Below are 72,089 nucleotides of genomic sequence, written 5' to 3'. Positions count from 1 at the left end.
CAAGTCCTCCCTCAGGCATGGGTGTGTGTGTTTGTCCTTGGGATAATTTAGGTTAAGTAAGCTTAGGGACTGATGACCTTGGCAGATTTCACTTTTTTTCAGGATAGTGTTCCTGGGGCCTCTTTGTAGCAATTCTGGACGTGTGGAGTGTCGCGTTGTCCTGCTGGAATTCCCAAGTCCTTCGGAATGCACAATGGACATGAACAGATGCTGGTGATCAGGCAGGATGTTTACCTACGTGTAATGTGTCACAGTCGTATCTAGAGGTATCAGGGGTTCCATATCACTCCAACTGCACACGACCCACACCATTACAGAGCCCACACCAGCTAGAACAGTCCCCCTGCTGACATGCAGGATCCATGGATTCATGAGGTTGTCTCCATACCTGTACACGTCCATCCGCTCGATACAATTTGAAAGGAGACTCGTCCGACCACGCAACATGTTTCCAGTCATCAACAGTCTAAATTCGGTGTTGGTCCCAGGCGAGACGTAAAACTTTGCGACGTGCGGCCATCAAAGATGCACGAGTGGGCCTTCGACTCCGAAACCCCTCACCGATGATGTTTCGCTGAATGGTTTTCACGCTGACACTTGTTGATGGCCCATCATTGAAATCTGCAGCAGTTTGTGGGAAGGTTGAACTTGTGTCAAGTTGAACGATTCTCTTGAGTCGTCGTTGGTCCCGTTCTTGCAGGATCTTTTTTCGACCTCAGCGATGCCGGAGATTTGATGTTCTAGCGGATTCCTGATATTCACGGTACACTCGTCAAATGGTCGTACGGAAAAATCCCCACTTAATCGCCACCTCGGAGACGCTGTGTGGCAAGGTGCCGACTATAACACTACGTTCAAGCTCACTTAAACCTTGATAACCTGCCACTGTATCAGCAGTAACTTATCCAACAACAGTGCCAGACACGTCTTCTTTATATAGGCGTTGCCAACCGCAGCGCGTATTCTACCTACTTACACATCACTGTATTTGAATAAGCATGCCTATACCAGTTTCTTTGGAGCTTCAGTGTATAATAGCCTTCCTGATGCAGAGCTACAGTTAGAGCACGTTTTTCCATTCCAATACTCTCCTTCCGTCCCTTTAGGAGGTAATAAGGTATGAACCTGATGAGCTACACAATTAGAGTGCTAGATGCACATAATGCACTGTAAGCTAATGCGAACTGAATCCTACACAGACAGCTGAAGGAAAGAGGCCTATTCGAATGGAACCGCCTTAGGTAGAGGCACGTCAGTGTTGTCGTGGATAATCACCAGCGCATCAGCGCTCCTCTGTGCGAACAATTGGTCAAGTACACAACGGACGAGCTTAGTCTTTACATGCTTGTACTTGTTTTATTATCAAAACTGAGACGTGACAGAACACTCAAAACGAAATCCTCTTTTTAACCACAAATCCACAGTTGCGATAGGTTCAAAAATGGTTCAAACGGCTCTGAGCACTATGGGACTCAACTTCTGAGGTCATCAGTCCCCTAGAACTTAGAACTACTTAAACCTAACTAACCTAAGGACGTCACACACGTTCATGCCCTAGGCAGGATTCGAACCTGCTACCGTAGCTGTCACGCGGTCTCGCGTCCGTCGGCTGTCGTAATTTAATATATTATTATTATTATTGTTATTTTGATTTTTTGATTGTTGCCGACTTACGTGGTGGGCCTTAATAAAAATGATATTTCATTCAATTTTGATTTACGGTTAAATGCTTTTGTGAAGTTCTCCTTTTTAACAATATTAATCTTAAATTATTTGTTACGTTAATGAATGTTAGACTCGCTGAATCTTAAAACATGAGCATACAAGTTGAACGTTGGAATAAACTTTTCATATCAATTTCCTCGGCTAGTCAGTTCACTTTAAAGCAAGAAATCTTTAGTTATTAATTACAATTGCAGCCCACACACGCGCGAGAGTATTTTTTCTTACCTCCGTTAACCATTGTATTGTAGTCGGAGTCCTAGCTCTGGCTGTTGGCTATGGTACTGAAAATAAGAATCTTAAAGCTAAGTATTTCTGCAACGTCGTGCGGCTGTGGAGAGAAATTTATATTATGTTAATAGCGGGAGAGTTTTTCGCTTCCGCTAATTTTTCATAAGTTAATGTCGCCACGTAATGGCGTCGTTGGCTGCATCGGCCGCTGCGATTGTTGAACTGTAAATCACTTGAATGCAGGTTAATTCAAGGAAGGCGGACATGAAATCGGGATCACCTCTTACAAATTAAAAGTGCACAATAATATTAAATCAATGTATTATCTGTTTAACTCATACAAATATGCTTACATTTGCCAGCACTTGAAAGATGTCCGTCTACACGCAATCAAGACAAGAGAAGAAGTGAAGACGACTAAAAAATTAACAAAAGAGCGCATCTTGTCATCTCTTTAGATCATTTTGTTACATTTCCTTGCACTCGAAACCTGCCCAGAGAAATTATTATTTTACGGCTACATGATAAAAATATATTATTCAATTTTTAAATGTCTCTTCTTTATAAATACTGTTTTTTAAGTCTTTTCGTAATATAGCACTGGGGACGCTATAGCGGCTCCAGACTGTAGCGCCTAGAACCGCTCGGCCACTCTGGCCGGCGGTTGCGATAGGTCATCGGAAACTTTTGACTGGTAGTGTATAAATGCATACGATGCGTTTTTCATTCTGAGCTAATTCGAAACTACTAGTATAGTTGAATTTCAGTCCGTAATATGTACTTGGAATTGCACTGGCCTTGTGGGTATGCTCCCCACTTTTAACGCCGAAGGAGAGTTTGTTTTCCGTGTCTCGCTTCGTAAAGTCGCACTTCTATTCTGGGACGCAGAATCCAAACAGCTTTCATCTAAGCCCACGGCAGTCGTAAGCCGCGTGGCGTGCCTCAACGTAGTGTGTGGAGCGCGGAACTTCGCCGTTCAGCTGTCGGCTGCTACAAAATTCAACGGTCGTTCACTTATGACCGAGATCTTGCCTGTTATTAGGAAGCAGAAAGATTTACACTCAGAAACACATTTCAAGTTTTCAAAGTACTCCGTGCTAATGCCTATGATCCTCTACCGTATTTGTGGGACGTGCTTGATTCGTTTTGTGTACAAGTATTTGCTCGTTTCTAACTATAGCTCGGCAGTTCCATCGCACTTCATCAGTAGTCAACTTCTTCTCTTCTCGTGATCGTTTTGTAATCCAAACAAATAAAACTTAGAAGCCGGGGGAAGGGGAACGCCTAACTTGAACTGTGAGCGAAACGGGACTAGAGCTCTCAACGTTATGTTCATATGTGCTGTGGACATTATTGTGGGGAGGATTCACGTTTGAAGACCACATTCCAGTTCTGGTTTCTTTCAGAAGTAAAATTTCTTGTGCCATTTAAACGATGTTGTTTAATACTCACCATTAACTGGGCTCCATATATAACTTCAAGCAAAATCCCCCCCCCCCATACAGACTGCCACGAGTCATTCTCTTGAGGTGGAGAACATTGGTAGAGTTCAGTAATCAATTTCATCTACTGGAATTACTGGCCTGTTGCTGTCTGTAGATTTTGGAGCCCATCGCTTCCCTCGCCAGTCGAAGAATCTCCTTCTGTTCGGTCAACATCTCTCAGCATTCCGTAAGAGCAGACTTCAGGGCATGAGTCTGAGGAGACGACTCGAGCGTCTCGTGTGAGTACGTGCTCTGTTATTAAGTTGTACAGTTCTAGACATTTACGTATTCAAGATAGCTCAATACATCTTTTCCTAAGAAGCAAATTTCGCTACATTAAACAAGCTAGGATCCTTTACTGTTTTATAGACTTTTATGCTTCTTTCCTACTCCTACTTGCGCATTGAAAGTTTTTCTTGTAGTTCTACATTCTACACTCGACTATTGGGCTTTCCCCACGACGAAAAAAGTCAAAACACTTCCTGCAAGAACTAAATATGGCAGTTATTCCAAACAACGTTACTTAAACACAAGTTTAATATGCACGGGGCGTTTGCTTTGGTAGGTTTTGCCTTTTTATTTTTAGATAAATCCTGTCGCCATATCAATGAGCGTCGGTGTGGTACACTGTTTAGCTTGATGTGGATTTAGATAGTTTCCCTTACTCGGAGCGGTTAGCTGTCTCCACCTCATATACACCCAGGAACATTGAAAATAGCGCACCCGGAGAGAAGAAAGGTACAGGCACGAAACTTCGCATAATAATACTGTGAGATTTGATCTGCAAATGATCCAATTTTGTTGCCAATGCGCACGCCCACAGACGCTGCTGTGACGCTGCAATCGAGAGGGGGTCCCTACTTAAACGACACATAGTGAATGAGGAGATCACATCCCGATACGAGGAGGACGTTAGTAGACGCAGAATGGGCGAGGACTTGTTAGCCGAGACTTCTCACTGTTAAGCCACTTTGCAAGGCCCCAATCTTGAAAACAGGCATGAAAGCAAGCTGGTTGACATTCCGTGTGGCTAGCCAGATCGATAATTCGGAGTATTCCGTCAGACGATGTTGGGACCAGTGGACAAGAGGAGGCACCCACGTGCGGCGTACCACGTCTGGGGCGACCAGGAAGACGACGACGCGAGACGATTGTAGGATCATGCAGCAAGCGATCAGGGATCCTACAGTGACTGGCTCCACGATACACGCAGATATACGGGTGTCAGTAGTCCCACAAACCTTTTCCAAACGCCTTGTGGATGCGAATTTACAGTCCAGGTGCACTTGTCGTGTATTGCTGTTAACACCGAAACATCGGCTACTGGCATTGGCGACTCCGCCTACAGTGGTGCCAAGCCAGAACGACGTGGACTGCAACAAGCTGGCAAAACCTGGTGGTTAGTGATGAATCCCGATTCCTTTTTTGGGACGGATGATAATCACATAAGGGTGCAGAGGCAGCCAGGTGAGTGGTACAGTTCCCCCCAAGCTGCCATCCGCCACCCCACTCGCATAGCCGACGGAATAGTCTGGGGCCATAGCCTACGACAGCCATTTGATACGTGGAACCATTACGGGCCAGCGTTATGTAGACGACATTCTTCAACCCCGTGCTGGACCTTTCCTACATGGTTTACCAGGGGCACTTTCCCAGCAACATAATGCTCGTCCGCATACAGCTCGAGTTGCTCAGACTTCCTACATCATGTCCCGACTCTTCCATGGCTGTCCTGCTCCCAAGGCTTGTCACCTATCGAGCATGTGCGGGACCAGCTGAACCGCCAGACGCCGCCAGGTTACCCTGTACTTGTTTTCAAAGTTTCTGTTCTAGATTTTGGGGGAGGGGGGGGGGGGGGTCAGCCTGCCTCGGGACAACATCAGATGTCTAATCAACTTAATGCAGGAGCATGTTGCGTTACTGATGTTGCATATGTTTTTCTACGTGTACTCACTGTATTTATTTATACGTCTTGATTTTGGGATCAAGTGATACTGTCGTCTATATCATTATGTCTAATAAATTTTACTTCGATGCTTTGATCCCATTTTGGTGCGCTACTTTCAATTTTCCTGAGTGTTGCTAACCATAGGAAATGAAGGAAACAGTTTACACGATTATCAGATAGGTGACGTACACGATGTTTCTTCTGTGAGATGACTTGACTTCGGGAAGGACTACCACAAAACGAAACGAGGATCACATTGACAAAGAAACGGTACGCCAAGTACAGAGCTTTTAAAACGGGAAGGCGCCAGGAAAAACAAAAGACCCGATACTTACGGTAGTCCATTATCTTACAGTTAATTTCTACATCGCTTTTTCTAAAGGTATGACATGTATTAATAACTATAATACGGACAACATTAACATCTCTCTGCATGTTAGAATAGATTGTTACTAGTGCTCAAAACTAAAAGGAAACTACACCGTAGCTTGGCGCAAAACTAGTGGTATATCTGTTACGAGATCATCATCAGTTTCCATCTACTACAGACTGTTTACTACTTTCAAGAAACTGCACCAGTTTCTAAGAATACATATTTCCTCCTACTGATACCTTTATGACAGTACGCATGTTCTTGTAAACTATGTGCAGTGATTTCACTGTTCAGCTACGACACTTTAAAATGAAGCTTGGGGACGATTTTAGCCTAGGGCAGAGAAAAAAGCCAAAGCCGTGTGACATATGAAATTTCCTCCATTATTCCACACCCGATCACCGTCGTAGAGATACTACTCAATCTCTTCTCCTATAAGCTGCGTTTCTGATTAACCAGCATCCTAAGAGATCTGTTCTACGTACTCAGATCTTTGGTGAATACTCAAATTTTCCACTTTCACCGAGAATTCTGCAGCCTAATTACTAGTCCCTGACTAATGTAAGTCACCTTTATGCTTGTCTTGATCTTCTTTAAACAAAGTTTTGTGTTAAGTAGTTCTTCATTCTGATAAGTGACTCTACTTACGTTACACGCTACGAGGGAAAAGTCACAAATGAATCTAATCATTGGCAGCTCTTTATCTTACTTTTTTCACATCTTTCCCAATTAATACACACGGGTCATATACAAATCGTAGCAAAATACACCAGACTTTGTCCGAGACTAAGAATTATGATAGCTACAATATCTACATATTACAATTGCAATACCAGTAAGGGTAGCAAAACTAGTGGTATATCTGTTACGAGATCTTCATCAGTTAATTGGATCGTTTTACCGACGCCCCGACTCAGAAGATATAGCTGCTGAACAGGTCAAAGAAAACTTGAGACTCATTTCAAATAAGTACCCCGCTCATAGAATTGCTGGAAAAATGATACGTTTAAAGCCGGCGGCAGGCATAAAACGATATCCGAAATTGTACTGAATGCTTTCTCAGAAAATTATTTTGAACAATTAGTTAATGATCCCACTCGAAGCGTAAATGGTTGCGAAAGCATACTTGACCTTTTAGCAACAAATAATCCTGGACAAATAGCGAGTATTGTGACAAATACAGGGATTAGCGACCACAAGGCAGTTGCTGCTAGGCTGAATACCGTAACACGTACAACCATCAAAAAGAAACGCAAAGTATATCTATTTTAAAAAGTTGATAAGAATGCTCTTAACTCCTTTTCAAGAGAGAGTCTTCACTCCTTCCGATCTGATCATCTAAGTGTAGAAAAGTAGTGGAATGTTTTCAAAGAGATAATATCAACAGCAATTAAGAGATATATACCACCTAAATTAATAAGTGATGGTACTGATCCCCCATGGTACACAAAACGAGTCAGATCGTTGTTGCAGAAGCAACGAAGAAAGTATGCCAAATTTAAAAGAACGCAAAATCCCCAAGATTGGCAAAGTTTTACAGAAGTTCGAAATATGGTGCGTACTTCAATGCGAGATGCTTTTAATAATTTCCACAGTGAAATTCTGTCTCAAAATCTGGCAGAAATCCCAAAGAGATTCTGGTCATACATAAAGCACACCAGTGGAAAGACGCAATCAATACCTTCACTGGGCGATAACAATGGTGAAGTCACTGATGACAGTGCCACTAAAGCAGAGTTATTAAACACGGTTTTCCGAAACTCCTTCACCACAGAAGACGAAGTAAATATTCCTGAATTCCAATCAAGAACAACTGCCAAGATGAGAAACATAGAAGTAGATATCCTCGGAGTAACGAAGCAGCTTAAATCACTTAATAAAGGCAAAGTATCCGGTCCAGATTGTATACCAGTCAGGTTCCTCTCAGAGTATGCTGATAAAATAGCTCCATATTTAGCAATTATATACAACCACTCGAGCACAGAAAGACCCATACCTAAAGACTGGAATATTGCTCATGTCACACAATACCCAAAAAGGGAAGTAGGGGTAATCCGCTGAATTACAGGCCTATATCACTAACGTCCATTTGCAGTAGGGTTTTGGAACATATACTGTATTCGAACATTATGAAATATCTCGAAGAAAACGATTTATTGACACATAGTCAGCATGGATTCATAAAATATCGTTCTTATGAAACACAACTAGCTCTTTATACCCATAAAGTAATAAATTCTATCGACAGGCGATGTCAAATTGAGCCGGCCGGAGTGGCCGAGCGGTTCTAGGCGCTACAGTCTGGAACCGCGCGACCGCTACGGTCGCAGGTTCAAACCCTGCCTCGGGCATGGATGTGTGTGATGTCTTGAAGTTAGTTAGGTTTAAGTAGTTCTAAGTTCTAGTGGACTGATGACCTCACAAGTTAACTCCCTTGGTGCTTAGAGCCATTTGAACCATTTTTTGTCAAATTGATTCCATATTTTTAGACTTCCAGATGGCTTTCCACACCGTTCCGCACAAGCGTCTTCTAACCACACTGCGTGGCTAAGGAGTATCGCCTCAGTTCCTGGACTAGATTCGTGATTTCCTGTCATCAAGGTCAGAGTTCGTAGTAAATGACGGACGGAAAGTCACCGAGTAAAACAGAAGTAATATCCGGCGTTCCCCAACGAAGTGTTATAGGCCTTCTATTATTCCTGATCTGTATTAACGACACAGGAGACAATCTGAGTAGCTGTCTTAGATTGTTTGCAGATGATGCTGCCATTTACCGTCTTGTAAAGTCATCAAATGATCAAAACAACTTACAAAATGATTTTGGTAAGATATCTGTATGGTGCGAAGAGTGGCAAGTGACCCTGAATAAGAAAAAGTGTGAAGTTATTCACATAAGTACTAAAGGAAATCAGCTAAATTTCGATTACGCGATAAGTCACACAAATCTGAGGGCCGTAAATTTAACTAAATACTTCAGGATTACAATTACAAATAACCTAAATTGTAACGATCACATAGATAATATTGTGGGTAGAGCAGACCAAAGACAGCGATTCATTGGCAGAACACTTAGAAGGTGCAACAGGTCTACTAAAGAAACTGCTTACACCACGCTTGTCCGCCCTGTTCTGGAGTATTGCTGTGCGGTGTGGGATCCGCATCAGGTGGGACTGACGGATGACATCGGATAAGTACAAAGAAGGGCAGCTCGTTTTGTATTACCCCGAAATAGGGGAAATAGTGTCACAGACATGATACGTGAATTGGCGTGACAATCATTAAAACAAAGGCGTTTTTGGTTGCGACGGGATCATCTCATGAAATTTCAGTCACCAGTTTTCTCCTCCGATTGCGAAAACATTCTGTTGGCACCCACCTACATAAGAAGAAAATGATCATCACGATAAAATCAGAGAAATCAGGGCTCTCACAGAAAAATTTAAGTGCTCGTTTTTCCCGCGTGCCGTTCGAGAGTGGAACGGTGGAGAGACAGCTTGAAGGTGGTTCATTGAATTCTCTGCCGTGCACTTTATTGTGAATAGCAGAGTAATCACGTAGATGTAGACGTAGATGTAGATGTATACAGTAGAGATAGAAGAATACAAGAATACAATAATTTTTCCCGCGTGCCGTTCGAGAGTGGAACGGTAGAGAGACAGCTTGAAGATGGTTCATTGAACTCTCTACCGTGTACTTTTTTTGTGAGTAGCATAGTAATCACGTAGAAGTAGATATATACAGTAGAGATAGAAGAATACGAGATTAAACTTGTGGTTTGGGGATATACAGGGTGAGTAATTTAGTGTACAGAGCTGTCAACTCTGGCTCTAACCCTGTTGAACCTCGAATCGAACTGTGCTAGAATTACATGACAGGGGTACGTCATTCCACGTTGCCTTAATGCCACCGGTGGGATCATCAGTCACAGTGGTTGGCGAGTGGCGTAGCGACAGCCTCTCGGCAAACCATGACCACATGTTTTCAACGGCGTAAGAGACCTAGGTATCGTGCTTGGCAGGTCAATAGTGGAACACCCTCGTTATTGAGGTGAGAACAGAAGTGACAACATGCACTCTTATGCGACCTTGTTGAAATGTCATGGAGACCTCAAACAAAGGCCGTAACATGTAGTACAGGGCTATTACAAATGATTGAAGCGATTTCATAAATTCACTGTAGCTCCATTCATTGACATATGGTCACGACACACTACAGATACGTAGAAAAACTCATAAAGTTTTGTTCGGCTGAAGCCGCACTTCAGGTTTCTGCCGCCAGAGCGCTCGAGAGCGCAGTGAGACAAAATGGCGACAGAAGCCGAGAAAGCGTATGTCGTGCTTGAAATGCACTCACATCAGTCAGTCATAACAGTGCAACGACACTTCAGGACGAAGTTCAACAAAGATCCACCAACTGCTAACTGCATTCGGCGATGGTATACGCAGTTTAAAGCTTCTGGATGCCTCTGTAAGGGGAAATCAACGGGTCGACCAGCAGTGAGCGAAGAAACGGTTGAACGCGTGCGGGCAAGTTTCACGCATAGCCCGCGGAAGTCGACGAATAAAGCAAGCAGGGAGCTAAACGTACCACAGCCGACGGTTTGGAAAATCTTACGGAAAAGGCTAAAGCAGAAGCCTTACCGTTTACAATTGCTACAAGCCCTGACACCCGATGACAAAGACAAACGCTTTGAATTTTCGGCGCGGTTGCAACAGCTCATGGAAGAGGATGCGTTCAGTGCGAAACTTGTTTTCAGTGATGAAGCAACATTTTTTTCTTAATGGTGAAGTGAACAGACACAATGTGCGAATCTGGGCGGTAGAGAATCCTCACGCATTCGTGCAGGAAATTCGCAATTCACCAAAAGTTAACGTGTTTTGTGCAATCTCACGGTTTAAAGTTTACGGCCCCTTTTTCTTCTGCGAAAAAAACGTTACAGGACACGTGTAGCTGGACATGCTGGAAAATTGGCTCATGCCACAACTGGAGACCGACAGCGCCGACTTCATCTTTCAACAGGATGGTGCTCCACCGCACTTCCATCACGATGTTCGGCATTTCTTAAACAGGAGATTGGAAAACCGATGGATCGGTCGTGGAGGAGATCATGATCAGCAATTCATGTCATGGCCTCCACGCTCTCCCGACTTAACCCCATGCGATTCCTTTCTGTGGGGTTATGTGAAAAATTCAGTGTTTAAACCTCCTCTACCAAGAAACGTGCCAGAACTGCGAGCTCGCATCAACGATGCTTTCGAACTCATTGATGGGGACATGCTGCGCCGAGTGTGGGAGGAACTTGATTACCGGCTTGATGTCTGCCGAATCACTAAAGGGGCACATATCGAACATTTGTGAATGCCTAAAAAAAGTTTTTGAGTTTTTGTATGTGTGTGCAAAGCATTGTGAAAATATCTCAAATAATAAAGTTATTGCAGAGCTGTGAAATTGCTTCAATCATTTGTAATAACCCTGTATATGAAACGTTCACTGTCCAAACTACCTGTTATGTGAACCAGAGGCGGTCGTTTTACGTGCCCAGAGGCACCTCTCACCAATCGTCAACAGCTGAGCCTGTATGACGATCAAGAAAGTATTCTCAGAACGTTTGTTCTTCTCGAAGCCTCCACTTATGGGTACGTCCATTGTGATGCTGTACACAGCACCAACAACCATGTGAAAAGATGACATGGTACCTCTCCATCATACAATGTTGTAGTTGGGGGCTCCACTTTCGGCTCAGCCATGTCACGGTCCGTGGTGCTCCAGATGTCATCATTGTACTCTGGGTAGATGTTTTGCTACAAGAAAGCTAATTTCCAGAGACAAGATGCCTGAAGGGACTGTACAATTCTGTATAGTTGAGCGAACAATACGTTTGTTTTCTTTGATACTGAAAGTGTGGGGCCATTCAGATTCTGCAAGGGGCTGTGGCCCTCCATAACACATCAAGCCCATTTTCGCATGATAGCGGGGAGATGCTGACTTACACAATTAGTAATTCCACAGAACAAAAGGCTTTAGCCACGATAGGTCTTCATACGATATTACGTGACTGTTTTTGTCAAAACTGACACGTACAATAATCAAACTTCATCAAATCGATAAGCACACCCAAGCTAAATTAATTTCTCACTGGAAGTGAGGGTACAGGAACAGTTAAGATTGATGTCAGTGACTGCTATACGTCACTGCCAAATTTCTACACTAATTTCCTACTCTGTATGACTGTTTAAATGTGTAGTTGGGAATGCTATTGAATGCATGTTGAGCAGACGCCAGCTGAACAGGAGAGAATGCATTAGTGTCCGGTCACGTGTTGGGGGTGGGGGATCGCAGTCCTCTTAATAGCACAGAAACCACCACTAAGGCAGGGGAAGGAGAACCCAGGTAGCAGTTAGGACCAGTATATAACGTGCGGCTGAAACTCTACTGGAGAGGCATCGTCCGCTTTTGTGTCCCAAACAACGGAAAGCTTTTGTCTATTGTTTTTGATGTGGGTAGCCCTCTGGCAGAAAAGGGATCCATCGCAAGCTAACACTGATGGGGAGTGCACCATCTTAATGCCCCGCACCATGCAGGAAGGCCACATTCTGGAAATCGCTAGGTCCAGGACTGTGTAAAGATGAGATCTGTTAAGTGGAGTGAGAGGAGAGACCCCCCCTGCTCTTTTGTGCTTAAGAACATAGCAGTCGCAGTCATCAGCCTGGTGGCAAGCTAGCTGAATTGTTGTTCTCTCTCTTAAGAAACAGCCAGAGCAGCTACCGTTGGATAATAGAACCAAAATTTGGAGTAGGATTCTCGAACGACTTTCTATGTATGTGGAGAAGGCGTGGTTGGCTGAAGCACAAAATAGATGGTGGGAGTCAGACGTTCCCTTTTTGTTAGCTAAAGCAGTAAAAGCCTCCCAATTAGTTAATAATATTACAACTGAGTGTGGAAGGGACACTGTTGTGTTGTTCTGATTGGTCAGCATTCAGAAGAATCATTGTGATTGGTGATCAAAATCATGCACAACGATCGCACAGAAAAAGACAGAGTAAAAATTCTGGTTCTTGCTGGGAACACACTAGAACTTCTTCCGTCTGACTCAACAGGGGCACCTCTCCCCAGACAGGGATTTCGGTTCCAGGTTCTGAGTGAGAGCCTCCGGTACAGGCCAGGTGACACTCGTACATACAATTTTCAGCCAGCACAGCTGTCACTTGTGGGCATCGGGGCATCGGCGAGCAGCTGCAGCGATCGCAAACCGAGTGATAGGATGTTCGTCAATATTTCGGACTGACGTTAGGATTTTCATATTTCTAACTCAAGTACGTTTATAAGCAACCCTGAGTTCAACATGTACTCAATCAAAATAGTGGATGCATGCATGATCCTCTCGTTCTGTCTGTACTGTCTGGTTAACATTCGACATTCACTGTGACTTCAACAACTTAGCTGTTCCCCCAAATGCTGTGTTGACTTCAACTTATTCCCTCAAACTCATTACCTGATCTTTTCCAAGGTGCTGATATTATGACACCATTGCAACGTGTATTAATACTTATTGAACATAACGATTTCCTGTCTTTGTGCATTTGTTTTTAACCTAAAGTCTACACGACTTGAAATAAGTAAGGTTTTCAGTGACCAGTCTTTCGTTCAGTAGCTTGATGAAATCCCTGTTTCATCATCTTGAGAGTTACAGTACCCATAATTCACGTATGCTACGGCCATCCCTTTTACATAAATTAAATTCATCAAGTTATCCGTCGTGCGACGCCTGTAATCAAATTCTTTGATTCTATCTGCTTATCGGCGGGGTCGCCCAGTACTGATCTTTCTGACATCCACAGGAGTATGTCGATGACTCAGCATTCTTAAATGACACATAAACGATCTGTAACTAACAATAAACATTCAAATGTGGTTTGTGGATAAAAGCCCATTGCGTAATCTTTCATTAAATATAGACTGTTGCTCGTACCTACTTTATGTGGTTACGTTGAAACGCTTTATGTTTGTATATCGAAGCACGTCTTACACATAATGTCGGTTCGCAAATGTGATGCTGCAGTTTTAACAGCCAGCGGGGAGTATTTCGCTTTCCACCTAAAGTCCCCTCTAGAAAATAGCATAGAAGTCTAGCTGCAATGAGTTTAGCTGCAGCCTTTCTTTTCACCATTTTAGCGCTAGATAGAGTTTCCTGATTTTGCCACTTTGATATTCAAAGTTGGCTTTTCGCCATTACTTAATACACTTACACATCAGATTAGGTTCCACTTCATAATGTAGAATTTATTTCTAAGTTCAAAATCACCCACATTCTTGACTTGCGGATCAGGTGTGCAATTCTGTACATGCGTACTTGTAGTGTGTGGAGGAGGACACTCACTATTTATGGCAATTTGAAAACTAAAGGTTATAATCGAATCAGATAATACTGCAATGCGCAAATAATTTACTTGAATTCTCAGTATTGGTTCCATTACAAATACAGTGCATATTGCATCTATGTGTATCTTTATCCATGATCCCAGTGTCCAACCAACACGCATACTTCTAACATTGTTACCTGACGCTTGAAAAAAAGCGATAATTTCAGAATTCATTACAGAAATTGAAATGCACTTGACTGAATCCTGTGTGTTATTCAAAACATCTTTTACTTCCTTATACTACTGTGATGCTATACAAAATAATCGTTTTTACAAACTCTATATGAAAATTGTTCCTGATTTCCCGAGATCAACACAACTGACTTCTCTCAGTGGTGTTTGAAATAAAAAATAATTGTGGAAACTACGAGATCACAAAGGAAACTTTTGATCGAAAATTCTTTAATTTTACGAGCCTCTAACCAATGCCTTCTGTTGAGTTGTTCCTCTATAACCACACAATCATGAGTTCACAGTGTGATGATGCAACGCCTGTCGATCGCTCCTCAGCAAGTCCCTTCTCTTAAACAACACAGGGGCGTTTATTTTAAGTAGGGTACCAAGTGCGGAAGCCGTCGCAGCCGCTATGAATCTCTCGCACAATCTTGAAAGTAGCCTTCCCAGAAGCTGCCTTTCGTCGCTGGAGAAGGGTAATGGTCTGATTGTTTCTGTGTTCGATCACGTAAATCTCATCAAGGTGAAGCTAAACAATCCAGTAGCCGGAAATGTCGAGCAACGTTGAGTGTGGAAAAGCTACAAGATTGGAATAAACAATTCGAATGTCGAAAACGGCTTCGATCATCCTCCAAAAAAGAATTGCATCATCGTTACTCCTCACAATGTACAAGGTGAACAAATAGGAACGGTCAATATTCAGGGATATAACAAGAACGATCATTCGAAGCAAAAAGTCTTATAAACGTGATCTTTAACATGCGTATCTTGAGAGCCATGAGCACTTTTTTGTCTACGATATTGTGAAAAAAGTCTTGTCTAAGGCAAGCTCTTTGCTTTTCATATTTTGGAAGGAGATAGTATGAACCAAAACATGGAAAAATTGTCTCGTAAACAAGGGCCCTAAAATGCATACCTTAATAGCTATGACAGCAGAAGAGAAGAGTTTCACGGTAGCGAAGATGAAAAGTGCTCATAGCTCTTAAAGTATGCATTTTAGAGCCTGTGTTTACTAGAATTTTTTGTTTCGATTGATCGTTTCTGTCATATCTCTGAATGTTAACTATTCCTGCCGGGACGCTCTGTATATTAATTTCCTAATAGAGAAGCTCCACGAGAAAGTTAGCGGACGATCGCCTTGTATATATCAAAGTCATATCTTGTAGTGAAAAGCAGGAAGGCCTGTCATGGACTGACACTTGGTGCACAGATTAGCAACCGACTCTCAACGAAAACAGTGTATTCACGCAGACAGGTAGTGAGATTCATTCTTACGTAATTATAACTTTGGCAAACAATTACGGTAAACAGTCGTACGAGCAGCACGTAGGGCGAGTGGTGGTGGGGGGCGGGGGGGGGGGGTTGAAGGAGGAGGGAGGAGTAGGGATGGAGACGATTAGATGATAGGTACGCTCTAAGTACCATACACTGTGTATCGTCGGCAGAGTATACATGTAAATGTTGAAGTTCAGTTGATCTTTTCCACCCCAAAACATCTCCAATAGTCAAATGAAGCATTTGCATACAAATAATTTCAAGTAAGTGTCTTTTATAGGAGTTGTGCAGCTTTTTCAGTTTCTTTGCCTTCATTTCATTTCTGTAATCAGGCTCTAAAGCCCCCAATAGTGGACCTGGAAAGGTGGTTTGAAATCTTGCGATGGCAAAATGTACGATTCCTCATTAATACACGTTTAGCTCAAGTCCACAGTACGTAAAGCGGACATGAAAAAAAGGCTAGTCAAGAAATATAGCTTCACCACCTCAGACCTAAATTCTGTCTCATTATATCAGAACTGCTGTACCGTAGTAGTTAATCATAGTTATATCAGAAATAGTTTTGGCAAAAAGGAAGCAACTAATGACCGTGATCCATTTATTTACATTAAGAAATAAATGGAAACCAAAGTATCCAATAGCAAATAACAAATTCTGGCACACGTGGGTTACATATAAATTAAAGAGTTTTGCATTGGGGAAAATATTTGAGTGGACATGAGCGTACCAAGATCCTGGCTCAGACCTCTAAATATTGGGACAGCGTTTTAAGAGAGGCTATCGAAATTCGCACCAGGGAAGGTCTTATCAACCGAGATTGCGGCTACAATCTCAGCAAGGCTTAGGACCAGGCATTGAATGTAATTAAGAAGACTTTCAGCAAGAAGTACGAACTGGTGACCAGGGCGGACGTAGCAAGCACATCGACGCTACGGCAGATTCCGACGCCCACGTCTTCGCGACCCCTGGTGCGCGGGTGCGGACGGCGAAGAGAGCGGTTTTTCGGGGGGAGGGGACTTAAATCGGCCGCCCGCCCTCAGGAGCTCAGTTCGTCAGCGCACCTAACGATGGCGACATGTGTACAGGAATAAAACGCACACTGACCTGTACCTGCATGCAGACAGCTGCCACCATCCTTCTCAGAGGAATGGAGTACTAAAAACACTATTACACAGGGCGCGCAGCATCTCAGATGCAGAGAATCTGCCCCAGGAATTGGAACACCTCAAAACCGTGTTCCGAAAAACGGGTACTCGGAATGGCAGATTAGACGCGCTCTCCGTCCCACCACCACAGCACAACCTGTGGAGACGGATGACGTCACGGAAGAAGAGGTAGCCGCTGCCTTTATTCCGTACAATGGCGCACTATCGGGGAAAATCGGCCTTATATTAAAGAAACACCGAGTTAAAACCGTCTTTTGGCCGCCCAATAAAACACGGGCATTACTGGGAAGTGTGAAAGATGACCTCGGTTTGAGGAAGGCCGGCATATACCAAATTCCCTGTGAGTGTGGGAAGACATATCGGACAAACAGTACGCACCATCGAAGATCGTTGTCGAGAACATCAAAGGCGCACTTGACTGAAATATCCAAATAAGTCGGCGGTAGCAGAGCACTGTTTGTCCGAGAAACGCGAGATGGATTATGAGCGTACCAAGATCCTGACACAGACTTCTAAATATTGGGACAGCGTTATAAGGGAGGCTATCGAAATTCGCACCAGGGAAGATCTTATCAACCGAGATTGCGGCTACAATCTCAGCAAGGCTTGGGACCCCGTATTGAATGTAATTAAGACGACTCTCAGCAAGAAGCACGAACTGGTGACCAGGGCGGACGTAGCAAGCACATCGACGCTACGGCAGGTTCCGACGCCCACGTCTTCGCGACCCCCGGTGCGCGGGCGCGGACGGCGAAGAGAGCGGTTTTTCGGGGGGAGGGGACTTAAATCGGCCGCCCGCCCTCAGGAGCTCAGTTCGTCAGCGCACCTGACGATGGCGACATGTCTGATCGCCGAAATATTGTGCCCGTTGGACACTATGAACCGGCAGTATACCCGTGGACTGTTCGAGCAACAAATACGCCGGGAGAAACTGAAGAATCACACTTTAAAGCATATTTCTCGCTCCTACGTCACCATATAAATTACATTTTCGTCTCACACTGGATTTTACGGACGTATTCTACGTGTCCACGTAGGTTGACTTCGAAACTCTTTGTCTTGGAAACGGATAAAGATACCAAGCAAATTTTCAAAGTTGTTCACGATCAGGATCTTAGGGGTACAGGATGTCTCAAACCCTTTGGATCAAATTAAAACGGTGACAGCGGATTCACAACCGATTATATTGAGACAGGGAACCAGTTGTCGGAAATGCATATTTATTGTGTTGTGGGCATACACAGCGTACACCGCATCACAACAACGTAGCTCATAGTAGCTGTTCGAAGTAACGACCGCGAGTCTCAGTCCACGCATGGCAACGGCACATGAAATTCTGCCTCACTCTCGCAAAGACTCCGTGTATCTGTTTTACACTAGACAGGCAGCGAGTGATAAACATATTGCACCCCTGACCACCCAACAGACATGCTGTTCACAACTTAGCTCACAGCACGTGTGTCATGCGACGACCGTATGCATTGCACCGGCACCTTAACATTGGAGACTGTACGCCTTGTTGTCCGTGAAAGGTCAACACGACGGTGGACCAGCCCACTTCGATGTTAATATCCGCGAGCACCTGAACAATACATGCGCTCATAGTTGGATTGGGAGGTCCTTTCCCACGGCCAGCCCTATAGCCAGGTCTCACAACTCTGAACTTATTCCACTGGTTGTGACAAATTAAAAGACCCACAGCCGTCCTTACGATTTTATTTTATTTTGTTGCAACCAGTTTCAACGCTTCAAGCTTCAATGCGCCATCTTCAGGCTGCTGTTGATGCGGTACGGGTGATATGATCCATATATGTTTGAGACACCCATTGGAAATATTTCTGCCGTTTGCTGTGTATAGCCGTCTTGGTTCTGGTACCCAGAAACCATGTTTCTGGGGTATTTCTCCATGACGCATAAATATTTTTGAAAAAAAAAGGAACATGGAACTTGTAATTAAGTGCTTAGAGAATATACCGTTAAAATTTGATCATCTTGCTGATATTAGTTATATAGATATTTGCATATACATGGAAGAATCCTGGAGATACTAGTAGGTATCAGATAGATTATATAATGGTAGACAGAGATTTAGGAACCAGGTTTTAAATTGTAAGACATTTCCAGGGGCAGATGTGCACTCTGACCACAATCTATTGGTTATGAACTGTAGATTAAAATTGAAGAAACTGCAAAAAGGTGGAAATTTAAGGAGGTGGGACCTGGATAAACTGACTAAACCAGTGGTTGTAGAGAGTTTCAGGGAGAGCATAAGGGAACAATTGACAGGAACGGGGGAAAGAAATACAGTAGAAGAAGAATGGGTAGCTCTGAGGGATGAAGTAGTAAAGGCGGCAGAGGATCAAGTAGGTAAAAAGACGAGGGCTAGTAGAAATCCTTGGGTAACAGAAGAAATATTGAATTTAATTCATGAAAGGAGAAAATACAAAAAATGCAGTAAATGAAGCAGGCAAAAAAGAATACAAACGTCTCAAAATTGAGATCGATAGGAAGTGCAAAACGGCTAAGCGGGGACAAATGTAAGGATGTAGAGGCGTATCTCGCTAGGTGGTGGTGGTGGTGGTTAGTGTTTAACGTCCCGTCGACAACGAGGTCATTAGAGATGGAGCGCAAGCTCGGGTTAGGGAAGGATTGGGAAGGAAATCGGCCGTGCCCTTTCAAAGGAACCATCTCGGCATTCGCCTGAAACGATTTAGGGAAATCACGGAAAACCTAAATCAGGATGGCCGGAGACGGGATTGAACCGTCGTCCTCCCGAATGCGAGTCCAGTGTGCTAACCACTGCGCCACCTCGCTCGGTCGCTAGGGGCAAGATAGATACTGCCTACAGGAAAATTAAAGAGACGTTTGCAGATAAGAGAACCACTTCTATGAACATCAAGTGCTCAAATGGAAACCCAGTTCTAAGCAAAGAAGGGAAAGCAGAAGGGTGGGTCCGCAGCTCGTGGTCGTGTGGTAGCGTTCTCGCTTCTCGCGCCCGGGTTCCCAGGTTCGATTCCCGGCGGGGTCAGGGATTTTCTCTGCCTCGTGATGACTGGGTGTTGTGTGATGTCCTTAGGTTAGTTAGGTTTAAGTAGTTCTAAGTTCTAGGGGACTGATGACCATAGATGTTAAGTCCCATAGTGCTCAGCGCCATTTGAACCATTTTAGCCAGAAAGGTGGAAGGAGTATATAGAGGGTCTATACAAGGGCGATGTACTTGAGGACAATATTATAGAAATGGAAGAGGATGTAGATGAAGATGAAATGGGAGATACGATACTGCGTGAAGAGTTTAACAGAGCATTGAAAGACCTGAGTCGGAATAAGGCCCCAGAAGTAGACATCATTCCATTAGAACTACTGACGGCCTTGGGAGAGCCAGTCCTGACAAAACTCTACCATCTGGTGAGCAAGATGTATGAGACAGGCGAAATACCCTCAGACTTCAAGAAGAATATAATAATTCCAATGCCAAAGAAAGCAGGTGTTGACAGATATGAAAATTACCGGACTATCAGTTTAATAAGTCACAGCTGCAAAATACAAACGCGAATTCTTTACAGACGAATGGAAAAACTGGTAGAAGCCGATCTCGGGGAAGATCAGTTTGGATTCCGTAGAAATGTTGGAACACGTGAGGCAATACTGACCTTAACGACTTATCTTAGAAGAAAGGAAAGGCAAACCTACGTTTCTAGCATTTGTAGACTTAGAGAAAGATTTCGATAATGTTGACTGGAATACTCTCTTTCGAATTCTAAGGGTGGCAGGGGTAAAATACAGGTAGCGAAAGGCTATTTACAATTTGTACAGAAACCAGATGGCAGTTATAAGAGTCGAGGGGCATGAAAGCGGTTGGGAAGGGAGTGAGGCAGGGTTGTAGCCTATCCCCGATGTTATTCAATCTGTATATTGAGCAAGCAGTAAAGGAAACAAAAGAAAAATTTGGTGTAGGTATTAAACTCCATGGAGAAGAAATAAAAACTTTGAGGTTCGCCGATGACATTGTAATTCTGTCAGAGACAGCAAAGGACTTGGAAGAGCAGTTGAACGGAATGGACAGTGTCTTGAAAGGAGGATATAAGATGAAAATCAACGAAAGCAAAACGAGGGTAATGGAATGTAGTCAAATTAAGTCTGGTGATGGTGATGGAATTAGATTAGGAAATGAGACACTTAAAGTAGTAAAGGAGTTTTGCTATTTGGGGAGCAAAATAACTGATGATGGTCGAAGTAGAGAGGATATAAAATGTAGACTGGCAATGGCAAGGAAAGCGTTTCAGAAGAAGAGAAATTTGTTAACATCGGGTACAGATTTAAGTGTCAGGAAGTCGTTTCTGAAAGTATTTGTATGGAGTGTATGGAAGTGAAACATGGACGATAAATAATTTGGACAAGAAGAGAATAGAAGCTTTCGAAATGTGGTGCTACAGAAGAATGCTGAAGATTTGATGGGTAGATTATATAACTAATGAGGAGGTATTGAATAGGATTGGAGGGAAGAGGAGTTTGTGGCACAACTTGACTAGAAGAAGGGGTCGGTTGGTAGGGCATATTCTGAGGCATCAAGCGATCACCAATTTAGTATTGGAGGGCAGTGTGGAGGGTAAAAATCGTAGAGGGAGACCAAGAGATGAATACACTAAGCAGATTCAGAAGGATGTAGGTTGCAGTAAGTACTGGGAGATGAAGAAGCTTGCACAGGATAGAGTAGCATGGAGAGCTGTATCACACCAGTCTCACGACTGAAGACCAGAACAACGACAACAGATGTTTGCTGATGACGGCGAAAAAAACTGTGAAATTCGCGTTTTTCGAATTTTCTCAGGAACCGCCCATGAAATAAATGGTGCCTCCGTAACCCCCTTACGGCGAATCAAAGACCACATCTAATGCAAAAATAACCAACAGATCTTCTCCATTTGCCTAAGCTGAAGGGAGCGCGTAATATTCAAACTTTAACCCATTGCTATAGGATAGTTATAGTAAGACGATCCTTCTGTTGGGTATGTAAATGGTCTCTAGCCCAAGGGTTGTCCAAAACACGTGATCCTACGTTTCTGTCACCAACAGTACCCCAGGTATAAGCGCCGGGAAAACCGCGTTTCTATGCGCGGCTTTTTGGAACGTGTTGGTAGCGCGTGCCGTTGCTGAGTACCGATTCAGTTTCTACAAATGCTCATAGCGTTCTAGTGTCACATGACTGACAGTACTCGTCCTTTGGCGGCCATCCTGCAGCTGCTGGTGGTCAGCGACTGCTCCGGCTCATGCACAACGCCACTGTGGAGAGCGCTCGTGCTCCTTGGCGAGACGCGAAGGAGGAGGCAAAGGTGTTTCGAAAAGAAAGAACAGATTTCAGGTGCTAATTACGCACGAACTGTGAAAGGTATAAACACATGGTGCATGTTACTGGATAGAGCGCGCCGCGCGGGATTAGCCGAGCGGTCTCAGGCGCTGCAGTCATGGACTGTGCGGCTCCTCCCGGCGGAGGTTCGAGTCCTCGCTCGGGCATGGGTGTGTGTATTTGTCCTTAGGATAATTAAGGTTAAGTAGTGTGTAAGCTTAGGGACTGATGACCTCAGCAGTTAAGCCCCATAAGATTTCATACACATCTGAACATTTTTGGATAGAGCAAGGTTCGAAGTTTTGTATGCGACAAAAAAAAAGTGTGTGAAATCTTATGGGACGTAACTGCTAAGGTCATCAGTCCCTAAGCTTACACACTACTTAACCTAAATTATCCTAAGGACAAACAACAGACCCATGCCCGAGGGAGGACTCGAACCTCTGCCGGTACCAGCCGCACAGTCCATGACTGCAACACCCTAGACCGCTCAGCTAATCTCGTGCGGCTATCTTTATTCTATTAACCGACTAGTTTTGGCTGCACGTTACCGTCATCCTCAGGCCCGCCGCTGCTAAAAGAGTATTTGATTTGCTTGGCGCGTTTACTCTGGGATCCTTGTTACTATCAGGAGTCTGTACTAGACACCGTGTTGTCTCCAGTGCATCGGACACAGCTTTTTTTTCTTGTGTATCATCAGCTAAAGTCCATCGTCCTTGCAATAATTTCATAAATTCGGAGTTTTATGTTCGCAGAGACACTATACCATACACTTAACATGTGCTCCAAAAATGGTTCAAATGGCTCTGAGCACTATGGGACTCAACTGCTGTGGTCATTAGTCCCCTAGAACTTAGAACTACTTAAACCTAACTAACCTAAGGACATCACACACATCCATGCCCGAGGCAGGATTCGAACCTGCGACCGCAGCAGTCGCACGGTTCCGGACTGCGCGCCTAGAACCGCGAGACCACCGCGGCCGGCTAACATGTGCTCCGAGTGTTGCTCGAGAAACATCGAAATGGAAGTCCATTCCATTCCATGCGCAAATCAACGGGTCCCTATTTATGTAATCGTTTTGTGTCCATAGGTAGGACAAAGACTATCAGAGGGAGAGAGAGAGAGAGAGAGAGAGAGAGAGAAATCGAAAGGTGTGTTGTCTGGTGAACTGGTAGGCCGAAAGCAATGAACAATATAACGCCGCTTGTGACGGTAAAGTGAGGCGGGGCGCCGTCATGGATAAAAATGAAATCACTGGAATTTTCGTGATATCGACGAAACAACCAACTTTATAGCATGTTCAAATATGGCATTCTTGTCACAGTTGCCTCCGCAAAAAAAAAAGGCTCATAACCTTTGTTAATAGATAGAAACGGCGCAAAACACGTTTAGTTTCGATGCGATAAGAAAGACAGGGTTTTGTGACAACCACATTCTTACATTGTGGCGATTTTCTTTCCCGACAGATGAAACGTCGATTCGTCCTAAAAGACGAGTCGTTCGGAAAAAATGGTCTCCGTCATATCCTGATGAACTGAAATGCAAAATACTTTCTTTATGTTATGGTCGCCGAGGCGCAATTGCTGCAGTAATTGCAACTTTTAAGGCTTCATAGGCAGCCATTGAGAACACGCCACACCGTTGTTGGGGAAGTGACAAGTTCCTGGCCTGCCTGTCTTGTGGACTTCCGAGGGCGTAGCGTGAACGCGTCTCGGATACGCTTTACATTTTCATCAGTCGTTTTTGCTAGGCCTGTGCTCTTCCCTTTGCATATGCAACCAATTTCCAAGAATTTTGTATGTCATGAAACTGCTTGTGCAGAGGCGGCTTTTTGCTGAATCGGCGGCGGAATACATGTAGCACTTGAAGAATGGACTGATTTCACGCAAATTCCAACAATGAAAAGTGCAGGTTTCAATATCAGCAATATAAGGAAAAGATAGATTGCTACTCACCGTAAAATTCACGCGTTTAGTCGTTTGAGTTGTATGTATACAGGCATAGCGAAAGGGCACTTACACATTACATTTCGGCCTAATCCTTGCTCAGAAAAGGACACACAAACATCCATTCACACAAGCTGGTACACCTCACGAACACATCAGCGCCATCTCCGGAACGTCAGACCGGAATGCATCATCAAGTACAACGGAAGCAACAGTGCCGCTTCCGTGTTATGTGACAAGGACATGGGCAATGTGTTTGTACATTTTATAGTTTGTCTGTAATAAACAACTGAAATCTGTTCTTTCTTTTTGAATCACCCTGTACATATTTCGAAGCAGTGCGCGATGTGAAACTGATGTGATAAATGTCATGGGATGGCAATATGCAGATATAGATGGTGTTGAAATGATGGTCAGCATACAGCGTTAAGGCCGAAATGATCATTCGAAACAAAAAATTCAATTAAACATGGGCTCTAAAACGCATGCTTTAGGAACTGTGAGCAATTCTTGATCTTCGATACTGTGAAACAAATCTCTTCTACTTCAAGTTCTTTGCTTTCCGATTTTGGCAAATAGTGGTCTGCACCAAAACAAGGAAAAAATGTCCAGCAAACACGTGCTCTAAAAAGCATTCCTTAAGAGCTACGAGCACTTATTCATCTTCGCTACTTTGAAACCAACTCTTCTACTGAACAAGTGCTTATACCTTTTAAGGTGTGCATTTTAGAGCTCGCCTTTACTGGACATTTCTTTTTGGTTTTGGTCCATATTACCACTTTCCAAAATATGCAAAGCAAAGTGCTTGCAGAAGAAGAGATTCACTTCACTGTGTCGAAGGTTAAGAATTGCTCATAGCTATTAAGCTATGTGTTTTAGAGCCCATGTTTACTTGACTTTTTTGTTTCGCGTGATCATTCCTGCCTTAACGCTGAGTGCTGACCATCACTTCTGTCACACGCTGTATAGACGGTGGTAGTATCGCTTACACAAGCTATAAAAATGCACTGCGCTGGCAGAGCTGTCTTCTCTACTCAGATGATTCATGCGAAAAGAAGTCCGACGTGATTACGGCCGCACGTCCAGATTTAACAGGCTTTGGACGAGGAATGGTGGTTGGACCTAGACGCAAGGAAAACCGATAGGGAATTCAATATTCCGTGATCCACAGCGTGAACAGTGGGACGAGAACACAACACTTCAAACATTATCTCTCATCACGGGCAACGCAGTGGTCGACGACCTTCATTTAACGACACAGAGCAGTGGCGTTTCGCTACATCTGCATCTACATCTACGTGATTACTCTGCTATTCACAATAAAGTGCCTGGCTGAGGGTTTAATGAACCACCTTCATGCTGTCTCTCTACCGTACCACTCTCGAACGGCACGCGGGTAAAACGAGCTCTTAAATTTTTCTGTGCGAGCCCTGATTTCTCTTATTCTATCGTAATGATCATTTCTCCCTATGTAGGTAGGTGCCAACAGAACGTTTTCGCAATCTGAGGAGAAAACTGGTGATTGAAATTTCATGAGAAGATCCCGTCGCAACGAAAATCGCCTTTGTTTTAATGATTGCCACTCCAATTCACGTATCATGTCTGTGGCACTATTTCTCCTATTTCGCGATGATACAAAACGAGCTGCCCTTCTTTGTACTTTTTCGATGCCATCCGTCATTCCCACCTGATGCGGATCCCACACCATACAACAGTACTCCAGAATACTAAGTGTTCTGCCAATGAATCGCAGTCTTTGGTTTGCTCTACCCACAATACTATCTATGTGATCTTTCCAATTTATGTTATTTGTAATTGTAATCCCTAAGTATTTAGTTGAATTTACAGCCCTCAGATTTGTGTGACTTATCGGGTAATCGAAATTTAGCTGATTTCTTTTAGTACTCATGTGAATAACTTCGCACTTTTCTTTATTCAGGCTCAATTGCGACTTTTCGCACCATACAGATATATTATCTAAATCATTTTGCAAGTCGTTTAGATCATCTGATGACTCTACAAGACGGTAAATGACAGCATCATCTGCAAACAATCTAAGACGGTTACTCAGATTGTCTCCTATGTCGTTAATATAGATCAGGAATAATAGAGGGCCTATAATACTTCCTTGGGGAACGCCGGATATTACTTCTGTTTTACTCGATGACTATCCGTCTATTACTACGAACTGTGACCTTTCTGACAGGAAATCACGAATCCAGTCGCACAGCTGATGCGATACTCCGTAGGCACGCAATTTGATTAGAAGACACTTGTGAGGAACGGTGTTGAAAGCCTTCTGGAAATCTAAAAATATGGAATCAATTTGACATCCCCTGTCGATGACACTCGTTACTTCATGATTATAAAGAGCTAGTTGTGTTTCACAAGAACGATATTTTCTGAATCCGTGCTGACTATATGTCAATAAATCGTTTTCTTCGGGATACTTCATAATGTTCGAATACAGTATATGTTCTAAAACCCTACTGCAAATCGACGTTAGTGATATAGGCCTGTTATTCAGCGGATTACTCCTACTTCCCTTTTTGGTTATTGGTGTGACTTGAGGAATTTTCCAGTCTTTAGGTACGAATCTTTCTGTGAGCGAGTGGTTGTATATAACTGCTAAATATGGAACTATTTTATCAGCATACTCTGAGAGGAACCTGACTGGTATACAGTCTGGACCGGAGGCCTTGCCTTTATTAAGTGATTTAAGCTGCTTTGTTACACCGAGGATGTCTACTTCTACGTTTCTCATCTTGGCAGTTGTTCTTGATTGGAATTCAGAAATATTTACTTTCGGAAAACTGTGTTTAATAACTCTACTTTAGTGGCACTGTCATCAGTGACTTCACCGTTGTTATTGGGCAGTGAAGGTATTGATTGTGTCTTGCCACTGGTGTGCTTTATGTATGACCAGAATCTTTTTGCGTTTTCTGCCAGATTTCGAGACAGAATTTCGCTGTGGAAATTATTAAAAGTATAGTCGTCAGTAGTTGATACTGCTTGAAATCGATGTGCGACGTACGGCGAACGTATAGTTTAGGACAGTGAGGTGAAATTAGCGTCAATGGACTATGGCAGCAAGCAACCGACGCGAGTGCCTTTGTTAACAGCACGACATCGCCTATAACGCCTCTCGTGGCTTAGTGATCGTACCGCTTGGATCCTAGAGGACTGGAAAACCATAGCCTGGTCAGATGAGTCCCCATTTCAATTGGTAAGAGTTGATGGTAGTGTTCGAGTGTGGCACAATCTCCACGAAGGCATGGCCGCAAATTGTCAACAAGGCACTGTAAAAGCTGGCGGTGGCTCTATAATGGTGTGGGCTGTGTTTACATGGAAAGAACTGAATCCTCTACTCCAAATGAACCGATCACTTACTGGAAATGGTTATGTTCGGCTACTCGGAGACCATTTGCAGCTGTTCATGGACTTCATGTTCCCAAACAATGATGTTATGTCACAGGGCACAATTGTTTGCGACTGGTTGGAAGAAGATTCTGGACTATTCGAGCGAATGATTCAACGGGCCAGATCGCCCATCATGAATCCCATCGAACATTTATGGGACATGTCGTGCACAATGTCCTGAACCGGCAACACTTTCGCTATTATGGACGGCTATAGAGGCAGCAGGGGTCAACATTTCTGCAGGAGACCTCCAACGACTAGCTGAGTACATGCCACGTGGAGTTGCTGCACTACGCCGAAGTTCTGACACGGTGTAAGGAGGTGTTCCAAGGCCTCTGTCACGTCAGTGCATTTCTTTTTGCACTGGTTGTAGTACTGTGATCCGAAACATGCGTCATCGTGCAGATAAAAGTAAGGGACGAGGCAGTGGGTGTCTGGCAAGTGTGCGCGGTGGGGCGCGTGGGCGCGGACAGTGATACGCGGCGCGGCGGGCAGGCCTTGCTTGGGGCCGCCCGCAAATAGCGGGGCGCCTGTGGCCGCTGCCGCGCTATCAGCCCGGGCGGCAGCGGCTGGCCGCCGGCCAGGCGCCTCCCGGCCGCTGCTGTGTGTCAGTGTGCCGGCCGAGCCACTCTCCCGTGACTCTCCGCGTGCACATTCCACCTCACTGCGCCGCGCCGCGCTCTTACCCTGTCACATTCCTCAACATTCTCCGCCGATAGTGTTTGAACCAATTTGCCCTCCAACAGCAGCTCTCACTTGCCCCGTGATCCACCCACTACATCTCCAAACGTGGTATCAAATTTTTATTGAAGTGTGAGCTCAGAAAGGACGGCATCGTGTTGCAGGAGTAAGCAGTGGCCTTGTTTAGCAACCATCTGAACAAGTAAAGCCAAAGTCACGTTTTTGTCTTGTAATGACCGTTTCCGGCCGAGTTAGCCCATCTTCAGGTCTAACCCTCTATTTGTCTCACACAGAAATATTGTGAAGAAAAAATATTACTTTATTTGAATCAGGCATATATGGTCAAGTGAACTATGTAATGGTTCTCTATTTACGTGACCATTACGGCACTCCAACCCCAGTTCTCGATACCAGTAATATCGTACTACTTTTCTGCGAAGTAACAGACATATTTTTGTCACAATATTCACATTTGGTTTTATTAATGAGTAGGTACTCCGATGTATCGATATATTACAGTGATATGGTTCTTGTGTGTATTCATTTCAGTGAGACTGCCATAATCTCTGACTTACTTGTAACCGTTTTAGCGCGAATGCGTACAGAGCAGTCTTTGTTTCACTTTGGCAGAAGTTAAGTTGTTATTTCGCTTTGTAAAAAGAACAGTCAAGTCTTGTGTTTGGTTAAAGTGAAAATTAAATATATGAAGATTGATACAAAACTGTTTTCTTGATGATGTGACAATTAAGAAGAAGTTTTAATGGTTCTAATGGCTCTAAGCACTATGCGACTTAACTTCTGAGGTCATCAGCCGCCTAGAACTTAGAAGTAATTAAACCTAACTAACCTAAGGGCATCACACACATCCATGCCCGAGGCAGGATTCGAACCTGCGAGCGTAGCGGTCGCTCGGTTCCAGAGTGTAGCGCCTAGAACCGCACGGCCACCCCAGCCGGCTAAGAAGAAGTATATGTGAATTTACAAGAAGTTTAATAAAAATGTGGATCGTGAACACCAAGTCAAAAATTATTTCTACCACACCATTATTCTGATCTGGGATTAAATGATCATTAAGAACTTCCTGAAAAATGCATTTGTTAGGTCTTCAAATATTGCTAAAATACAGATCTGGACCTTCTAGCAGTCAAAGTGGGATCACCCTGAAATCAACAACATGATCCATAACGACTTCGACGAAATCTATTTGGGAATCCATTCAAGATAAGTGCCAAATTAATGACTTTTTCATAGTGACCTCATTATTTCCATTCTGACTATACCATCCACAGTCAATAACTCCGTTGTTGCCCGATAAAGCGAACATATGCTGCGTGAGCAACGTTATTAACCTGATTTCTAATCTACTTAGCAAGTGGTGGTATTGTTAGAACTATTTAACATTCTTTGCTTCAGAATACCGTATGCCACCTGTAAGTGTCATTGCCTACAAAAGGCACTTGAGTGCTACAATAAAAGTACTACAATGATGTTCCTGTGGCTGAATAAATCATTGCGTTTTGCACTATTGCATGTGAAAAGTCTTAAAACAACTCCTTTTTGCTACAAAGCAGAGAGCAGTTCCACATTTGCCGTATTTTACAGTCGATTATTCCTGAGGCAGAATCTACATCTTCGCTTTTGGCCCATACTCTCGCCAAAATTGTCATATCGTACATCATTCACAGACACAGGAGATGCTGTTTACTTCTTCTGGTCTTGTTGTCGATCCCGTACTCAGTCAGGCTTCTTCCTCTCAGAGAAGATAAGTCTGTTCGCAATGTCCCAGATAAGAATTGGCTACCAAATTCGCACAGTAACTCACTATCAGGACATCCTCTTTCCTTTACAGTTTTCGTTGGACAGTATAAAACAGCGTCACAAGTTCGAACTGCCTCACCTGTAACTGATGTCCACATAACCTTGCTAAAGATGCACACTGTTCTGAAACTTTTCACCATACACAACAGAATATCGCTGTATATGAGAGCTTAAATGTTATTTGCAGGCACCAAGGACGAAACTTGAAACGTTTTGGAGAAAACAGTATGTAATTCTGATGTACTTTGGTAGCAACTTTCTCAAACAAACGGCTAAAATAAGGAGTGTGAAGTCGTCACAACTAGGATGCAGCGATCCAGATACATGAAATTCCATTATTTTTACCAGTCCATGATCGCGATCAAAGACTATTGTAAAGATTATACATTCTTATGATTTTCTGAAACACACTTTTCCGATGTACAGTGTTTGTTCGTAAGTATCCGGATAATGTAATCCAGAATTGACCACTATATGTTACGAGAGGCGGATCCTCCATGTAAAAGCACTGTCAGTAGAGAATTTGTAAAAGCAGAATGGCTCGGTCAAGACAGCTGAGTAACTTCAAACGGCGACTAGCCAGTGGACGTCAACTGGGTAACAAATCCCTCAGGGACAACGACGCTCATGTTGATGCCGTCGTCCTTGACTTCAGGAAGCATTTTACACACTGCTGGTTTATGAAAAAATACGAGTTTACCGAGTATGGGTCCAGATTTGTAACTGCATTTTACAGTAGAACTCAACACAACGCCCTTAAAGGCGATTAGAGCTAATACAGAGGCTGGGAGTACCCCAAGAAATTGTGATAGGACCGTTACTGCTTGCAATTTACACACATCAAAAAACGTTTTGTATCACCTCGGTTCCGAGAGTTCCTGTACCGAAAATTGGAATAGAGATCAACATAAACATCACTTCCGCCCTTTTTATTGCTCATGAAAACCACACACTGCATGTTATAACACCATACAGCGAGACCTACAGAGGTGGTGGTCCAGACTGCTGTATACTTCAGTACCTCTAATACCCAGTAGAACGTCCTCTTGCATTGGTGCATGCCTGGATTCGTCGTGGCATACTATCCACAAGTTCATCAAGGCACTGTTCGTCCAGATTGTCCCACTCCTCAACGGCCATTCAACGCAGATCCCTCAGAATGGTTGGTGGGTCACGTCGTTTAGATACAGCCTTTTCAATCTATCCCAGGCATGTTCGATAGGTTTCATGTCTGGACAACATGCTGGCCACCTAGTCGAGCGATGTCGTTATCCTGAAGGAAGTCATTCACAAGATATGCACGATGGGTGCGCGAATTGTCGTCCATGAAGAGGAATGCCTCGCCAATATGCTGCCGATATGGTTGCACTATCGGTCGGAGAATGGCATTCACGTATCGTTATGGCGCCTTCCATGACAACCAAAGGCGTACGTCGGTCCCGCATAATGCCACCCCAAAGCATCAGGGAACCTCCACCTTCCTGTACTCGTTGGACAGCGTGTCTAAGGCGTTCAGTCTGACCGGGTTTCCTTTAGACACGTCTCCGACGATCGTCTGATTGAAGGCATATGCGACACTCATCAGTGAACAGAACTGAGCGGCCCATTCGGCACGTTGTTGCGCCCATCTGTACCGCCCTGCATGGTGTTGTAATTGCAAAGATGGACCTCGCCATGGACGTCGAGAGCGAAGTAGCGCATCACGCAACATATTGCGCACAGTTTGAGTCGTAACACGACGTCCTGTGGCTGCATAGAAAGCGTTATTCACCATGGTGGCGTTGTTGTCAGGGTTCCTCCAAGCCATAATCCGTAGGTAGTGGTCATCCACTGCAGTAGTAGTCTTTGAGGACCTGAGCGAGGCATGTCATCAACAGTTCCTGTCTTTCTATATCTCCTCCATGTCCGAACAACACCGCTTTGGTTCACTCCGAGAAGCCTTGACACTTCTCTCGTTGAGAGCCCTTGCTGACACAAAGCAACAATGCGGACGCGATCGAACCGCGGTGTTGACTGTTGAGGCATGGTTGAGCTGCAGTCTAATAGGCGCTGCTAATGCATTGTTGTTTACATCTTTAGGCGGGTTGAGTGACATCTCTGAACATTCAAAGGGACTGTGTCTGTGATACAACATGCACAGTCAAAGTCTATCTTCAGGAGTTCTGGGAACTGGGGTGATTCAATGCTTTTTTTTGATGTGTGCATATAAATGATCTGGAAGAAAGCGTGGGAAACTCTTTTAAGGCTGTTCGTAGGTGGTACAGTTGTCGATAAGAAAGCAGCAAAGCCAGAAAACAGTATCGATTAGCAGAATCACCTATAGGGGAATGCCGAACGGTGCAAGCTCTCGTGTTGACTTTGACTGTCAATAAAATTATCATCTTGTGCATAAACAGAAATCCACAACAGTGCGCCTACAGCATTGATGAGAAATTGCTGACAACAGAATCTATCGTAAAATATGTAGGAGTAACTATCCACAGCAACCTTCAGTCGAACGACTACCTAAAACACAGAGTAGGATAAGCCAGATTGAGCCATTGGAACAATCACAAGGAAATGCAATTCATCCACGAAAGAAGTAGCTTATAAGGCGCTTGTTCCACCGATTCATGAGTATTATTCATCAATCTGGGATCCTTACCAGGTAAGATTCAGAGAAACAAAAGGGAAGATCCAACGGAGCGGTGTGTTTCGTCACGAGATCGTTTAGTCGCCACTAGGGCGTTGCAGAGATGATCAACACCGTAGTGACAGACGTTACAAGAGAGAAGTGGAGCACCACGGAGAGGTTTAGTACTGAAATTTTGAGAGAGCACTTTCCGGGAAGAGTCGCACAACATATTACTTTCTCCCACAAACATCTCGTGACACAACCACAAGAGAAAATTCGAAAGATTAGAACTGGTACAGAGGCTGACTGAAAATCATTCTAACACACGCCATTCGCAAGTGGAACAAGGAAGGGGGCATTAGTTAATCGTACCAGATGTTCACTCCACTATACGCAGTTAGGTGGCTTGCTCAATATGGTGTAGATGTAGATACTTCAGCCCTTCAACTTGACCGTTGGTGATGTGACTGTGAAGTGTAAACGCAGAAAAACAACAACACTTATACCAAGGCAAGGTAGAACTCTTGTAGAGACGGAGAGGGATCGTCGTGTTAGGCGGAGGGAGTCTGTAAAAAATTTCATTAGGTCAGTGCACGTGTGGAGCGGCTGGTGGAATAATAGAATATGTTCCTATTATTTATTTAATCTGTTGTTTGCTGTTCTCAACACTGGCTCTCTAACTACAATATTGGCAACCAGAAAGTGATCAGCAAAACGTGAAGCCTGTAATTAGAATACCTAGTGCCCACTTCATCTGAGAAATACATTTATAGCTACAGCTTATAGCTCTGAGGAATTAGGAGATTGTCTGGGATTTATAATCAAAAACCATTCTCTCTAAATTGTTCACTATATTCTGAACGTCACAGACCAAAAAGAATCCACACAATCCAACTACCAGAGCAGTTCAGAGTCTAATGCGCTGATGCAACTATAACTGTTCAAATTAAATGTTTAAGTGAATGCTCGCCATAATTTGATGATAATGTTCATCAAACGCCACGCTAATAATGGTAGAATGTCTGTCCTGCGGCGGCACGTGAAAATACGACATACGCAACTAAAGATAGATCATTAACGTCATCCCAAAATTAACACTTTCCTCGAAAACGATTTCATGGTTACGCATATCCCGAGTAACTTATTACTGCATCCGAGGCTGTTTATATCAACGATACCGACGCGACATGACTCCCGGCACAGGTGGTGCGCTAATCAGCGTCTGGAGAGAACTGGGGCCTTCCTTCTCTCGCGCAGCGTTCTTACATATAAAGACGCGGTGCGGACGGCTAAGGGAACGCCTGATCAAATCTGCTCACCCGACTAGCTGCTGGGCTAGTAATGCACCACTTTAAGATATCGAATAAATCATTGCTTCCTTTGCTGATGGCCAATGAAGCTTTCAATTTAATTGTGCAATCAGCACACAAGTAAGTAATCATAATAAAAGTCTAACGTGGCTAAGTCAAATATTTTGGGCGAGAAAATTAATTTAATTATATTACACTCAGTAGACGAGCTCTGAACTTGCTCTTTGGAGATACGCTATAGCTATAGTTTTATAGTTATTCTGTTGAAACTTCTCACATTTTTATGATTATAGCGGATCTCCCTTCTACTTAAATTTAAACATCCTAGTTTTATTTAGTAGCCTACTTAATCTATCTTGCTTCCTTAGTTTATAAGACAAAAACCAGAAAATCATGAATTTCAACTAAAATTTTAATTTGTGAGATCCAGAATACTGTTTCTACTAAATTATTATGCAAAAGGAATCTAAATATAAGTTTTTAAGTTTCTAACTCTTTTCTGTTGCGCCAATGATTTTTACAGAAAAACATCCAAATTTCGAAAATGGTTAAAGTTATTGAACTGATATCCAACACATATTGATTTTGTATTACCCCTGACAAGCTACAAACGTTTCAGGTTATTTACTTCATTTTAAAGTATTGCGCAATATTTATGACGTCAGAGACAGTTACAGCGGACTAGGCTGGCACACAATGGAAAGACTGATGTGAATTTTATAAGGCGTGAGTATGCTGCTTCCCTAAATCACCCTCTACTTAATTTTTTTAATGTAAATGAAAAAAATTAATTATAAAAAGAGAAGCAAATGTAAACATGTAGAAATATTAAAAGAAAACTTATTACCTACATCAATTTTTGAAATTGCTGGCATGTTCACTGCCTCTTAAGCAACATTATCACTCAAAATTTAAGCTACATCAATGAAACACTTTGGCATACGTATTTCCTTAGACAGACAAACACATAAAAATATGTAAAATTATGAAAATCTTAAATTCATTAAATTGTCTGTAAATATTTTTACATACACAAATTCAAAGAAAATAACACAGTTATTCATGATACATAAGCAGATAATTATATCTTAGCAGTCTTTTCTAAACTTGAAAGAAAATTTCACAAATCATGACAATTTCATTTTTACACAAGTGGTTGTAGGCGCTTAGGCTGGCGTTCTACACTTCCATTCACAAGGGTAGAGGAGGGGAAGTTGCTTTGGTGTGCGTCCTTCATGTTCACTCTAAATTACATGGGGAAAGGGGAGGGGTCACTGTGAGTTGTGTCCAAGTCACTCCACGCTTTCACGCAGCTATCAGGCTGCCATTATCTGGTTTGCCCTGTAGAACAAACAAAAAGAGCGCCTCAGTCTCTGTTCACTTAATATCTAAGGTTGGGTCACAATGAAATGGGGATATATATACATTTTATCTTTCAATATGTTGCTGGAACAAAGTTAACAGAACTTTTTCAATTTTACTCTCGCGGTTACTTAACTGTCATAAAATCGGGAAACAAATGGCTCAAAACGCCGTTAGTCACGTACTAGAGAAAATTTATGCTCAAGGTATACAATCATGAATCCTATTTAATCTCAATTTATTATTTCTGGGCCAGAACACTGAACCAATGCTCGGTGCATTCTCGATACATTTGTATTTTATTTACTTAGCTGACTCATCTTCGATTACCTTATTCTTAGAGATGGTATGAGTATATTTGATCAGTAGTTGTCTTCTCAGCTTCTTTGTACACGTGAGTAACTTGTGGTAATAGTACAGTTCTGAGTGTTCAAAACACACTACGTTTAGTTGACTACTAAATCCACTTATTGGTCTTCTGCTGCTGTGTCAGTTCCACATCTGCAATTATGTACTTACTTACTTTGCTAGTGTATGAACTTAAGTAATACTCACTCCATTAAAATTTAAAGCATAGGATAGCACATTTATTTCATATCTATAGTGTATTGCAGCTGATTAGTTGGCTCACGTGGCAATCCATTTCCACTCGATCGGACGCTGAAACCACAGGTAGTCTCTCTCGACCTACCACTAAAGTGCATTAAGTAATAATGGACGAGCGTAATGCTAAATTCCTTAAACCTATAGGACACCATGAGCTGCTCTGTCTCATCTAACATAAGGGTACTTATGGTCGCATTCACGCCTCCAACTCATAATCTCAATACATGTAGGTGTGTCACCGCACACCCAACACCAAAATAATGGCCAGCTCCAACCTTATAAATACTTCAGGGACGTGTCCTTCACGTCTCAACCACAAACACTACTCAATTCTATTACACTGCCATTCCTTGCTACAAAAGGTGAGTTCATTTTTACAACTTATCTGTCTATTTTTCATAACACTAAGCACTCTCTCTTACTATTTATTAGTTAGCTCTAATGCATACACTAGGTCTCATTGCCACATCAGATCCTGCTTATAAACGAATTTGTATATCTTTTTTAAATATTATTGTGGGACCATTTCCAATAAAACAACACTTTGTACTTACAATATTACCAGGCTTCTATACATACTTGTTACTCAAATACATTTGTATCTTAATTACGTCATACTTCTCTATTGTTTATGTCACTGTTAGGTTTGTCACATTAGGTACTTTCTTCACTAATCGGTGGATAGAATGGTTACAGAACTCATGGCTTGGTAGCCCTGACAGAAATTTTAATGTGTTGGAAAGAAGAGGTCGAAATTTTAGGTAGATAGAAAAGATGAAGAGAGAGTGAGACCTGAAAAGGAAAGAAGATCTCACACAGCTGGGACTGCACAGCTGCCACACTGTGTAGAGGTTAAAGAACAACCTCCTCCCTACAGAGAGCATTCACTACCTATGAACTTCTTTAGGCCGATCACGTTCCTGAGACCGAATAGCTTTTTACTCTTAGGGTACTCTATCCTATATGCATTGGCATGTGGTTTTCCTATCATCCTGAAAGGTCCTTGGTATACGAACATGAATTTCTTTGTTTCTGCATTTATTTTCTTTGATTTTTCCTTTGTTTTGACAAGGACTAACTGACCTATTTCAAAACTGGTGGGTACAGCTTTTGCTTCATGACGCTTCTTTCTTTCTAATGTTCTTTTCCTTATATTTGCCCTAGCCCTTAACTTCTTTTCGTCTGTGTTTAGCTTACTTTTACTAAGATTAACACCTTCGTCCCAATATCTCCTATTTTTCAGAACTCGTATAGGCAGCTCCCAAGTTCCATCATTAGTTACTACATGTTAATCAATAAAAGGTACCGTAATTACTCCGGTTATCGTCAAGACCATTTTTAACTGGCTTCTTTCAAAGTCAACAGCACTCTGATATTTTGACAAGAAATCTATGCCAATTAAAACCTCAATACTGAGATTATTTACAATTAAGCATGGATGATCAATTAAATTACCATTAATATCAAAGGGCAGTAAAGCTTCTTGCTTTACCGTTTTTGACACCTTGCCAGTAGCACCAATTATTCTTAGTCCTGATACCCTCATTACTGTAAGCTTGTCTTTACCAGGTAATGCATCAAAGAAGGACTGAGATATCGCACTCACCTCACTTCCACTGTCTAACAGACAACGTACATTGATACCCAACATATTCACTATTATTATAGGGTGGCTTATTCTAGGTTGTACAGGTGGTTCCTCAAACTCATCCAATAGTTCCTTTTGGATTTGTCTCCAACTAAAGTGATCGACACCTGTCTTCAATACATTTAGGACAAAGTGTGTAGGGGTTTCCTGAACTACATTTTCAGCTGCCTTTTCCAGTCGGTCTATTAATTTCAAATCGAAACACGGCACGACTTCATTACATTTAGTTTGCTGAACATGACCCAAATTACTGTAGTCTGAGCGATTCTTCGCCTCCAGACCGGGCATAACACTAGTTACAGCTAAACCACTTTCACTATTATCGTCGGGTTCCTTCTCCAGTGACAACTGGTCACAGCTACTGGGTTCATCGACCCCCAACAGGCTATCCTGTACATTCTCACTTACCTCCTGTCTACATCTACATTTATACTCCGCAAGCCACCCAACGGTGTGTGGCGGAGGACACTTTACGTGCCACTGTCATTACCTCCCTTTTCTGTTCCAGTCGCGTATGGTTCGCGGGAAGAACGACTGTCTGAAAGCCTCCGTGCGCGCTCGAATCTCTCTAATTTTACATTCGTGATCTCCTCGGGAGGTATAAGTAGGGGGAAACAATATATTCGATACCTCATCCAGAAACGCACCCTCTCGAAGCCTGGCGAGCAAGCTACACCGCGATGCAGAGCGCCTCTCTTGCAGAGTCTGCCACTTGAGTTTGCTAAACATCTCCGTAACGCTATCACGGTTACCAAATAACCCTGTGACGAAGCGCGCCGCTCTTCTTTGGATCTTCTCTATCTCTTCCGTCAACCCGATCTGGTACGGATCCCACACTGATGAGCAATACTCAAGTATAGGTCGAACGAGTGTTTTGTAAGCCACCTCCTTTGTTAATGGACTACATTTTCTAAGGACTCTCCCAATGAATGTCAACCTGGTACCCGCCTTACCAACAATTAATTTTATATGATCATTCCACTTCATATCGTCCCGCACGCATACTCCCAGATATTTTACAGAAGTAACTGCTACCAGTGTTCGTTCCGCTATCATTTAATCATACAATAAAGGATCCTTCTTTCTATGTATTCGCAGAACATTACATTTGTCTATGTTAAGGGTCAGCTGCCACTCCCTGCACCAAGTGCCAAGTGCTACAATTTTCTAATGCTGCAACTTCTCTGTATACTACAGCATCATCCGCGAAAAGCCGCATGGAACTTCCGACACTGTCTACTAGGTCATTTATATATATTGTGAAATGTAATGGTCCCATAACACTTCCCCGTGGCACGCCAGAGGTTACTTTAACGTCTGTAGACGTCTCTCCATTGATAACAACATGCTGTGCTCTGTTTGCTAAAAGTTCTTCAATCCAGCCACACAGCTGGTCTGATATTCCGTAGGCTCTTACTTTGTTTATCAGGCGACAGTGCGGAACTGTATCGAACGCCTTCCTGAAGTCAAGGAAAATAGCATCTACCTGGGAGCCTGTATCTAATATTTTCTGGGTCTCATGAACAAATAAAGCGAGTTGGGTCTCACACGATCGCTGTTTCCGGAATCCATGTTGATTCCTACAGAGTAGATTCTGGGTTTCCAAAATCGACATGATACTCGAGCAAAAAACATGTTCTAAAATTCTACAACAGATTGATGTCAGAGATATAGGTCTATAGTTTTGCGCATCTGCTCGACGACCCTTCTTGAAGACTGGAACTACCTGTGCTCTTTTCCAATCATTTGGAACCTTCCGCTCCTCTAGAGACTTGCGGTACACGGCTGTTAGAAGGAGGGCAAGTTCTTTCGCGTACTCTGTGTACAATCGAATTGGTATCCCGTCAGGTCCAGTGGACTTCCTCTGTTGAGTGATTCCAGTTGCTTTTCTATTCCTTGGACACTTATTTCGATGTCAGCCATTTTTTCGTTTGTGCGAGGATTTAGAGAAGGAACTGCAGTGTGGTCTTCCTCTGTGAAACAGCTTTGGAAAAAGGTGTTTAGTATTTCAGCTTTACGCGTGTCATCCTCTGTTTCAATGCCATCATCATCTCGGAGTGTCTGGGTATGCTGTTTCGAGCCACTTGCTGATTTAACGTAAGATCAGAACTTCCTAGGATTTTCTGTCAAGTCGGTACATAGAATTTCACTTTCGAACGCTTCACGCATAGCCCTCCTTACGCTAACTTTGACATCGTTTAGCTTCTGTTTGTCTGAGAGGTTTTGTCTGCGTTTAAACTTGCAGTGAAGCTCTCTTTGCTTTCGCAGTAGTTTCCTAACTTTGTTGTTGAACCACGGTGGGTTTTTCCCGTCCCTCACAGTTTTACTCGGCAAGTACCTGTCTAAAACGCATTTTACGATTGCCTTGAACTTTTTCCATAAACACTCAACATTGTCAGTGTCGGAACAGAAATTTTCGTTTTGATCTGTTAGGTAGTCTGAAATCTGCCTTCTATTACTCTTGCTATACAGATAAACCTTCCTCCCTTTTTTTTATATTCCTATCAACTTCCATATTCAGAGATGCTGCAACGGCCTTATGATCACTGATTCCCTGTTCTGCACTTACAGAGTCGAAAACTTCGGGTCTGTTTGTTATCAGTAGGTCCAAGATGTAATCTCCACGAGTCGGTTCTCTGTTTAATTGCTCGAGGTAATTTTCGGATAGTGCACTCAGTATAATGTCACTCGATGCTCTGTCCCTACCACCCGTCCTAAACATCTGAGTGTCCCAGTCTATATCTGGTAAATTGAAATCTCCATCTAAGACTATAACATGCTGAGAAAATTTATGTGAAATGTATTCCAAATTTTCTCTCAGTTGCTCTGCCACTAATGATGCTGAGTCGGGAGGTCGGTAAAAGGAGCCAATTATTAACCTAGCTCGGTTGTTGAGTGTAGCCTCCAACCATAATAATTCACAGGAACTATCCACTTCTACTTCACTACAGGATAAACTACTACTAACAGCAACAAACACGCCACCACCGGTCGCATGCAATCTATCCTTTCTAAACACCGCCTGTGCCTTTGTAAAAATTTCGGCAGAATTTATCTCTGGCTTCAGCCAGCTTTCTGTACCTATAACGATTTCAGCTTCGGTGCTTTCTATCAGCGCTTGAAGTTCCGGTACTTTACCAATGCAGTTTCGACAGTTGACAATTACAATACCGATTGCTGCTTGGTCCCCGCATTTCCTGACTTTGCCCCGCACCCTTTGGGGCTGTTACCCTCTTTCCCGAGGCCATCTAACCTAAAAAACCGCACAGTCCACGCCACACAACCCCTGCTACCCGTGTAGCCGCTTGCTGCGTGTAGTGGACTCCTAAACTATCCAGCGGAACCCGAAACCCCACCACCCCATGGCGCAAGTCGAGGAATCTGCAGCCCACACGGTCGCAGAACCGTCTCAGTCTCTGATTCAGACCCTCCACTCGGCTCTGTACCAAAGGTCTGCAGTCAGTCCTGTCGACGATGCTGCAGATGGTGAGCTCTGCTTTCATCCCGCTAGCGAGACTGGCTGTCTTCACCAAATCAGATAGCCGCCGGAAGCCAGAGAGGATTTCCTCCGATCCATAGCGACACACATCAATGGTGCCGACATGAGCGACCACCTGCAGATGGGTGCACCCTGTACCCTTCATGGCATCCGGAAGGACCCTTTCCACATCTGGGGTGACTCCCCCCGGTATGCACACGGAGTGCACACTGGTTTTCTTCCCCTCTCTTGCTGCCATATCCCTGTCCTGTCCTAAATCTCTTAGTACAGTATCAACATCCTGCACAGGCACTTTAGATAAGAGCACATCATCCTCATCGTAAATATAAGCATGAATTTCTTCTGCCTTTTCACCTGACAATTCAGTATTTTGTAGCTCTTCCCTACCGTTACACTGCTGCGCCTTCTCTTTCTCTTCCCACTTAGAAAGCGTCTCTAACATGGCATCTATTAAATACTGTGAGTGATCTAATATTTATGCTGTATCCTTAGATGCTACCGACCCCTCATCCACATATTCAGTCTGAGTATTCTGATCTGTCTTACCAGTTACTGTAATTACTGGCTTAGGAAAAGTAACCGCCTGGTGAGCGCCAGTGTCCTCATAGACGGGAACTAGTTTTCCTGCCTCGGCCTACTACTGTTTCCTTTACTTCCATTATAGTTAACTGGCACAGCATTGCTTTCCGCACTGTTGTTTACCTGCATAATTTTGTTCTGAACAAAATTACTATCATTTGGATGCAATTGTTGGTTCTGATAATTATTTCTCCAATTCCTACCTCTCATAGGATGGCGAACACCTACTGTTCTGATGTTTACATTGCCATTCTGCTCGTCCTTAAAATTACTACTAGTGTTATTACCATTTCTGTTATTACGTGCTTGCTCTTCATTGGCAGCAACACGCTCTACACGTTCCAGATACTCAATGAAACGATCAAGATTGTCTCTAGGGGCAGATATAATTCTAGTTTGCCAATACCATGGCAGTTTGGCTTCAAGACCTAGTATTATCATTTCAGATTTCAGCTTTTCCGCCAAATGTGACAAACGTGAAATCCATGACCTAGCAAACTTTTTAATAGATTCCTTGCCTGCACTGAAGCCTTTTCCACTCCAAAATTCTCTAAACACTTCATTTTGCTTATTGCTAGACCAATACTCATTAATGAAAGCTGTTTTAAATTCCGCTAATGTTTTACACTTCAACATAACATCAGCTGACCAACGCATGGCTTCACCTGCTAAATGGCTTCTAATAAATGAGATTTTCTCTCGTTCAGACCAAGTTGGTGGAATCACATCTTCAAAATCGTTCCAGAAATCTAGCGGGTGGATATTTTTATCTGGATCGAACCGCAAGAACTGCCGACATTCGATAAATGCGGCGTTTGCAGCTACAACTTGTTGTATACTACCATTACCAGAAGTTACTGAAGCTACTTTACTCTCAATGTTAGCAATGTTAGTACTAATATTTTCTTCTCTCATTTCAACATTATCTACTCGTCGCATAATATGAGTAGTATCAGTTTTGATTGCAGCTACTTCTGCTTGACATATATTTACTTTTATATTAACATCGTTAAACCTATCTCAGCATAGTACAGATTCCGCCTCGATCTTTTCTGTTAACTTGTGCTCCAGCTTCCCATCTTCCATTTGGAAGTCTTTGCGAACCTCAGCAACTTCGGATTTTACTGTTTTATACATTTCAGAAAATTGTTGAGCAACCTTTTTTTTAATATCCTCATGATTGTAATCAATTTTATAATTCAAACTGTCCAGATCCTCTTTCAACTTATTGCAACCAGCCTTGAAGGTATTGTCCATTACCTCCAATCGTTTATTAAAATTAGTTTGGCTGGCCACAATCTCATACTGGTAGCTATTGCTTGTAATATAATATTTAAATCAATAGCCCCAGTATCTTTCGGTTGCACACTAGCTGGTTTTTTATCACACTCAGGTGACGAAAAACTAGCTCCAATAACAGAATCATCAAAACGCAATGAACCATCTGATTGATCAGTCATATCTAACTTATCCTTTTTAAACTCTACCACCTCTGATGACTGTTTCGTTTTTAACTCATCAGATAAACTATCATTCAATAAATTAACAATTTCTGATTTCTGCTTTACTACAGGGGTCTCTATTATTGAATCATTGCCCCTTTTCACACTACTGTCAGGAGACAATACTTCATATTTCACTTTAACATTACTATTTTCATGCATATTTACACTTGAACCGTTGTCTGGATTTACAGTTCACTCAACAGACCTAGGTTCTGATTTAAGTTTAGCCTCAGTTTCTTCTGGCGGTTCCATCGCCGACAGTCTTTTAGTGCAGGTTAGTAAAAATTTTAACAGCTTTTCACTTAACTTAGTTCCTTCTCCACGACGTATGGCGTTGCCGGCGCGGCGTACCAGGATTACTGATGCAATGCAGCGCGGTGCACTGCAGACGGCACTTCGACGGCTGCTGTGTGTTTGCGTGGCCCGCAACTGCAGGCGTGGCTCCGGTTGCTCCGGTGGACCACTGCGGTGAGGCGAAACTGGCTTCTCGCGATGCCGGCAGTGCCGCTAGACTCAGTGCCAGCTCCGTCAATCCAGATGCGTTGTTAATCCAATTGCGTCGTCCACATGCACACCTAACACTATCACTGTTCTATTACTCAGTTGCGTGTCGCATTTCACTTCCGAATCCAAATATTTAAAAATAACTTTACTTTTACTCACTTTCTTTCCTTTCCCGGTCGATGCACCATATGTGGGGCGGCGGGTGGAATAATAGAATATGTTGCTATTATTTATTTAATGCTGTTTTTCTCAACACTGGCTCTCTAACTACAATATTGGCAACCAGAAAGTGATTAGCAAAACGTGAAGCCTGTAATTAGAATTCCTAGTGCCCACTTCGTCTGAGAAATACACTTATAGCTACAGCGTATAGCTCTGAGGAATGAGGAGGTTGTCTGGGATTCATAATTAAAAACCATTCTCTCTAAATTGTTCACTATATTCTGAAAGTCACAGACCAAAAAGAATCCATACAATCCAACAACCAGAGCAGTTCAGAGTCTAATGCGCTGATGCAACTATAACTGTTCAAATTAAATGTTTAAGTGAATGCTCGCCATAATTTGATGATAATGTTCATCAAACGCCACGCTAATAATGGTAGAATGTCTGTCCTGTGGCGGCACGTGAAAATACGACATACGCAAACTAAAGATAGATCATTAACGTCATCCCAAAATTATCACTTCCCTCGAAAACGATTTCATGGTTACACGTATCCCGAGTAACTTATTACTGCATCCGAGGCTGATTATATCAACGATACCGACGCGACATGACTCCCGGCACAGGTGGTGCGCTAATCAGCGTCTGGAGAGAACTGGGGCCTTCCTTCTCTTGCGCAGCGTTCTTACATATAAAGCCGCTGTGCGGATGGCTAAGGGAATGCCTGATCAAATCTGCTCTCCCGACTAGCCGCTGGGCTAGTAATGCACCACTTTAAGTTATCGAATAAATCATTGCTTCCTTTGCTGATGGCTGATGAAGCTTTCAATTTAATTGTGCAATCAGCACACAAGTAAGTAATCATAATAAAAGTCTGACGTGGCTCAGTCAAATATTTTGGGCGAGAGAATTAATTTAATTACACTACATGCAGTTGACGAGCTCTGAACTTGCTCTTTGGAAATACGCTATAGCTATAGTTTTATAGTTATTCTGTTAAAACTTTTCACATTTTTATGATTCTAGCGGATCTCCCTTCTACTTAAATTTAAACATCCTAGCTTTATTTATTAGCCTACTTAATCTATCTTGCTTCCTTAATTTCTAAGACAAAAACCAGAAAATCATGAATTTAAACTAAAATTTTAATTTGTGAGATCCAGAATACTGTTTCTACTAAATTATTATGCAAAAGGAATCTAAATATAAGTTTTTAAGTTTCTAGCTCTTTTCTGTTGCGCCAATGATTTTTACAGAAAAACATCCAAATTTCGAAAATGGTTAAAGTTATTGAACTGATATCCAACACATATTGATTTTGTATTACTCCTGACAAGCTAGAAACGTTTCAGGTTATTTACTTGTTTTTTAAGTATTGCGCAATATTTATGACGTCAGAGCTAGTTACAGCGGACTAGGCTGGCACACAATGGAAAGACTGATGTGAATTTTATAAGGCGTGAGTATGCTGCTTCCCTACACGTGGAATTACTTGAAATTTTCAAAGCCCTACCATAAGTCCAGACTATATCTAAGGTGTTAAAAAGAATGGTGTGCAAGTTCGAGCAGATCCCAATAAGCCACACATTTGTGTACCAAATTCTAAGCAACACTTGAGGTGGCGTAAAAAGCGACGCCACTGGACCGTGGTTTAGTGAAAACCAGTGATTTGGAGTCGTGGATCGCGCTGTGTCGTATGGCAATCCGGTGGGCGGGTTTGCGTTTGAGAGTGCTTCGAGAACGTTATCTGCCATCCATCACATACAGTGCTGAAGGTGAAGTATGAGGAGGTGGCATGTTGTTGTTTTTTCTGGTTAGTGCGCTTAAGAAAACGTTAAATGCTGATGAATACCTACTCACTCTGTGGCATTGTGTATTACCTACAGTAGAGGAACAGTTCAGAGACGATTACTATTTTTATTAGCATTACAGTGAATCATGTCATAAAACAGAATGTTTAAGGCAATGCTTTCTGCATAATAAAATTCCTTAAATAGTCTGGCCTACCCAGAGTCTCGGCCTGAATCCAGCAGAAAACTTCTGCGAAGGCTTAGTACTCGACTTTGCTCCAGACCCAGCGCCCATCATCACAACATCACAAATTTCTCTTACGGAAGAGGCCAGAAATTTCATTAGAGAATATATATATATATATATATATATATATATATATATATATATATATATGCCTAATGAAATTATATATTCCCTTATAAACCCGTTCTGGGTTCTTCCTCAAGAGAAGATTGTGATGATGGACGCTGGGGCCTGGAGCGATGTCGAGTACTAAGCTTTCGCAGAAGTTTTCTGCTGAATTCAGGCCGAGACTCTGGGTAGGCCAGTCCAATTCAGCAATTTTATTGTGACGGTGTAGTTAAAATCCCTACTCCTTGAAGAGGTACCGTAAGTAGGCTGTTTAAATTTTATGTTGGTAATGTCACGTAGTGCTCCGTATGAAATTCACTGACTGTGCTGTGTGCAGGCTGTGGCTGGTTTGCATTGTTGGAATTTGCTATTGTAGTGTTGGGCAGTTGGCTGTTAACAGCGCGTAGCGTTGTGCAGTTGGAGGTGAGCTGCCAGCGGTGGTGGATGTGGGGAGAGAGATGGAAGAATTTTAAGAGCGGACGATCTGGACGTGTGTCCGCCAGAAAGAGCAAATTTGTAATACTGGATATCATGAACTGATATATATATTATGACTTTTGAACACTATTAAGGTAAATACATTGTTTGTTCTCTATCAAAATCTTTCATTTGCTTAGTATGCCTATCAGGAGTTAGTGCCTTCAATAGTTTGAATCTTTTATTTAGCTGGCAGTAGTGGCGCTCGCTGTATTGCATCAGTTCGATAACGAAGATTTTTGTGAGGTAAGTGATTTGTGAAAGGTATAGGTTAATGTTAGTCAGGGCCATTCTTTTGTAGGGATTTTTGAAAGTCAGATTGCGTTGCGCTAAAAATATTCTGTGTCAGTTTAAGCACAGTCATTTATAATTTTTCTAAGGCGTCATTTTATATGTCGACCCTTAGCCGAGGATAGCTCACTGGAATCTTCTGATTTTTTCTTGTAGTTTGTGTAATTAGTGTAGCTATTGTTTATTGCTACCGAGTAATTATAGAGAGAATTTCCTTTGTAGTTGTAGTTTTTCATTGTTGTACAGTAAAACACTTGTGGCACGCATGTAGATTTGCACCAATACTTAGCAGCTGCGCTTGCAATTAACGAGATATTATTTTCAGTGCTATGTTAATGTGTTTTCTTGTTTTTGCTCGTCAAATTGTGCTTTTCTTGTTATCGTGTGAAATACGTGATAATTATGGCGTGTGAAAAACGTAACACTAGGCTCCAAAGTAAATTAAGAAATGACAGTGGAGACGAGAGTAGTGTGTTAGCGCAACCGTGTAATGAATTAACAGACATTCAAAGTAGTAATTTGGTAATTGTGCATAGGGAAATGGAGCGGGCGGCAAATAATGGTGTAGACAGTGAAACAATTAGTGAACACGGAAGCATTGTCGATCGATAGATTGGCAGCAGGCTCACATCAGGAATCCGAAATGACAGGACAAAATTTTGCAAATACCGTAGAGTCAGATTTTGCGTCCTTACCTTTTTCTCAAATAAGTCAAGACACATTTTCTGCTTTTCAAAATGCGAATATTGCCGGTTCAAATGCACTGCCGAATAGCACTGAGGAACATGTTTCAGACACCAGTGCATTGTTATTACAGTTAATGCAACAAATGGGACAAAGGCTACAAAAGTTAGACACAACGCTTGAACAAAATCAGAAATAAATGGGACAAAATCTTCGAAAGTTAGACGCAATGCAACAAAATCAAAAAAAGTCACAGCAACAAATGGAACAAAATCAGAAACAAATTAAAGAAACACTTCAACAAACACGTGAAGATTTAACTACTGAGTTACATAACATCGAATCGAAATGTCACAAAGTCTGTAATGACATAAAAACACAAATTTGTGAGCATTTTCAACCGATTTTTTCGCGGCATGAAAATGCATTACAGAATCACGAAGCAGCCATAAAAGAACTGCCAATTATTGTTCATGAAAATCACGAGACCTTGCGGTCCAAAATTGACTCAGTTGCATCTACCGATTTGGTTACGCAACTTGCAAAAACTCAGGAAAACTTAAAGGACACAGTAGATACTCTGAAAATTGGTTCAGAAAGACACATGGAGGAAATTAGTTCATTATCAGAGAAAGTAGTCGAACTTTCGGATCAGCTAAATAATTTATCTACGAAGGTAGATGATACTCTGAATGACACAAGACTGGTAGTCTTTAATGACACAGAAGAATATGAACAAATAAGAAAATTCAAACTAAATCAGAATCAAATCAATACATAGTACAAAAGACAAATCCGGGAAGTACAAGATCAGTTGACACAGGTAATACAAGAACTACATATTTCAGAGGACATTCACTCTCCAATACGGGAAGAGGGACATAGAAACACGTAACAGCCACAAAATAATAACACAGGGCTCTTCGGAAATTATGAAAGAAATTGGCAAAGTACACCGAATTTTGAGATGGAACCGCCGAAACGACATAACAATGACCGACATGCGACTCGCTGACACGATGACTTTGACTATAAGCTGTTCATTACTACATGTAAATTCAAAACGTTTAAGAATTCCGGCAACGACATTCATCCACAAGCGTGGCTTCAATTCTCTCATTGTTCTGTTCCCAACTGGTCATTACAGCACAGATTAGGATTTATGTGTGGCTATTTAGAGAATGAACCAGCTGTATGAATGCGATCGGTCATTCACGATTGTCACAGTGAAGGAGAATTTTAACATGCCTTCCTCTCAGCATATTGGTCTCAAGCTACACAACACCGAGTAAAACATAGCATCATAATGATGAAACATTTCGAATAATCTGAATTTTCCAGTCTTGTGAAATATTTTGAAGACATGTTGCATAAGAATCAATACCTGTCAAACCTACACAGCCCCTCACAACTCATCCGCATTTGTTTCATCAAATTGCCTGAACATTTACGACATATTATTTTGGCAGGACGTTGCAAAGACGACATTGAAGCTTTTCAGGGACTCTTACAAGAATTGGAAATCGACACTGACAATCGCGGAACGCGAAAACAGGAACACAACAATTATAGGTCACATCCGTCACAATTCCGCCATGAAAGAAATAATAACTGGACACGACAAGGGTATTCTTACAACGCAAATCGTGACCGAAACAGACACCACCCGTATGACAACCGTTGGCAGAGTAGTAATAGTTACAGAGAAAGATCACATTTCCGTAGTAGTGAATATCACAGAGACAATCAGAGTCACAGACTATATGCGAACCAAAATAATTATTATCAAGGGAGACAGAATAACCTTAGATGCAATGGTCCACCACTCAGTTACGATTCTGGGAGAAATTCTCCACCACATGACTGACAAAAAAGAAACTATGTAAACTACCGACAAAACGACAGATCTGAATTTCATCAGAACTGGCGGGATTCAAACAGGGCAGGGCCCTCTGGACAAGGTGAATTTGTAGAAGTTAGATCTCCTAATACTAATAATGCACGTCAACAAAGAGGCAGACAATGACTCGCACCGCAGGCAGCCACGTGCGCAGAGAAAAATAACATAGACGCTAACATTGAGAAAAATTTTAGCATTTCTTACCGACGTATTCAACATGATAATTGCTTTGAAATTGAAACTCTGTGTGCTAGAAAAGGTAAAAGATTGCACCACATTTCACATGTAAAACCGTTTACCGAGAGATAATCTGTTTTTTAACTTAGTCTTTGCTATAAAATTTTTCACTTCACGTTACTAGTATAATCTGTCATACTTAGAAACTCTTAACATATAACAATGTTTTGAAGTTAACTAACCAGTCTAGAACCTAGGGAACATATTTAGACAGTAATTACAAATGCATTGTTATAGTGATCAGAGGACACAGTGTTACTGTGTGTGTACATTCTTGCTTGTTAGTTGCACAATTACGTAACGAATATACGGTTTACATACTTAGAACGTATACTGCTAATGAGATTTTAATGTAACATTTTGGTTTACTTGAAAAGATATTCTTTATTTGAAGTACATTCTGTGAGATTAAAGATGACTTAGCATTTATTTTCTTTGACAGCTACACAATTATATCAGGACGCTACTAATATGTGACACAATTTACATTGTTGCTTTTGCGGTGTATCTGTTTTATATCTGCACAGTTTTACTGTATTATTCTGGAAAGTAAAACATGTTTTAGTAGTAACTTTGTGGTATAGCTACAATGAGACAGCCTTTTTCGTAACACAACAATACATCACAGTATAGTACTTTCTTGATCACGGTACTGTAGGTAATAACTACGATATCTATACGCATAGCATTTCAGTTTTGTTTATTACGAGGTAAGTACATTGACTTCTATAGAACTTCGCTTATGGACGACGACAATTACGACACTTGGCACATTTTTACCGTTAAGTAATGACAGAGATTATCTTACAACAAGACGCACAGTTTAGCGCTGCAGTACACGTATTTCAGTGATTAATTTTGTACTTAAAACATTTATTTTTAAAGATTTTTGAATCACAAAGATACAAAGAAAGTTTTTGGTGATACATTTCATTTGATTGCTGTAATCAGTAACACCTGAGGGTATAATTACATTAATCCTCATGGGGGTACATGCTTACTTTGTGTACCATGTGTTTGGCAAACACAAGGAGCCCTAGCTAATATGGTACTCGCTTACACAACTTCACACATCGGTACCATATTTCTCTAACACATAAATTACACAGCTATCTGATCATTTGACTGAGAGAGACACACATTTTTTTTTACTACATCAGTGACAGATGTTTACGTAATTACAAAAAATGGTTCAAATGGCTCTGAGCACTATGGGACTCAACATCTTAGGTCATAAGTCCCCTAGAACTTAGAACCACTTAAACCTAACTAACCTAAGGACATCACACACACCCATGCCCGAGGCAGGATTCGAACCTGCGACCGTAGCAGTCCCGCGGTTCCGGACTGCAGCGCCAGAACCGCCAGACCACCGCGGCCGGCACGTAATTACACAATTGGATAACTTCACACTTACGAAATTGTATTTTGTCTGTACTTTGTGAATTGTTCATATTTTTTTCGGAACCATTGTGATACTATGAGAGCTTTGAATGATGTATTTGGTATAGGATCATGATTTTTGAAGTACCTTTCAGGTAGATGACACTATTGAAATGAGCAGGGAGTTTTTTATAGGTTTTGAAATTATTGCAGAAACGTCGATTTTGAGATTTGAGTGAGGTGTTATGGTGTTGTTATTACAATGACGATGTGTATTATGCTGTTGAGGTATGTTTATGATCAATAAGCTGATGCTATATGAGAAATTTGATTATCCTACATATTTATTATGATGCAATATTGAAGAAGTGTTGCCGAATATGTATATGTGTAATAAAGTAAGGAATAATGAGTAGTGTTTAGGGACTCTGATTTGTAAAAACGGATGTTGGAAACCAAGAATCGTACTTTAAGAGTTATAAAATGTGTGTAAATGCGTGAATGTATCACAGTGCTGGCGAAAACTTTTTGTACGCTGTTATATTTATAGGATTTTGTTTCTACACATTTCTACTGTAATTTCTCGACTTGTGAAATTTTATTTGTATCAAACTGTCACTGTAGCGGAAACTTCTGTTTTAAATTTCGGTAAGAAAGGTAAGTGACCTTGATGTAATGCGTTGTGGGCGCCCAGCTGAGAGATAGTCATCTGAAAAAAGGAAGCCATTAGGTGAAGAAAAAAGAGGCCATTATCCTCGCTATTGACATTTCTTTGTAGAAAGCATCGCAAATACGACACGCTCGAACTTTAAAACATATGATTACACTGTGGAGCTTTTAATTTATGATATGTACTAAAATGCCTAATGAAATGATGAGAAACATTTTTACATCTATTGTCTTTCTGCTTGAGAGATTTTTTTACAGCCTTTGGAGACGCCATTTGCCTAGTGAATGACGTTTCATGCCTTGCTCGTTTCGTTTAATATCTAGTTTCTAGCTACACTGCAGCATTGGTTAAAATAAATTTTAATAGATGTACTAATATCACTATTTTCTGTCTACAGACCCAGTAAAGAATAATTTTATGATGTTCTTTCTTAGAAAAGAGAGCACAAGCAGACATTTCCCTTAACAGGAATTGCAAACATAATTCTTTCAACGATTTGGTAACTTGTTTCATAGTCAAGGTGATGCATCACTCTAGTGTTAAGATCTGACATAGGTATTAGACATTTCCTATTTTTACTGTAATATTTTTTCTACTGGAGCTTTATTATGTTTAGGTATAAGTTATAGCATTTGCTGCTGTGGTTTGCCAGGCATAGTTCTACTGAATTTTACATTGTATTAAGCTGGTTTTACTACTGATTTATTTTTCTTTTTGCTGCACATTGGCTCATATTAGTGATAATGCTGCTTATGCTTTACTGATTTATATTTATTGCTGCTTGCTTTGCCAATTTGCATTTTTTTCATTGCTGTTTGTGTTAATTTGTTGTGTGTTGCTGCATTGCCTCATCCCTTAGTTTATGTATCAGAGCTCAGTAGATTTAAGTTAGCTTAAGAGGGGGTAGGCTATATAAGAGAATGAGTTGTGATGAATTAATAATGATGAACGAAGGGAGATCTCCAAGAAGTAAAGAAAGTTTTGTTTGCAAAATACTGCAGTAAAACAAACCCTGTCCATTCCTTTTTCGTTATTCTGCTATGTGTTTATGTACCCTTGTGTATTTGTGTTCTTCCTGTCTTTATGTGTTTATCTGATAAGAGTTATGTTGTAGAATTTTTCTAATAATGTTTTATTTACTTGGTAAAGATGTTTAGACATTATTTTCGAAAGCTATTCTGATCTTTTATGTATTTACTTAGGTCATAATTCCTGTAACACTGATGTTTGTGCTTATTTCTATTCTTTTGTAAAGCCTGTGTTACTACAAATGTTATCTGTACTATTATGTTTTTTAATGATGTATTTTGTACCTTTGTAATTGTATTCTTTGTTGTAAATTTATAATTGTATAGACACCAGTTCTTCAAATTAAGTTACATTTCACTGCACACGTTTCTGTTGGTCATAGTATATGCACAATATGTGAGAAGTTGGGACTGTTAGTGTTTGCACATGTGTTAATAATTCAGCAAGGGACTGGATAACAGCATTGCTGGTTCTAAGGGCAATTCCAAAAACTTTGTGAGTGCACAAGTGGTGGTTCATGGACTTCCTATATTGTCCGCAAGACTCTTCAATGGTGATTGTGCACCTGCACTGTCGCAACAGATGGCTTCTGGCCGTCTCTACAAGGATTACAGTGGGTCTGCACCTCTGGTGGCCCACCAATACCAGGACTATAGTGGGTCTGCTCTGTGATGACTTACCTACCAATATTATTCAAAACTTCGATTGACTCTGCAGTGGGTTTACTCTGTTGTGACCCATTACCTGTCTGCATGTCAAGAGTCAGCACTGTCTTTCTGTTGGAAGGACTACACTACTACTTCAAGACTACATGGAAATCCACTACTTCCGTGTGCGTTTTCTTTTACTGCTCAGACTTTGAGAAAAACACTGCAATTTTACTGTGATGAATGATCAGGACTCTCTTCATGGACTGTGAGAAAATTTTAGCTTTTGACTTACATTGTATCAATAAGTGTGTGCATTTGATTTCTTTGTTATTGTAATTATGAAAAATTTCTTCAAATCTGTATTGCCACTGCCCAAAACAATTTGTAAAATTTTTTTGTGGGGAGCATGGGGGCTATGTAAGTAGGCTGTTTAAATTTTATGTTGGTAACGTGACGTAGCGCTCTGTATGAAAATCACTGACTGTGCTGTGTGCAGTCTGTGACTGGTTTGCATTGTTGGAATTTGCTATTGTAGTGTTGGGCAGTTGGCTGTTAGCGTTGCGCAGTTGGAGGTGAGCTGCCAGTGGTGGTGGATGTGGGGAGAGAGATGGCAGAATTTTAAGAGCGGACGATCTTGACGTGTGTCCGCCATAAAGAGTAAATTTGTAATACTGGATATCATGAACTGATATATATATTATGACTTTTGAACACTATTAAGGTAAATACATTGTTTGTTCTCTATCAAAATCTTTCATTCGCTTAGTATGCCTATCAGTAGTTAGTGCCTTCAGTAGTTTGGATCTTTTATTTAGCTGGCAGTAGTGGCGCTCACTGTATTGCAGTAGTTCGAGTAACGAAGATTTTTGTGAGGTAAGTGATTTGTGAGAGGTATAGGTCAATGTTAGTCAGGGCCATTCTTTTGTAGGGATTATTGAAAGTCAGATTGCGTTGCGCTAAAAATACTCTGTGTCAGTTTAGTGATGATCAGAATAAGTAAAGAGAGTAATGTCTGAGTACGTTCAGTTTTGCTCAGCTGTTTGAAAAGCAAATGACGTAAGAGGTTTATCAGCACAGTAATTCACTAATTTTTCTAAGGGGACGTTTCAGTACCTACTGAGGACCAGAGGTAAACATCACATATTATTCTTATTCTTCACTTCTGTGGTTAGCAGAATGATTCGTTTGTTTCCAAGTTTAGCAATATACAAAGAGTCGCAGTAGCTGAACTTGGTTGTTTGAGCAGCCAAGTAATTTCGTTTTTCCATTTCACAGTTTGATCAATATAAACACCCAAATATTTGGAGCATTCTACCCTATTCACTGACTACAGTTCATGTGCTACATCAATTATTGGTATGACCCTATTTTTGTACAGAATCGAATATAGTGTGTTTTCTCAAAGTTTAGGGGGAGTCAGCTTTCAGACAACCACTAAAGATCTGCAAATCTATCGAGACTTTGGCGATCACAAACTGCCTGTTGGCTTCTGTCTCGGGTTCTTTGGCTGACATTTGTTTGATGATTTTCCTGATGTTTCGCCAGATCAGATGGCTGGAACCTTCACTGCCAGTCAGTCACTAACATAGGACGCTGAATCTTCAACAATCCCAGCCACTCATGTTGGAAAACGTAAGAAAAAAAAATCATCAAACAAACATTGGCGAAGAACCGGAGACAGAAGCAAACAGGCAGTTCTGTCACTTAAGAATGCTTAAAAACGTCTTTCACAATTTCTTTTGTAGCTCTCTTTCTAATGGGATGCATTGTGACTCTTGGGGCTTATTATAATACGAGTATCTGAAATGTACGACAAACTCCATAAAATACCATGATGAATGACGCAGCCACAGTGTTTCTAAGTGATCAGCCAGATATTTTAATTAGATTTTTCCTAGCAGTTTGTCTTGGTTTTAGAGCAGTGATTAAGGTTGTAACGTTGATGCATTAAGTTGTTCTGAAAGCGGTGCTGATATTCAAGACAATAAAAGTGGGTTAAATGTTGTGAGCTATCTGGGGAAGTTAACCTTGTATTACTGAGCAACTGTTTCACCAGGTATCCAGTCTAGCTTACCAAATTCTCAACCAGACTAACATTAATTATAATCTTTTAATAGTCATCTTACAACAACCAGTGATATATGTATATAAAAAGAGCATTTAAATAAAAGGAAATAGATCAGTTTATATTTGGACATCTATTTTGACATTGATCACTGTTACATTAAAATTTCAGCATATTAAATTTGATTCATAACTAAACTGGTGCCTTATTTAGGATTGTGAAAATGTGAGTTTGTAATCTTACAGAACACATCAAATATGGAGCCAAGATTGGGAGACTGCATACGACACTGCATTCATAGAATAACACACGAAGAACGTTGAAACATATGCAACAGGAAATTAACCACAACCAACCGATTCAATTTTCACCCAAAGAAGTTATGTTCGTAGCGCAATCCTGTCCGTCATGAAATTACCACACACTGGTATACTAAATTCATACTAACTCACTATGAAATCTTCCCAAAAAGAATAGCTGAGGGCTACTTTGATGATTACACCACATGCTCTTGGTTTACACAAAGAGTGTAACTCCACAATAATTTTGATAATTAAAATAAATTACATCGAAACGCAATTTACAAAAGAAAAACCTCGACTGGTTATTATTGTCTTACTACTAACCTGATGGGTCAAACAGTTGTATAAACACGTGGTACTGGTCTCACAAAGTACACCCCATGTAGGTTGAACATAAAGAAAAGTTGCTATATTGAAAAATATTGCCAAGACGAGACATTATAATCTCACGCACATTCGCATTTACGATTGATGATCTTAGTTAGAGTTACAGATCCTCAACACATGGTTCCACTTTGCTCACAAAGTAGTGACTAAGCCACTACTGGAAGATATTCTGAACTTCACACTCGAATTACACACTCGAATTACACTCGAATTGCGATTTAAGATAACATAAGATGTTTTACATCTAAACCTGAAATAAAGGTGATTAAATTTTCAGTTAGGCTGAACTTAAGAAATCCATTGTCCTATGGAGTTAGCAGAGACGCACTTAGCTGGAGATCTTACCACTTCAGACGCTTGCCGCGGACAAACTGGCCTGGGCCCCTACCGAGGGTACCTCACAGATACAAACGGAAGTGACCAGAGAGGCAGCTTCCTACATTCTTAAATACATGCCACACACACACACACACACACACACACACACACACACACACACACACACACAATGATTCTGCTGTTAGTGAAACGCTCTATAGGAGGAGGACCAAAGAAGAGTCACCAGAAACAGAACACTATGCCAGTATGTCCTAAAGACTGAAGGCCTACATAAGTACAATATTCCAGTGATAGGACACTTTTGTTGCAATGCCTGATATCGATATGTAAGAGAGAAATACTTAAAAAAATGTTCTTCTGTTCAGTCACAAATCAGTGCAATATTTTCATATAACATACCACTAGGTTTAACACTTTTTCTGATATGTCATTCTTCTCAGTTACATAAAGTGGTGTTTCAAAAAAAAATGGCTCTGAGCACTATGGGACTTAACAGCTATGGTCATCAGTCCCCTAGAACTTAGAACTACTTAAACCTAACTAACCTAAGGACATCACACAACACCCAGTCATCACGAGGCAGAGAAAGTCCCTGACCCCGCCGGGAATCGAACCCGGGAACCCGGGCGTGGGAAGCGAGAACGCTACCGCACGACCACGAGCTGCGGACAAAGTTGTGTTTCGACGAGAAGCATTTTGCATTACGATGTGTGGACATAAACATATAGTACTATCACGGCATACAATTTTTCACACTATTACTTAACAAATTAAAGCCGCTCTAACGAATAGTAGACCGAAAGATGTGAAAAAGGTAGGTACCTGATGATGTGTTCAGCCTCTCAACGTTTTCTGTGCTATCATTTCTTTTATCGAAAAGTAGATTTGTCACTAGCAAAAGAAGGCAAGAACGAGCGAATATAGCCATACAGTACCAGGCTCAGAGAATGCGGATAAAAATGCAGATTGCAAACTTCTTTGAAATTAATTAAAATTGCCGCACGACAAGAAATAAACACGTCAAAAATAACTCGACTGCCTTCTATTTCATCTCGTGCCTTATCCACCACGGGCACCGGGGATTAACATGACCTATTTTATTTTATTCTTAGCTGTCCTAAATACTGCGAAGGATGTGCCACAATTCACTGTTTTGTATTTCGAAGCCAAGAAATTCGGCGCTTCTCGCGTAGTTCTGAGATTTTCTTATTGTAGAAATACCAAGCCGTTGCATAGCAAGCGACGGGTTATGGAATACATTAAGCAATGTATTTTCACACTGAATCGTTTCCTCTTTCCTTTTATATGCCTGTATGTATACACACCTGGAAATCGGTAGAACATGCTCGTAAGGCGGAGCGTTATGTTAACCAAAGAATATCTATAAATGTGTCTAGTAGCAGTATAACACAAGTAACTGAATCCTCCAGTCTTCAGCTAACACTTTCTCACGTAGTTTGTTTATATAACTTTAACGATTATCGAATGTTACCAAAGACTGGTGTTAACAGAGGTAGTACATGCGTGATTTTCTGACCTCATAGCCTATACGAACATTTGAGTAGATTTTTATGTATTTCGATTTCTTGGTTTAAATTGAAAGATGAATTTGAAGTATGAACAGTTAATAACGTTGACTGGCCGTCCGTGGCCACGTTAACAAAGCGTAGATCCACTCATACTTTGTTATCATACAATTTAAGACTGCATTCAATCAAGTTTGCTGTTTCTAGATTGCTATTACTGAATGGCTGTTGTCTTGCAAGGAAAAAAAATGATAACCGTAGAAGTTCTTCGTCAGCAGCTTAGTTCTGCACGGGTGTGATTGCCATTGAAACCACTCATTGAAACGATTTAAATATTTTCCTGCACTCATGCAACTCAAAAGGCGATAAACTTAGTAATTTATCTTACTTTTGCCCTACTTGTGGCGGTATATTATGTTTCTGGTATGCACTGTTTGACAGAAACATCCAGAATCGGATGACGGAACGGAATAAAATTTCATGGGTTGAGAGTGTATGTGATGTTATACAGTGATTACAAAATCGAGTTAAGGTTACAAAGAACTTGGCAGTGCGAGCCCTCTTTTGAGTATGACGTTGCACACACCTGGTCTGGATGCGTGCGCTGATTCGGTTCGGAAATGTCATGTAGCCGTTGTACCCTATCCTAAGGTAAGCTGGCCCACAACTGTGTACATTTGCACTGGGACGGTGTTGACGACCGAGATGGTGCCACACATGTTCCATCGGGCACAAATGTAGGGATCTTGTTCGCCATGGGTGTACCTCAACATCACGTAAACCCTTTGTAGAGATGCGTACCATTTTTGGACGAGCAAGACTGAAAACGGCACCACAACGCTGTCGAATGCGTGATGTACAGCTTAGCCGTCAGGGTTCCTTCGATCAGCCTTGACCTGAAGTCATATCCGATGGTTCCCCACATGAGGATGCAGGATGTCCGTGACGTACAGCTGTGTGTCAGAATTTCCTCAATCACTTCCAGCCTTCACCTGAAGTCATGTCACTTCATCACTACATCATAACTACAGAGGTAACACCACTGTGGCTCTTCAAAACGTTGGAAGAATGGGACCTCTCTCCAGCCCGCAGCTAACGTCGCCGATGCTCATTTTCTGGGACAGTGCAAAACCGCGAGTCATCAAGATAACACTCCAAACGCAGCCGTTTGCCTTGTGGTGTTAACGTCAGCCTACGCTTGGGACGGTAACATCCTGGTCGGGTGCAGCCAGTTTTCGCTAAATGGTGCGGTATGACACAAAATACTTCAGGGAGTCCACTTCTTGTTCTCGGATGTCAGGCGCAGATGAGGTGGGGCTACGATGTTCCTGGGGCGCAGTAAAGCGATCCTTCCTTAAGATTGTCGGACGTGGCCGACCGGAAACGTACACGATGGGTGTATGTGATCTCAAATATCGAGTCACCATTACATTCGAATGTCGCACAAATATGGATATTGCACGGTTTGGCCAGCCGGCCAAATAGAGACGTACTATCAAACCATTTTCAAATTCCGTCAGGCGCTAATAACACTGTATCGTACGAGTACGCCGAATCGTCTTGTGCTTCACAGCAATCACTCAACATCTGACGCTCTCCACGCCTCTCGTATATCCTACCAGACCTCGTTACAATACTAAACACGAACAACACTAATGCACTCAAATGGCTGTTCAACTTTCACTCACAAATGTAACGCCAATCATTTACTCGCCGCTGATGTTGCGTGTGCGTGCGAATTTAGAATGGTGTCCGACCATGTCTTCTAGATGTTCCGCTTTTTTTGCCAAGCAATGTAACTCATGATATGTGTTACGCCGCTCATCTTTCCTTGAACAAGATGGTCTGCACGGGTGTAAGCATTTCTGTCATTGATTTCTACAGCTGTAAAGGACACTGTAACGCGTCGATTTAAAACGACGTCTGTGTCTGAGAGGGTAGTCCAACTCGCCACCTCCACATCGCGAGGCAGCAATGCTACTTCGAGACAACGGACGCCGGTTTTCCACGGACACACACATGCTACAGTGGCTCTCGAATACATGGAACTAACACAAGTTATTGGCATTTTTCGTAATGTAATTTTTTTTTCACTGACACTGAAAATAAATACAGAGTGTTTCCGTAAGAGCGTACAAAAATGTAACAGGACACAAGGAATACTTCACTGAACAATTTGAGATGCAGAACCTGGGATCGGAGAAGCCAGCTTAAAGAGATATTGAAATAAACTTGCTTACCGCTTTGTTTACCAACTTATTTACAACTAACATACATACAAGTTTACATATACTGTGCTGTTTATTTAGGTTTACATTTTTTATTTGGTGCAAGGAAACAAGGAGGACGGTTCTGATTACTAGGAAGTCATCATGCAAGTTTGGTTTACTTGTCCATAAGGTGGCACTGTTATATTGTATTTACATTGTCCCGTGACAGAACGTGCTATGAATCAACGACAGACCCATTCAATTAACATGTGCAAAATTAATATATCCAGTTCAGAGTAATCTCAAGCTGTTACTTGAACATAACCGAAGGTTCAGTATTTTTTGCCATTTCTAAATGTCGTTCATTTCACCCATGTACCGTTGCCGGGTGTAAGGGTACTGACATCGGATATCAGTATAGTCTAATTGAACGTCCCTGGTTTTCCTGAATTTTCTTTGTTCCTCATAGCATCAGAGATGGGAGCACTCTCGTGCTGCTGACAGTTCCTAAGCAGCTGTAGGTTTTGTTTTGTCGCTTCGTTCACGAGAAGTCTCAGTGACGAATAACTGCACTTCGAGTTGCGTTATTTTTATTAAGTAACTAGCTGAGTACCCCGCGTTACCTTGCTTTGTCCTTATATCAGTTCTGTTGGTCTATCTCCTCCTTCCCCTCTCTCTGTCCTGCTAATCCCCCCTCCTTCTGTCCTTCTCATCCTCCACCACCTTCTGTCTATCTCCTTCTTCCCTCATATCTCGTGAACTATGCGTCTTTCCATGATATAATTTTGTAGATACATTCGGCAGCTTATGTGGATACCGTCTGTTAACGGTGCTGTGAATACAGTTAGTAGCAATGGAGCAATAAATGTAAACGCCATAACATCACGCCTGATGCGACAGGTTTGCTGCTCGAAGAGCAAAAGTGTAGTAAGTGATAACCATTTTTGCTTCCATCATTTTGTGGGGGTTGTCAGCGAGAAAAAAATCATAAAGGTTTGAAATTACGTGTAAAGCCTGTTGCAGATCACTAAGTCCTCCCGTTCTAAAATACTGGATAGTGCGCATAGTAGTTATGCCTTATGCAACGTGATGCCTATGTTATGCAACAAATAGTGTGGAAGTACGGAAGAAATACATTGAAGATTATGTAAGCATTACATTTTATCGTATCACGCAGCACTTATTAATGAAGTAAAGCAATTTCACCAATATGATAGCGTTCAAAAATCAAAAAGTAAATAGCTTTTTCAGAGAGTAAATATTTTTCCCTAATTGGCGTAATATTCTGCAATCTTGTACGGCACACTTTCTAAAGTAGCCTATGTTCTCCCTCACGGTTAAAGCCATCTCCTTACCAAAAAAACTGATACGTGGGAACTTCCTGGCAGATTAAAACTGTGTTCCGGACCGAGACTCGAACTCGGGAAAGGCAGAGGTCCCGAGTTCGAGTCTCGGTCCGGAACACAGTTTTAATCTGCCAGGAAGTTTCGTATCAGCGCACACTCCGCTGCAGAGTGAAAATTTCATTCTTGATACGTGGGAATTAGGGAAAGCAGAAAAAGGTGTGGATGGAGCCTAATCAGTTACCGTTGGTTGCACATTAAACACACACACTTTATTTAAGGAAATAATTTTTTTTAAAACAATCATTTAAAAAAAAGACTAACACAAACTACACTGACGGCTGAAGGCCTTATTACGAAAGAATTCAAAAGCATTTGTCGACTGAAGGCCACAGCAATACCTCAGAACAGTTAGCGGCTGAAGGCCCGAATTACAAGTGAGGAAGACAACTACAGGTTGAAAACACCAAAATAATTTTTTAAATAATCATTTTAAAAAAATTGACTGTGACCCAAGCTACACTATAATTTAAGGCCTTATTAAGAAAGATTTCAAATTATTTGTCGGCTGAAGGCCACGGGCAATACTTCAGAGCAATTAACGGCTGAAGGCCTGAATAACAAGTGAGGAAGACAATTACACGTTGAAAATACCAAAATCATTTTTAAATCAATCATTTTTTTAAAAATTGACTGTAACACAAGCTACACTGACGGCTGAAGGCCTTATTAAGAAGAATTCAAATTATTTGTCGGCTGAAGGCCACAAGCAATAGGAATAATTTAAACAAAATATTAGTTTTTAAACAGTTGACATAATCAGACCAAATCAAAAAGGGAGTGATCCACAGACAGTGCTCCAAGGATCGACCTGGGAAAGTCCGTCAAACGTAAGTAAGGTGAGAGAGGCAGCCCAGTGTTATACTCACTTAACAGGATGGCAACTCAAACCAGTCACAGTTAGACGCAAGACCAACACTCTCGCAAAATCTACCTAACGTCCGATGCTTAACGCACAATAGAATAACCCATGTCTGGCAGACAGGCGTACTACACTCTTGACATCGTAAAACGATAAACATTATACAAGAGAACATGTTCAAATGCAAGAATAATCCGAGGTAATCACAACAAGTTGCCTCCTCGAATCCAGTACGCAGACAGTGTTAAAATGACTGCTCATTTAAAATCACATTAGATACACACGGATCCGCGGAAACAATTCCACAAACAACTCAAACAATACTAAAACCAGTCACTGTGGAGCAACAAGGACGAATTACAAGTCGACACAAACACAGAGAACCCAGAACCCGTCGGAAGACCAAATACACGTCGTCCGTTGGGACGACCGACCGAACGACCAACCAACGGTCGCTCTCGATGAAGTCAGGCAAGGCAAACGTCCCAGTATTCATCGCCAACTAACACCTTGTTACAATGAGGTCACTTGGGCGGACGGACACACACAATGGTGGCGCTTTCACTACTCGAATATAGCGATCCATTCAACTTAAACTCGCTGAATACGGACCTCGACGTGGTATTGAACTCCCGCGACCACATCCTTCCATGACACTTCTTCAATTACAGGGCGAATGCCCTGTAGATACACGTTACGTGTCTTTAATGTAGTGGTTTCCATTGCCTTCTGCATCGTCAGGCCGTTGATCACTGCTGATTCTTCCGCCTTTTAGGGGCAGTTTCCCACCCCTAGGACAAGAGAGTGCCCTGAACCTCTGTCCGCTTCTCCACCCTCTTTGATAAGGCCTTTGGCAGAATGAGGCTGACTTCTTATACCGGATGTCTTCGGCCACTAATGCTGTTTATTAATCAAAAGTTAAGTAGCGGCGGGATTCGAACCTGAGACAAAAGACGTTTTGATTATGAATCAAAGACGATACCCCTTTTTTTTACCACAGGTGCAATCCGCTAGAAAAAATACTCTCATGTGATAGCAGACTGGGCTCGTTGTGTTGCAAGTCCGGAGAGCAAGTGGACATCAGGTACATTGTGCTCGGCTGCCAGCGATGGAAATGTGCAGCGAAGATCCTAGTTCGTCTGTTTCTGAACTTGGGATACAGGTGACGTCACACTACCACAACGCCTCTCTCCAATGCCGACCCTCTTAAAGTTACTACTGAACTTTTTTGTTGCAGGGGGAATCGAAGAATGACACTGGGTGATCCAATTCCCAAACAGAATCTCTCCGATAACCTATATATTTAACAGTGTATATGTGTGTGTGTGTGTGTGTGTGCGTGTGTGTGTGTGTGTGTGTGTGTGTGTGTGTGTGTGTGTGTGTGTATGTCTGGAGAGAGAATAGGAGGTGGATGCAACAGGTATGTAGCAAAGAGTATGGTTGCTGGATTATATGATCGTAAACTCATTGATAAGTAAAAGACAAGCGTTAAAATAAGGAAAACTGATGTTACATGATAGAAAAATTTGGAAATATGTGGTAAGATCGTATGGGACCAAACTACTGAGGTCATCGGTCCCTAAGCTTACACACTACTTAATCTAACTGAAACTAACTTACGCTATGGACAACACACACCCATGCCCGAGGGAGGACTCGAACCTCCGACGGGAGTAGCCGCCCGAACCGTGCAAGACGCCCTAGACAGCACGGCTACCCCGTGCGGCTACATGATAGAACTATTACGTAAATTCATTGTTGGAATATCGGCCTATAACGAGTCATGGAGGAGAAGGATCAGCAAGGGATCATTTTTCCACTAGGGAGGGTACTGCCATACCGACCAATAAATGATCGTAGTAATCTAAGTCGATTGCTGTCATGCCAGTGGTTTGGCCAGTGACACTGTCCTACATAGCAACTTCATTCACTGGACCTGCATCCACTTGCCATGGTTTCGTCGTGAACAAACCTCCAACAGTGTCCTTTGATTTGAGAAGCGACTTTGTCACAGTCATCAAGAAGGCAGCGTAAGACCCCATGGAGAGGGTTTGGTCACAATGGGACTGCAACCTTGGTACCTGTCACATATTACATGTTCCTCACCTTGGCGACATCTGAGGGGAGACTGAGATGTATCCCATAAAATAATACTAGTATCATGGTTTTATTTTCATATAATACTGTGATACAGCTGAATACTCAACGTACCTGAAGCAGAAATTCAATGGGCATTCTGGATCAAATTTGACCTTCGTTGACGTTCCCCATTCCTCCTTCCCATTCCCCTTCTCCTGCTCTCCCCTCTGCTCCCCTCTCCCCTACCCTCAACTCCCCACCACACGCATCTCACTGTCCTCTCCCCTCTATCTCCCTTCTCCTCCAATTCCTGAACCAAACACTTTCCCCTCTGTACTCCTTTCCTCAACCACTCTTACTTGGAAACAAGCCAGTCTGCATCTACATCTAAATCTACATACATACTCCGCAAGTTACAGTATGGTGCGCGGTGGAGGTTACCTTCAACCACTACTATAGTTGAGTCGGCAAAAGTTGATGCACTCAAAGTCTAGGGGTAGCGTATTTGATTAGTAATAAAAAATCTCCTCGATCCTGTTCGGTCAGTTGCCTTGTCAAAGAGGGCAGAGGAATGAACAGGGCATTCTCTTGTCATTCAGGTGGGAAACTGCCCCTGAAGGCGGAAGAATCAGCAATGATCAACGGCTTGACGATGCAGAAGGCAATGGAAATCACTGCATTGATGACACATAACATGTATCCACAGGACACGTGAACTGTAACTGAAAAAGTGTCGTGATGATCTCTCCATTAGCCCGCATCTCGTGGTCGTGCGGTAGCGTTCTCGCTCCCACGCCCGGGTTACCGGGTTCGATTCCCGGCGGAGTCAAGGATTTTCTCTGCCTCGTGATGGCTGGTTGTTGTGTGCTGTCCTTAGGTTAGTTAGGTTTTAGTAGTTCTAAGTTCTAGGGGACTTATGACCACAGCAGTTGAGTCCCATAGTGCTCAGAGCCATTTGAACCATCTCTCCATTAGCAAAAAATTCCGCAATAGTTTCCGGTCGGATCTCTGGGAGAGGACTAACAAGAGTGAGGTGACCATGAGAAAAACATTGAATAACCAAAGTAAGGATACCGTTATTTGAGTCGGGGCGTAGAATTTCAGAAGCTTGAACGTGGTAGGGAAGCTACATAATCTAAGAAGGGAAATCCAAAGGCCCACTCTAGATGTACACTGAAGCGCCAAAGAAATTAGTATAGGCAAGCGTTTTCAGAGATATGTGAAAAGGCAGAAGACGGCACTGGGGTCGGCAACGCCTATATAAGGCAACAAGTGTCTGGCGAAGTTGTTGTATCGGTTACTGCTGCTACAATGGCAGTTTATCAATACTGAAGTGAATTTTAACATGATGTTATAGTCGGCGCACGAGTGATGGAACACAGCATCTCCGAGGTAGCGATGAAGTTGGGATTTTCCCGTACGATCATTTCACGAGTGTACCATGAATATAAGGAATCTGGTAAAACATCAAATCTCCGACATCACTGCGGTTGGGAAAAAGGTCCTGCAAGAATGGGACGAACGACGACTGAAGAGGATCGTTCAACGTGACAGAAGTGAAACCCTTCCGCATATTGCTGCAGATTTCAATGCTGGGCCACCAACAAGTGTCAGCGTGCGAACCATTCAATGAAACATCATCGATATGGGCTTTCACAACTGAATACCCACTCGTGTACCCTTCATGACAGCACGACACAAAGCTTTACGCCTCGCCTGTGCTCCTCAACAGCGATATTGGACTGTTGATGACTGGAAACCTGTTGGCTTGTCGGGCGAGTCTCGTTTCAAATTGTATCGAGTGGATGGACGTGTATGGGTATGGAGACAATCTCATGAATCCATGGAACCTGCATGTCAGCATGGGGACTGTTCAGTCTGGTGTAGGCTCGCTAATGGTGTGGATCGTGTGCAGTTGGTGTGATATGAGACCCCTGATACACCTAAATACGACTCTGACACGTTACACATAGGTAAACATCCTGCCTTACCACCTGCATCTTTTCGCGTCCATTGTGCATTCCGACGGACTTCGGCTATTCCAGCAGAACAATGCGACACCAAACTCGTCCAGAATTGCTACAGGGTGGCTCCAGGAACACTCTTCTGAGTTTAAGCTGACCACTAAACTCCCCAGACATGAACATTATTGAGCATATCTGAGATGCTATGCTACGTGCTGTTCAGAAGAGGTCTCCACCTCCTCGTGCTCTTACAGATTTATTGACAGCCCTGCAGGATTCATGCTATTAATTCCCTCCAGCGTTACTTCAGACATTAGTCTAATAGTCCATGGCACGTGGTACTGCGGCACTTCTGCTTGCTCGCTGGTGCCCTACACTATATTAGACATGTGTACCAGTTTATTTGACTCTTCATTGTAGTAGGGGTCAGTGAAGTGAAATAGAAACAAGGCACGGATTTCTGGCAGATGAGTATAGTATAATATCAACAGCAGCAGAAAATGTATAACGAAAGTAGGATTCGTTATGAATAGGAAGGTAGGGCAGAGAGTGTGTTACTATAAACAGTTCAGTGATCGGGTTCTTCTTATCAGAATCGACAGCAAAGCAACACCCAAGACGATGGTTGAAGTATACATACCGACGTCGCAGGCTGAAAATGAGAAGATAAACATATGAGGATATTGAAAGGGTAATACATTTCGTAAAGGGAGATGAAAATCTAATCGTTGGGGGACCGGAATATAGTTGGAGGGGAAGGAGTAGAAAAATAGGTAACAGGAGAATATGCGATTGGGATTAGGAGTGAGAGAGGAGAAACATTAACTGAGTCCTGTAATAAATAACGAATACTCTGTTCAACAATCACAAGAGGAGGAGGTATGCTTGGAAAAGGCCAGGTGATATGGGAAGATTTCAGTAACATTACATCATGGTCACACAGAGATTCCGAAATCGGATACTACCCAGGAGCAGATATAGACTCAGATCACAATTTAGTAGTGATGAAGAGTAGGCTGAAGTTTCAGAGATTAGTCAGGTAGAACAAACGGCAAATAAGTAGGATACGGAAGTACTAAGGAATGATGAGATACGCTTGAAGTTCTCTAAGGCTATAGATACAGCAATAAGGAATAGCTTAGTAGGCAGTACAGTTGAATAGGAATGGACATCTACAGAAAGGGCAATCACAGAAGTTGGAAATAAAAACATAGTTACAAATAAGGTAACGGCGAAGAAACCATGGGTAATAGAAAAATTACTTCAGTTGGTCGACGAAAACATGATGTACGAAAATATTCAGGGAAATTTAGGAATACAGAAATACATGTCGTTGAGGAATGAAATAAATGGGAAGTGCAGGGAAGCTAAGACGAAATGGCTGTATGGAAAATGTGAAGAAATCGAAAATGAAATGATTGTCGGAAGAACTGACTCAGCATATAGGAAAGTCAAAATGACCTTCGGTAAAATTAAAAGCAAGGGTGGTAACATTACGAGTGGAACAGGAATCCCACTGTGAAATGCAGAGGAGAGAGCAGATAGGTGGAAAGAGTACACAGAAGGCCTCTATGAGGGAGAGACTTGTCTGATGACGTGGTAGGAAAAGAAACAGGAGAGGATTTAGGAGAGATAGGGCATCCAGTAGTGTAAGACAGGGATGTAGTCTTTCGCCCCCACTATTCAGTCTGCACATCGAAGAAACAATGATTAAAAGAAAGGTTCAAGTGCGTAAGTAAAATTCAAGGTGAAAGAATATCAGTGATACCATTCGCCGACGACATTGCTATACTGAGTGAAAGTGAAGTAGAATTACATGTTCTGCTGAATGGAATGAACAGTCTAATGAGTACAGAGTGTGGATTGAGAGTAAATCGAAGAAAGACTAAGGTAATGAGAAGTAGTAGAAATGAGAACAGCAAGAAACTTAGCATCAGGATTGATGCTCACGAAGTAGATGAAGTTAAGAAATTCTGCTACAGAGGCAGCAAAATAACCAATGACGGAGCAAGGAGGACGTCAAAAGCAGACTAGCACTAGCAAAAAGAGCATTCCTGGCCAAGAGAAGTCTACTAGTATCAAACATAGGCCTTAATCTGAAGAAGAAATTTCTGAGAGTGTACGTTTGGAGCACATCATTGTATGGTAGTGACACAAGGACTGTGGGAAAATAGGAACAGAAGAGAACCGAGGCAATTGAAATGTGGTGCTACAGACGAATGTTGAAAATTAGATGGACTGACAAGGTGAGGAATGAGGAGGTTCTGCGCAGAATCGGAGAGGAAAGGAGTATGTGGAAAACACCGTCAAGGAGAAGGGACAGGATGTTAGGACAGCTGTTAAGACATTAGGGAGTGACTTCCATGATATTAGAAGGAGCTGTAGAGGGTTGCAGAGGAAGCCAGAGATTGAAATACATCCAGCAAATAGTTGAAGACCTAGATTGCAAATGCTACTCTGAGATGAAGAGATTGGCACAGGAAAGGAATTCGTGTCGGGCCGCATTAAACCAGTCAGAAGATTAATGACTCAAGTGGAAAGTAAGTTAATCCCTGAACTGGGTGAGGCAGTTCCTCAGGCTCAACTCAACCAATAACTTAGTGCGACTTTGTAAACGCCTCTACGGCAACGCCTCAGCGTTGTCACAGCTCTGTAGAGGACAACTGTTTTCGTCTGAAGCCATCAGCGCTTTGCAGCTGAAAACTGGCACCACTCCTGCGAGCTGTCAGAGATTTTCTTACACCATCTCGATTAGAGTCATTTCCTTCGCTGTTCCACTCGCAAATGGAGCGAGGGAAAAGCGGCTATCTATAGGCTTTCTTACGAGCCCTAATTCCTCTTATGTCCGTGATCCCTGCGAAATGTTCGTTGATGGCAGTAGAAGTGTTCAAGCTTTATGTTCGTGAAATTAGCTTCCAACTTACTGTTTTCTTGGAAATCGTGTACTGAACCTTCTATGATAGTACAAAAGTATACAGTTGACTTTTTTTGTTCTATTCTTGTTTTTTCACAGGAACGAAGAAGGAAGATACTGACACTTTATTATATAAAACAACAGCGCTCTGTAAAGTCTCTATGTGCCACAAATGTTTTCTGAATCATACGTGTCTCAGCACATGGGACTTGTCACTTATTGAAAGTGGAATGCAGTCCAGTCAACACAATAGCAAAATACCAATAATTTCAGCTATCTCGTGTTGAGTACAATGCTTGCAGCAGATCCTCTGAAGAAAAGCACATTGTTGGCAATGAAAATCTGCATGTGGCTAATATGACATTCCAGCATTAGAGTCCTTAGACCACTGTGCGGGGCCATGTGATATAATTAATTATCACCTCTTACCGTCTTGACATCTCTTTCGTGCGACTGTATATTAGTTTCACTCCAATCCAACAGCAGTTTGTGTACAGTTCCGGCTGCAGTATTTTCTGACAGCACAGACTTTTTTCTCATTAGTAATTCGACTGATTTAAGGTAGCCATCCATCTTAATCCTTTCAGCTCTATAGACCTACGTCAACCAACCCTCTACGTTCGCAGAATTTAGTCTTCATCTGCTCCTACTTCTGTCACATCTACTATTAGTTTCAGTACCAAGCTAATTCCTTGTGGATGGCGTAGTAGATGTCAGAATTTTTTCCATGTTCCATAATCATGGCAACTCACTGTAAAGTGCAATGTTTCCGTAGGTTTTCAAGTAAGAGACATTTTCTCTATGATAACATGGCTACATGCTTCTTATCTACAGCTACAGCAAAATTTGACAAATATAACCCAACCATATACATGCCACCTATTCAGACATTCATCTACGATAGAAGCGGAATTTTATCAGCGCTTGTTGGTTTGTTATTCAAACTTTATTTTTGATCTTCGGGCACACTTCGTCATCAGAATATCAGATAAAAGTACTTAACACAAAATATCATGTCAACTCATTTCAATCTTAACAATGAGAACCACTGTTAAGATGAAATTATTTGATGAGATAATCTGTATTAAGTATTTTATTTGATAATGTGATGAAGAACTATACCCTAAATATGTAAATAACAGTTTTAATAATAAGTGGACTTGCTATCAGCAGTCAAAAAGCGGTGATAAAAGATATCTGTATTCGCCTCCTGCTTGCCCTTATGTAGTAAGTTAAAGCAGATATAAGCTCAGTTTTTTGAAGCCTTCTATTATTTTCAAGCAGCTTTAGTTCAGAAAGATAGAGTCAATTTTTTAAAAAATTGTGGCTGTGTACGTTGTATATTTGTGCGCGAGAGCAGGGCTAAATTGTTAACAGTGGTGACTTTTATTGTTTGTAGTGTTATGTTTATGAATGATACCATTAGTTACAAATTGTACCTGATTCTTCCTAGGAGAGTAAATGTACTGCAGGGTTGTCTACACGGAGTTAGAGTATGGACAGCAGACATTATGCTTCAGCACATTTCTCTGCAATTAGTATCTTGTGTCTCGGGGCAGAATTTCACCAGAGAAAGATTCCATATGACACCAGTGATTGGAAGCATTCAAACTAAGCTGATATTCTGATGCTTCCATCATCAAAATCAGTAATTACGCATAGAGAAAATGTCGGACGCAGGTATTTCAGAAGATAAATAGTAGTGATTTCCAATTCAAGATCCGACCGATAGGCACACCCAGCAATTTTTAAGAATTAGTTTTATATATTTCCTTTCCCCCATGCTGTATTGTTACTGAAGATGGTGTGTCTTGTCTGGTAAATGATTCAAGGAAATGTGTTTTACTGGGATAAATGATAGACCATTTACCGAAAACCAATCAACAATAGTTCCTAATATTTCATTTTTGTTCCTTCTGTCTTTGTAGTTCAGTTGAACTTCATTATAATACTTACATCATCAACAAAGAATAATGTTTCTACTTTATCAGTGTAAGACAGAAGGTCGTTTATACAGAGCAAAAACAGGAGCAGACCCAAATTTGAAAGCTATGGAACACTAACAGTAATTTGTTTTCATTCAGAAGTAGATTCATGGTGAGAGACGTTTGAGCTATCAGACATGACCCTTTGCTTCCAATCAGTTAAATATGAAATGAACCACTTATTCATTCTACCACGAGAGCCATAATCATTTTCTCCAAAAGAATGTTATGATTTGCACATCCTTATTTGCCATAAGCAGACTACTTAAAAAAAGTAGGTGAAACACTGTAATCCGAATATTTCAAAACACAGCCAGAGAAATAGTGGAAGGTATATTCAGTGGAATCAAAATGACTGATTCGGGATCTTACACAGGGTGGTGGGAAATTCTAGTTATAAACTTACGGAACTTGTAAGAGAGGAGGTAGTACATAGTATTTTGAATATCAAGTACAGGCTATAAATGTAAGATTTCGCTTTGACTTTGTCCATTACGAGAAAATAAAACGTCATTATTAACTGAATCTGTGACAAGGATCAACACATGTTTTATTTTAGTGTCTTGTCTAAGAGCAGACTTATTAAGTGATTTCTTCTTCTTGCTTCTAATGGTTACTTTATCTTCCACATGTAGGATAATTAGATTGATGTCAAAGGCGAAAGCATTTTGAACTAGGCACCACATCATTTAACTACATTGCAAACCAAACAAAATATATTTTCATGGCTCTTTTGTTTTAGTTTTGATATGTACCCAAAACACAGGCTTTGAATTTCTTAATAATACAG

This window comes from Schistocerca americana, chromosome 3 (assembly GCF_021461395.2).
Source record: "Schistocerca americana isolate TAMUIC-IGC-003095 chromosome 3, iqSchAmer2.1, whole genome shotgun sequence".
Taxonomy (NCBI): domain Eukaryota; kingdom Metazoa; phylum Arthropoda; class Insecta; order Orthoptera; family Acrididae; genus Schistocerca; species Schistocerca americana.
This window is presented reverse-complemented; position numbering follows the sequence as displayed.